Here is a 60,948-nt window from a genome sequence, read left to right on the forward strand (position 1 = left end):
CATTCACCTGCACAACCCCTCCAGCAAGGGGTGGAACACAGTGGGTCTGAGTGGAGTTCACTCCGGCTGCTGCTGGAGTGGCCAGCTGACTCCAGTGCTCCAGCGCCAGCTGACTCACTCCAGTGCTCTGGCTTCAGCTGACTCCAGTGCTCCAGCGCCAGCTGACTCACTCCAGTGCTCTGGCTTCAGCTGACTCCAGTGCTCCAGCACCAGCTGACTCCAGTGCTCTGGCTTCAGCTGACTCCAGTGCTCCAGCGCCAGCTGACTCACTCCAGTGCTCCAGCGCCAGCTGACTCCAGTGCTCTGGCTTCAGCTGACTCCAGTGCTCCAGCGCCAGCTGACTCCAGTGCTCTGGCTTCAGCTGACTCCAGTGCTCCAGCGCCAGCTGACTCACTCCAGTGCTCTGGCTTCAGCTGACTCCAGTGCTCCAGCGCCAGCTGACTCACTCCAGTGCTCTGGCTTCAGCTGACTCCAGTGCTCCAGCACCAGCTGACTCCAGTGCTCTGGCTTCAGCTGACTCCAGTGCTCCAGCACCAGCTGACTCCAGTGCTCGTGTCCTCTAGTTCCTGTCTCATTCATCCGCGCAGTCCCTCCCACCAGGAGTTGAGAGCTGTGGGCTGAGTAAATGGGACACCCCCTTCATGAGTCCTGCCAAGGGGTCAGGGAAATATCCTACTTCAATTGGATCATGGGAGTGTATTTCCTCCTCGCTGTTCTCAGGAGAGTGAGTGAGTTCTCACAAGATCAGGTTGTTTAAAGCGTGTAGCACCTCCCGCTTCACTCTCTTCCTCCTGCTCCAGCCATGTAAGATATTCCTGCTTCCTCTTTGCCTTCCACCATGACTGAAAGTTTCTTGAGGCCTCCTCAGCCATGCTTCCTGTACAGCCTGCAGAACCGTGAGCCAATTAAACCTCTTTTCTTTATAAATTACCCAGTCTCAGGTATGTCTTTATAGCAGTGTGAGAACAGACTGATACGATCATCATCACCACACACACAAAGTCATGGGCCCCGCCATCAAAGAAGCACACATACTTTTTTCTTTAACAACTTAGGCATCATAGAGCACCTTCCAGGCAAAAGAAGCTGCTCTAGAAATTATAGAACATGAGAAGATGACTAAGACCCTGTATCAACTGCAAGTCACAGAAAAACCAACTTATAATGCTTAAACAATAGGGATTATTTTGCCTAGCAACAAATCTAAAAGTAGGATGTTTCCAGAATTTGTTAATTCAGCAGCTCAGGACCTAGTCTTTTCCATATTTCCACACTGTCATACTCAGGCGAATGCCCTCACGGACACGAGCTGGCTGTCACACAGTTCCAGTCATCACGTGCAGACTTGCTGGCATCCACCAAAAGAAAAGGGTCTATTTCTTTTCTCCACATGTCTTTTTAAAGAAAGACTGAACAGACTTTTTTCTCAGAATGCCCCCCCCCAGCAAACTTCCCTTCCCAGAATCAGATTACATGCTCACCCTTCAGCCACTCATGGACCAGGAGAATGGCACCACTAGGCTTGGCTTAGACCAATCAGAACTTAACTGTAAATCATGTAAAAGAGCAAGAACAATGGAGCAAAATGGAAGAAAGGAAAACAATCAACAGAGGCTACTTCAGACCCTTTCTGTATCTGAAGGGGTACAATCAGAGAAAAGAGACAAAAAGACACTGGCCCTAAGTGGCATTTCTCCAAGCCCTTTCGTCTCTTCTTCAATCCTCTGACCTGCCAGTCAGTCTCACTAACCCTGGCTGTAGACCCTTCCACGAGGACCTGGTTTTTATCTCTTCACTTCCCCTTTTGTGATTTACACTAATTAGTAGCAGAGTTGGCTCCCAGCCTGGTGTTCTCACTGCTAAATCAAGATTTTGAACACATGAAACTTCATGGTGACAGAGGGCCCTAATAAACAAAGACAGTTAGAGACAACAGGCCCCTTCAATAAGGTGGCTTGAGGAACAGCTTGTGAAAGAGGCTATGCTCAGAAGATAAAAGAACTCGAAAACAGTATTGCTCAGGATCGTAAAATTTTTGTTTAAAAAAAGGATTTCATGTATTATCCTTTTGTGCACTGAGTGGAAATTTGCAATAAGAAATAACGAGAAAGGACAAGTATAATTTCTTTATAATGCATCTTTCTCTTGCTAACTTCCCTGGGCCTCTCCAGTAACTGCCAGTCTACATACAAAAAAGGTCAGCTTTCTATTTTCATCTGAGGTTTTGTTAAATTTAGACCGTAAGTGCAACTCTTCCTTACACCAAAAAGTGCCTATTATTTAAGATTCAGTTGGTATGTAATAGACACTTGGGAAAAAAAAAAAAAAAAAGCATTTTCTTCCTTTTGTCTTCCTCTAATGGTATAGGAATGTATGGGCCTGATTTATATTTCCCCCGCCCTCCCACCCACCTCTTTGACCACATGTTCCTGACAGATAGACAATATCCAGGTGGCCTGGTACTTGGAAACTTGTCAGATGTTATTCAAAGCAATAAAAAACACATCGTGCAAGTCTTCGGCATATTGTTACAGGGAAACCCTGTTTAGAATCCACTAATTGGGAATTTGTGATAATTTGAGGAAGGGCTGGCTGAAGTTAACCTTTGTACTATCTATGAAAAAAAAAAGTTCACTGAAGTTCTGAATAGTAGTGTAAACAAGATTGGAAGGGGAATAATTATCTGCTTAAAAGAACCAGTTGTTTTGAAAAGCTGTAGAAGTATTTTTTTACATACAAACAGGGTAATTATGATTTAAACAAAGGCTGGCCTGTTTCTTAGGTTTCTTTGAAATGTCAATTACAAATAACTCTTGTCTATTCACCAAGCCAAAACCCACCCCTGTGTACCAGGCAACAGTTGGTTAGCTTGCTTCCCCTTTCTGTATTTGAAAATAATAAACCTGAAGTTCTTTTAAAGTAGTATAATTTAATTCAAGCTTTTCACTAATCTAGACAGTTGGTCCATCCTATAGTGTGGGTGAGGATTTACTAATTCCTAGCATACAATTGGGAAAGCATGGAGTGATATTGTCTTCACTAATTTAGTGGTATCGCTAGATGATACAGGAAAATCTACAAAGAAAACTATTTTAGAGCAGTGACTTTTGGGGTTTTTTTTGTTTGTTTTTGTTTTCTATTTTTAAATATTTTTATAGAGAGGGGTCTTACTTGTTGCCCAGGCTGGTCTCTAATTCCTGAGTTCAAGTGATCCTCCTGCCTCAGCTTCCTAAAATGCCGGGATTACAGGTCTGAGCCACTGTGCTCAGCCCTTTTCTCTTATCACACATAATAAGAAATACATTTTACATTGCAATTCATTACATACACACACTTAATACTTACCCTTGTTAAGTGTGATACACTGTTACTTTCTGTTTATTACTTTTATTTATTTATTTTTTAGACAGAGTCTCACTCTGTCGCCCAGGCTGGAGTGCAGTGGCATGATCTCAGCTCACTGCAACCTCTGCCTCCCAGGTTTAAACGATTCTCCTGCCTCAGCCTCCCAAGCAACTGGGATTACAGGCATGTACCATCATGCCCGGCTAATTTTTGTATTTTTAATAGAGACAGGTTTTTGCCATATTGGCCAGGTTGGTCTCGAACTCCTGGCCTCAAGTAATCCGCCCACCTTGGCCTCCCAAAGTGCTGGGATTATAGATGTAAGCCACCGCACCCAACCAATTTTCTGTTTATTATTTAATAAATGCAAATCACGATCCACTAAATTGATTTCACAATCTGCTAATGGGTTGTCATTTTCAAAATACTACTTCTAGAGTGTGCTGGAAGATAGTACGCCTTCATAAGATAAAGGAGTGGCACTGGGGAATAGTCATAGTTGCTATCTGGTTTTCTTGATGGTGTTCAGCTTGGTGTAGAGCCCACACCAGACTCTGCACAAAAGCAACATCTAGCCATGACTAGTGTCTGTAGTCCCAGCTTCATAACCGTCTCATCTCACCAGATCTGCACCTGACCATGGTTTTGCTCCTTATTCTATGGTTCACCATGTCCTGGGATGATGGAGCAAGGCAGCCCACTCACATGAAAGTTCTCACTCCCCACGTGGTCTGAAACCAGATCCCCTCCTCCTTCTCCTCCACTCAAACCCTTGGCCATTGACCTCACTGTTTTAGTTCCTACTGTCCCTTGTTTCTCAACAGGCAGTGCAAAGTTCATTTCTATCCTCACCAATGCTTCCAGCTAAGTCTCCATTTCCCCCTTTTTGTCTTAAGCTGGCCAGGCTTAATCCCTGCAGAGGAGGCAAGCTGATGTCATAAGGTGGAAACCACCTTTGCAAAGATTATGATGATGAGAAAAATCCAGCATGGCTAACTCCATCTTGCCTCTAGCCTCATGAGCTGGTTGGCCTTGCTCACTCCTAGGTGTAGGAATTTATTTTATAGTTTAACTTTGAAGCAAGGATGATAATAATTTCTCCCTAAAACTAACTCTCTCCCTGCTCAGGGACTGAAATTTTCTTTGTAAAACTAATGAAAGGCCATGAAAATTAGGATTATTGTAACTGCCCATTGGGTTCACCTTGCCTGCTGCCTAGACAGAGCCAATTTATCAAGACAGGGGAATTGCAATAGAGAAAGAGTAATTCACACAGAGCTGGCTTGCAGGAGTCCGAAGTATTATTATTGCTCAAATCAGTATCCCTGAGCATTCGGAGATCAGAGGTTTTTTGTTGTTGTTGTTGTTTGTTTGTTAGTTTTGTTTTGTTTTTTGAGACGGAGTTTTGCTCTGTTGCCCAGGCTGGAGTGCAGTTGTGTGATCTCAGCTTACTACAACTTCCGCCTCCCAGGTTCAAGCAATTCTCCTGCCTCAGCCTCTTGAGTAGCTGGGATTATGAGCATGTGCCACCATGCTCATGCTCAGCTAATTTTTTGTTTTGCTTTTTTTTTTTTTTTTTTGAGATGAAGTCTCACTCTGTCACTCAGGCTGGAGTGCAGTGGCGTAATCTCAGCTCACTGCAAGCTCTGCTTCCCAGGTTCACGCCATTCTCCTGCCTCAGCCTCCCAAGTAGCTGGGATTACAGGCACCTGCCACCATGCCTGGCTAATTTTTTGTATTTTTAGTAGAGATGGGGTTTCACCATGTTAGCCAGGATGGTCTCGATCTCCTGACCTCATGATCTGCCCGAATTTTTTGTATTTTTTAGTAGAGATGGGATTTCGGGATTTCGCCATGTCAGTCAGGCTGGTCTCAAACTCCTGACCTCAGATGATCTGCCCACCTTGGCCTCCCAAAGCGCTGGGATTACAAGCATGAGCCACCGCGCCTGGCCAGGGGATCAGAGTTTTTAAGGACAACTTATGGGTGCAGGGAAGCCAGTGAGCCGGGAGTGCTGATTGGTCAGATATGAAATCATAGGGTGTTGAAGCTGTCTTTTTGTGCTTAGTCAGTTCCTGGTGGGGGCCACAAGATCAGATGAGCCAGTTTATTGATCTGGGTGGTGCCAGCAAGGAAAGTTTTTGTGGAAAAGGTCGATGCTTGAACTACTGAATCTCGAAGTTGTTCTGCTGTAACCATAATCGGTCTGCTGCCTGATAAGCATGCATTCACCCAACAGGTTCTTCCTGCTTGCTGCCTAGACAAGATCAATTCACTAAGACCCCGGCATTGCAGTAAAGAGTTTGACACGAGGCTGGCCATGCAGAAGAACTGGAGTTATCACTCAAATCAGTCTCCACAAAGGCTCGGGGGCTAGGCTTTTTATAGGTAAATTGGTGGGCAGGGGTCTAGGGAGTGGGTGCTGCCAATTGAGTGGGAATGAAATCACAGGGGTGTGGAAAATGGTCCTCATGCATCCAGTCTGCTTCTGTGTGGGGCCACAGGACCAATTGAGTCATGCATCACAGGCCTGGGTGAGGTCAGTCTGAAAGACATCTCAAAAAACCAATTTTAGGTTCCACAGTGGTGATGTTATCTATAGGAGCAACTGGGGATAACACAAACCTTGTCATCTCTGGCCACATGACTCCTCAGCAGTAAGAGTTTACAGAAACTATACTTACATCTTCTCAGAATTCAAGAACCTCTCATAATCCTAATTTTGTGGCCTTTCATTAGTTTTACAAAGGTGGTTTATTTTGGGGAAGGGGTATTGTCATCCTTGCTTCAAGGTTAAACTGTAAATTCCTCCCAAAGTTAGCTTGGCCTATGCCCAAGAATGGCCAAGGACAGCTTAAAGGTCAGAAGCAAGATGGAGTCAGCTATGTCAGATTTCTCTTACTGTCATGATTTTGCAAAGGTAGTTTCATATGCAACAAGTCAATACACTGAGATCCCAGGTTGCAGCAGAGAAAGGTTTAATCATAGGTCTGCCAAATGAGGAGATGAAAGGGAACCTCAAATCCATCTCCCTGAGGATTTGGGGGCTAGGATTTTAAGGATCATGGAGTGGGCCAAAGTGTGGAGATCACTGAGGGGTCAAAGAGTGCAGCGTGAAGTCATGAACAGGGAGATGATGAAACTGTATTCTCATGCTGATTCCATTCCTCTGTGGGTTCTTCAAACTGGTTAGCATTAGCTGTTTCCTTAGAATTTAGGACCTGAAAAACATCTTAAGCAGTTCTTAAACAAAAGACTTAGAATTCTAATGTCAAAAATCCCATCTGTAGGAACAATGGGGATACCAATGGTCAGGATCTAGTGACTTTGGGTTACAAGGAAGTAGGTCAAAGTGCAGCCTGATTAGTGCTTATTTATAACTATATTTCTGTCTAGAATTCTTGTTAACTCTGTGAGGACAGCTTCACTGCTTCTCTCCTGTGCCTTCAGACCTGTTCTAATCCTGAGGCAATCTGAATAAGACAAAGCCTCCACAAATAGGCTTAGAAATGTTACCCTGTTTTGTGGATTCTAGTGGCCTAGTCCCAGTGGTTGGGACTCCCTCATTGCCTCCCAGGAATCTTTGTTGTATTCAGTTGAGGAATCTGCTCTTATCAGGAATGACTCCTGGGCCCAAAGTCGCTGCTGTCTGGTCTCTGTCCCCATCCCCTACCTGTCTCCCATGAAAGGCTGAGTCCTTAGTATTAGCCTGTAGTCTTAACCACACATAGTACCCAAGTCCTTACCCTAGACTTTTTTTTTCCCCCCCAATAAAGACAAGATCTCACCATTTTGCCCAGGCTAGCCTCGAATTCCTGGGCTCAAGGGATCCTCCTGCCGGCCTCTCAAGGTGCTAGGATTACAGGCATGAGCCACCGCACCCAGCTTCCCCCAAGACTTAGGCCTTGCTTTGAACTATAGCCGCAAGATAAGAGTCCCTGCTGCTTCATCTTGTGCTTGCCAGCCCTCTCCTCTGGGATCTGGGCCTTGTTTTCTATCCCAGCTGGGGTCCTGCCATCCACCCTATTTCCCATTTCTATTCTGGGAAGATGATCTCCAGATTGACCACCCATTTACTTAAGCCTGCTTACATTCCCCACACCTGGGGGCCCCACTTAACTACTCCAGGAATCAGATCTTATTCCAGCCTCTTGAGCTCCTCTTCCACACTAGCCCCTAGCTGACATGTGTGGCAATGTCAACCTAGACAGGATGGGGCAATTCTATTCCAACCAACTTCACCTAGTTCATTCAGTCAGTCAGATAAGCAAAACATCTGAATACATTTAAGTGGTTTCTCAACATAAATAATATATTTTCAAAGAGCTTTCTTATTCGTATTACAGACATAAACAAAATACATACACTCAAGGCATAAAATATCTGTCTTGTGCTATTTCAAATTAAAAAATCATCGCAGATACAGATCTTCGGTGTTCTAATGGTGCCATAAACACATTCGATGGCCTTTTTTTTGAACAAAGAATTGTGTGAGATTTTACCTCTTGGGTTCCAAGTATGTTTTTGTTTGTTGGTAGAGAGACTTTGTTGTAAAAGTCTCCTCACCTAGAGCTCTGGTGATTTTTCATGTTTTATTCATCTCTTTCATTCGGCTTCAAGTGAGGGAAGAACGTGATAAAATTCAAAATTTACTAAATTTCGTGTTAATGTCAGATATGGAACTTTCCTCCGGACTGTCTCCTTTCATTGGCGGTGTTACTGAAGCCTTTTGTTGGGAATGGTGCACCAACCATTCATTGGTTCTCATGGCTTTGCAGTGCAGGCAGTGCCTTTCACTCATTTGGTAACTTCCCAGATTCCTTTGCCTCTGAGCCATTTTTCTCCTCTTAATACTGTCTGGTGATGGGTGGTGTTCACTTTCACTCTCCTTCCATGAGGAGGCTTCTGAGTTAGATTCTTCACTGCCACACTCCGTAGTATCACTGTCACGTTGGTTCTGGTTCACCTCATTGAACTGAGACTGGCGCCTGGCTCGTCTTTGCTCAAGATAGGCATTGACCAAAGCCACTTCTGAGTTGGTTACAGGAGTAAGTTGGTTCTGCTTTGGTTTCTTCATTGTCTGTGAGGGATCCCAGGCACGGTCTTTGCTTTGCCACTTGTAGGAAGTCTCTTTGCTTGCTAACAACCAATGAAACATATCAAGTTAGTAACATTGTTGGTTACTATAAATTCCTATTACTTAAGAAGCCTGTGCACATATAGCTCACTCTTAGTGGCCATTTGTCAAGCCATTGCTTTTCTCCAGTCACCTGCAAGTGTTGGCAGCTGACTGCATTTTCCAGTACCATATCCCAACTCCTGCAGACCAGAGAGCTTAGATAGATGCTTGACATATCACTTTTGAAGTTTTGTGGATGCTAAACATAAGATCAAAGGAAAAGATCTTTAAACTTTTCTAGGGAAGAACCTTTTTTTCCTTTGAAAATTGAACTCTTAAAGATTCAAGCACGTATATGAATGTGATTTGGGGAGCAGGAACTAAGAAGGATCTTTCCTTTATGTAGTGGTGTGCTGAAGTTGGCTTGTACCCGCTCAGAAGAGCTGATAAACTTTCAGTAATTTTGCAAGATAGTTAAACATAGCCATTATTAAAAATTAAATTATACCAACTTACAATACATTCAATTAATAAAAATAGAAGTAATAAATACTCAAAACCCCTCACTTCCTAATTATCTTACTACATTTGATTATGCTGTGTGCTCTTCTGGTTTTTTATGTCTGTTGTATTTGGATGTTGGAAACTCTATGCTGTGTTTTCTTTTTTCTTTTTTTTTTTTTTGAGACAGAGTCTTGCTCTGTTGCCCAGGCTGAAGTGCAGTGGCACGATCTCGGCTCACTTTAACCTCTGTCTCCCAGGTTCAAGCGACCTCTGTCTCCCAGGTTCAAGCGATCCTCCTGCCTCAGCCCCCCTAGTTGCTGGGATTATAGGCACATGCCACCATGCCTAGCTAATTTTTTTGTATTTTTAGTAGAGACAGGGTTTTGCCATGTTGGCCAGGCTGGTCTGGAACCCCTGACCTCAGGAGATCCACCCGCCTTGGCCTCCCAAAGTACTAAGATTACAGGTGCGAACCACTGCGCCCAGCAGAAATTCTATGTTAAGGATACACTACTGCACATCTCCTCCCAACTCCATGTTCAATGACATGCTGTGGGTAGCTTAAAATCAGCTTTGGTGGAAGTATTTATACCATGAAAATCAGCAAACACTAAACATCAGGGCTTGATGTATGGTTTTGTTGATTGTCTAGGCTTAAGAAAATGATGGAGAACATGTTACTAATGCACATTACATTTCAGTGTCATCCCTGTAGCCACTACATTGTGACTAACCCTGCAAAATGAGGAAATATTCTTCCAGTATTTTAGAACTATTATCCATTCCAGCAAAGAAGTCACTCACATCACTGACAACCAAGTTAACTTCCAACATACATCTATCTTCTGCTTCGCTTTCATCTCACTCCTTAGCTTAGAGGAAAATGACATTCACGCTGAAACTATACTTGTTCATCAATTGCAGCCATGGTTGGCTAAGGTGCAAGGGTCTGGCAAAAATCAAGGAGAGCGTTTTGTGAGAATCAGTTGTCTATATGAAATTGGCCATAAGGAGTATTGTATATTTTATTATTTATAAATGGTGTGATATATATTTACTTATTTAATTTTTATTTATTTAATTTTTTGAGTCAGGAACTCGCTCTGCTGCCCAGGCTGGAGTGCAGTGGCATGATCATGGCTCACTGGCAGCCTCGGACTCCTGGGCTCAAGTGATTCTGTTGCCTCAGCCTCCTAAGTAGCTGACACTACAGGTGCAAACAACCATGCCAGCTAATTTTCTTCTTTTTTTTTTTTTTTTAGGCAGAGTCTCACTCTGTCACCCAGGCTGGAGTGCAGTGGCATGCTGTCAGCTCACTGCAAGCTCTGCCTCCCAGGTTCATGCCATTCTCCTGCCTCAGCCTCCCAAGTAGCTGGGACTACAGGAGCCCGCCACCATGCCCAGCTAATTTTTTTGTATTTTTAGTAGAGATGGAGTTTCATCATGTTAGCCAGGATGGTCTCGATCTCTTGACCTCGTAATCCACCTGCCTCGGCCTCCCAAAGTCCTGGGATTACAGGCGTGAGCCACCGCACCTGGCCCTAATTTTCTTTTTTTAAGAGATAGGGTTTTGCTATGTTCTCCAGGCTGATCTTGAAGTCCTAGCCTCAAGCAGTTCTACTTCAGCCTCCGGGGGTGCTGAGATGACATGCAACCTTTATATCAGTAACATTTTTAGTAAGCATATGTATACACAGGAGTTTTGGAGAGCCAGTGTTAAACATTTACCAGCACACCACTGCTTATAGGTTGTTGAAAAAGATGTCATAGACAGCTCATAATCCTGTAATAGCACTAACAGTGAGGGTGTGGGAAGGGCAAGCAATGTGAAGGGAGAGTGCTAAGGAGTGAAAAAAGAACTTGAGCTCCACCTCCCAGTAATTCATAGCTTCTTGTTAAGCAGCTAAACTGTCCCTCTGCACTAGGGAGTCCAAAAGCAAAAACTCACCCAATCCCAGTGGGCCTTCTCTGGTGTGCAAAGTCTGACAATGCTCTAAGCTGTTCATCTCTGTTGTTTGCTTTCCACACTCAGCACAAATCTCTTTCTTCATCTTTCTTTCTTTTTTTTTTTTTTTTTTTTTGATACTGGGTCTCACTATGTTGCTCAAGCTGTGGTCTTGAACTGCTTAGCTAAAACAATCCTCCTGCCTCAGCCTCCTAAGTAGCTGGGACTACAGGCATGCAACACCACACATATTCTTCCCCTCATAGCCCAATACCAAATAGGCACTGGTTCTCACCTTTCCTTACTGAAGTACTTGTCCCACTGCCTTCATCCTTTTTATCCTCAGACATCTGTTTCAGAAACATAGGTTAGTAAGAGTGATCTCAGTTGTTTTTTGATAATATGTACTGGTTATAAAACACTATTGCCAAGGCCCATTGACAATGTCTGATTTTATTTTTTTTATTATTTTATTTTATTTTATTTTACTTATTTATTTTTGGAGAGTCTCACTCTGTTGCCCAGACTGGAGTGCAGTGGCATGATCTCAGCTCACTACAACCTCTGTCTTCTGGGTTCAAGTGATTCTCCTGCCTCGGCCTCCCAAGTAGCTGGGATTACAGGTGCCCGCTACCATGTCCGGCTAATTTTTGTATTTTTAGTAGAGACAGGGTTTCACCATGTTGGCCAGGCTCGTCTCAAACTCCTGACCTCAAGTGATCTGCCTGCCTTGGCCTCCCAAAGTGCTGGGATTACAGGCGTGAGCCACCAGGCCTGGCCTGACAATGTCTAATTTTAAACATTCAGTTTAAACAAGTACTTACTGAGTTAAATAATAAGCTAATTCAGTATGTATTGAGTTCCTGTTATAGTGATCCTACTTCCACTTCCATTAAGACTATGCTTTGATAGCAGAATGTACCAAAATGTTTTGAAACAAACAAAATGGAACAGACTTGAGAGAAAATAACACTGATAAGGAGCTATAGCTTATAAAGCTTTCCTGTACCCATTCACATTACAGAGATGGGGTTTTAAAAATTTTGAAATAGTGTTTAAAAAATTTTGATAGTACTCAGATTAGTTTAGTTTGTTGTTGTTGTTGTTGTTGTTGTTGTTGTTGTTGTTTTGAGACGGAGTCTTGCTCTGTATGCCCAGGTTGGAGTGCAATGGCGCGATCTCAGCTCACTGAAATCTCCACCTCCCGGGTTCAAGCGATTCTCCTGCCTCAGCCTCCCGAGTAGCTGGGATTACAGGCATGCACCACCACGCCCAGCTAATTTTGTATTTTTAGTAGAGACAGGGTTTCTCCATGTTGATAAGGCTGGTCTCAAACTCCTGATCTCAGGTGATCCGCCTGCCTCGGCCTCCCAAAGTGCTGGGATTACAGGTGTGAGCCACCGTGCCCGGCCCAGATTAGTTTAGTTTTTAAAGGATGTTTGATCAGGGTGCATTATTGATAGTTCTTTAAGATAGAAGACATCTACCATACACAAAGATCTTTACCTGAATTCATGAACTTAATATCTCCTTAATCCCTCCGAAAGTTTCCTCCAAAATGTAATCATAATATATTATTTGTGAATATGGCAACCAGAAGAAATGGATTTCTTTGAATAGTTCCAATTTCAAATATTCTGCCCCCCAATACTCCATAAATATATTTGTCCCGTTTTTCAGATTAGTGTCCCATTTTCTGATGCTGAAAGTGATTTTGCCAAAAGACACAGATATAAACCAACCCTTTCAGAAAATAACAAAAACTAGAAATTTTCATTAACGCCTTTGACATATAATTCTCTCTCTGGGAATCTATCAGCAAGAAATAACCCTCAGAAGAAAGCTTTGTGCACAGAAACATTCATCACAGTATAATTACGATAATATAAAATTCAAAAGTAGACAATGGTTTAAGTAAATTATGGTACAATTATATAATAAACAGTTGTAAAATTATTATAATAAAGGTATGTCATAATATGAGGAAATAAGTGTGCTACCATACTGGGTATGGTATTACATCAAGATGCAAATTTGTATATACAGCATGAGCACAAATTAGCTTAAAATATGAAAAAAAAAGACTTTAAGGAGCATATAAAATGATAGCTATGGTTGGCTTTAAGTGTTGAAATGGACTTTTTCTCTCCCAATTTTTTCAAATTGTCTACAATTAGGAAAAAAATGAATTTATGTGGAAGTCCAGTTTCTTTGGGATGAAAAGTGCCATAGTTGGGTATTTGTAACTGCAATCTAAGACCCTCGGCTCATTCTTTTCTTAATATCTGATCTCTGCAATGGTAGGCAAGCATCTTTAATGAGGTGCCTTTTTGTTTTCTAGGTTACAGCAATCATTCTCCAAAAATCTTGAAAGTGGAGTTCTCTTTTAAGATACCACTTTCTGGCCAGGCATGGTGGCTCACGCCTGTAATCTCAGCACTTTGGGAGGCTGAGGCGGGCGGATCACAAGGTCAGGAAATCGAGAACATCTTGGCTAACACAGTGAAACTCTGTCTGTACTAAAAATACAAAAAAATTAGCCAGGCGTGGTGGCGGGCGCCTGTAGTCCCAGCTACCCGGGAGGCTGAGGCAGGAGAATGGCATGAACCTGAGAGGTGGAGCTTGCAGTGAGCCAAGATAGCGCCACAGAACTCTAGCCTGGGTGACAGAGCGAGACTCCATCTCAAAAAAAAAAAAAAAAAAATAGATCCCACTTTCTAAAAAATGCTTTTGGAAGGGGCTTAAATATTTTAAATTTAATATGTATCACTTAGATTAGGTTATAGAAAAGGAAAAAAACCAAAAGAATTGGAAGTTTATAAACCTAAAAGTTAACAGTAGTTGGTTATTTCTACATAATCTGGAGTGATTATTTTGTTTTGTCTTCTGCCCTATAATTTCCACATTTTCTATATAATGTGTACTTTTGTAATAGACGGGAGAAGGTGTTTAAAAACACTTATTAGGCTTATATCATTTCCACAGAAAGCTCTCACATTTGATGTCAAATCAAAATATAACCACAAAATCAAAAGAAAGATTTTGCATTGAACTAGGTGGGATCATATGAACTGTGGTTATGAAAAGCATTTTATTAACTGTCTTTGTGTGTGACTCAGTGAGTGAAAACAGCAGGAGTGCCTGCCCTGAGGGGCAGAGTAGAAAATGTGGGCCGTGGCTCTCTTTCTGCCACTAACAACTCTGATTTTTCCAAGCCACTTAACACCTCTTAAGCTCAGTTTCCACATAAGCAAAATAAGGAGTATAGATTGCTATTGTCCAGAAAAATACTGCACTAGCAATCTGAATAAACATAAAATAAAAATATAAACTAAATATAGTATTTATAGTCTGAAAGCAAAAGGGTGAATGCCGCTTTAAAAAGTGGCAAATTCAGAGGAAATCAGTGTGCTTTGTGTTGGAGGATAATTACCACATTTCCATCGCGCTTTTACCATTACCTCAAGGTTTGTAAATAAAGTCTCAAAGTTTAGCAGAGAAAATGAAGAAGTTCAAAGTGAAGGAAAAATTCCATCCTCCTTTACTAGCTCTCATATGGTTCTCAGATTTCAAATCTGGGAGCCTTCAGAAGAAGCAGCCCAGCCGATTGTAGCCGCCACAAGGGTAAAAAGTGAAAGACGAAACCTCTAACATAATTAAGGTTTTAATCAGGACTGAGTAGATCTAAGTGGACATTTCAGACTATGCTTTGATGCAAACAAATAATTTGACAGGAAATCTGGGTATATTCCTCTTCTGTCACTAACACTTTTGTGACATTGGACAAGTCACTTAATTTCCTTGGGCCTTATCAATAAAAAATGGGGGGGGGAGGGATAATGATAACTTACTTGCCTACAAACAGGAGGCTGGACCACATGCTCTCTTGAGGTCCTGGAAGTTCAAGGCTGTATGACTCCCAAGAGCTGATGCAAGCAAGGGAGCAGAAAAATAGCTTAGACTGGGCCGGGCGCAGTGGCTCATACCTGTAATCCCAGCACTTTGGGAGGCTGAGGCGGGTGGATCACAAGGTCAGGAGTTTGAGACCAGCCTGGTCAACATGGTGAAACTCCATCTCTACTAAAAATACAAAAATTAGCTGGGCGTGGAGGCGCACGCCTGTAATCCCAGATACTCAAGAGGCTGAGGCAGGAGAATCGCCTGAACCCAGGAGGCACAGGTTGCAGTGAGCCGAGATCGTGCCATTGCACTCCAGCCTGGGCGACAGGGCGAGACTCCGTCTCAAAAAGAAAAAAAAAAAATAGCTTAGACCTCTTAATTCATGATGAAATTGCCAGTGATCAATTTCAATTTTTTTGTTAATTTTCTAAAGTAGCTTTGCTTGCCAGGCCAGACAAATTCAATATACTTAGCTAGGGAGTCTAAGACACATATAAGTTATCACTATTCTAAATCTCCTTTTGGCAAAGTATTTACCTTAAGAAGCATTTAGACTTTAGATGAAAGCTCTTCTTCACCAGGAGGTGGTGGTTATCAAAAAGTCTTTGATTATTAGAATAGAATCCAGCTGGCATGGACATAACAAACCTTCTCCACCCCATCCAGAGTTCATAGAGCACTAAGTCTTACTGACCACTGCCAGCACAGGGCTCTGGCTATAATGCTACTTGATGGTGGTTTTCTTAATCATCAGCCTGGCATTAATGACCAGCAAGGATATCATGTCAGCGAATTATAAGAGCTAGGTTACCGCTGGGCGTGATGGCTCATGCCTGTAATCCCAGCACTTTGGGAGGCCAAAGCGGGCAGATCACTTGAGGTCAGGAGTTTGAGACCAGCCTGGCCAACATAGTGAAACCCCATCTGTACTAAAAATACAAAAATAAGCAGGGCGTGGTGGCTTGCACCTGTGGTCCCAGCTACTAGGGAGGCTGAGGCAGGAGAATCACTTGAATCCGGGAGGCAGAGGTTGTAGTGAGCCAAGATTGCACCACTTCACTCCAGCCTGGGTGATTCAGCGAGACTCCATCTCAAGAAAAAAAAAAAAAAGAGCTTGGTTACTCATAATATGTTGGAAGCATCACATTCCTGATAAAGTAGGATATCTCATTCTTAAGACGATGGCATTTTAGTGGTGACTTTAGTTCTGTTTAGTCTAGCTCTGCATCTTATTCTATGCAGAAAGTGTATTGCCTCATTCTAAAAACCCCAAAATCCTACAGCATGTATCCTATCAATATGACAACTTTTGTATCTTTGATTAGAATCACATGGCTAGAAAAGGGATTTGGAAGTCATTAACCAGCAGGGAGGTTTATGCCAGCATTACATAGCATATGGATAAACTGTAAACAATCTGAATGTTTCAAACTTGCAGAATTTTTTGGTGCAATCAAAAGACAGAAAATTATGCAGTCATTAAAAGTGCTGCTGAGTGAATATAATTTAGAGAAGTATTTCCGATATATTATTAAGCTTAAAAAGCAGGATATGAAAATATATGCAATATAATGCCAACCATGTAAGATCAAAGACAGAGAAATGGAGAGAGATATATTGGGATAGAGAGAGAAGAAAAAAACAAACTGGAAGAACATACTCCAAAATGTTAACAGTGGTTATCTCTGGGAAAGAGGATAACTGTAGCTTTATATTTTCCTCTTCATCCTTTTCCATATTCCCGGATTCTGCAGAATAAGATTGCATTCTTTTTAAAACTAAACAACTTTTAAAAGTAGTTTCATCAAAGTATAGTAAATGTATTTTATGGAAATTTTCCTAGTATACAGTAAACATATTATTTAAAATGAAAAAAAAAAGGATATCCTACCCAGACAGAAGCCCTAGTGAAGAACATCAGGACAAATACAATGACAAAATACCAAAGCAGGAAGTTCCCTATGGTCCCACAAGAGTCATCCTTCCGGCATTCATAATCCTGATTTGGAATGGCACAATTTAAAGGTATGGGGGGAGGATCTACCTCCCAAAATAAGGAAAAAAGGTCTCCCATGATGGCTCCTTGCTCAAAAAATAAACCACGCTCAAAGGGATAAAGATGACTGGGAACTACTTCACTCCCTCTATGATGTATGACAATTTCCTTGGCAACTTATTATGACATATAATAAGCAACTGTTCTAGGAACTGACAAATGCTTCTTGGATTTCTAAGTTTGTGGAAGGCTTATTCAAATTATTTCTGTGAATGTTTATGGTATTTTCCCCCATACCTCAATATGGTGCATTCTGCCTTAATTTTTTTTCCCTAAAACTTGTATATACTATATTTTCCTATCTTTACATCTAAGTGTTTATTGTATCCACTCATTTTAATTCAGACTCTTTTATATGTATCATGCCATTGCAAATTATCGTAGACAGTTCTAATGTGTTACTGATTGAACTGTGTTCCCTAAAATTCATACGTTGAAGCCCTCACCTCCAGTGTGACTCTATTTGGAGACGAGGCCTTTAAGGAGGTAATTAAAGTTAAATGAGGTCATAAGGGTAGGGCCCTAATCCAACACAACTGGTATCCTTATAAGAAGACAGCAAGGATTCACGAGCACAGAAATCAAGGTCACAATACAAGGTGGCCGTCTGCAAGGAGATCTGCCTCAGGAGAAACCAACCCTGCTGACAATTTGATCTTAGACTTCCAGCCTCCAAAATTATGAAAAAATAATAATTTTAAAAATATTATGTAAAAAATAATAATTTCTGTTGTTTAAGCCACCTGTCTATGATGTTTCGTTATGGCAGCCCTAATACATAATACTCACTGTCATTTGGTCAGTAGTGTTCTTTTTTTTTTTTTTTTGAGACGGAGTCTCGCTCTGTCGCCCGGGCTGGAGTGCAGTGGCCGGATCTCAGCTCACTGCAAGCTCCGCCTCCCGGGTTCACGCCATTCTCCGGCCTCAGCCTCCCGAGTAGCTGGGACTACAGACGCCCGCCACCTAGCCCGGCTAGTTTTTTGTATTTCTTAATAGAGACGGGGTTTCACCATGTTAGCCAGGATGGTCTCGATCTCCTGACCTCGTGATCCGCCCGTCTCGGCCTCCCAAAGTGCTGGGATTACAGGCTTGAGCCACCGTGCCCGGCCTGTAGTGTTCTTTTTTAAGCCTTGAATAAACGCACACAACAGTTTATAGATTACATGAAGAGGGAAAAACACAGATGTGCCCGTTATGAACTACTATGAACTATGTCAAATGCATACAATTTCTTCTTAGGAAAGTCACATAGGGAGCAGGTGGGAACCTGGTCTTCTAATTATTATTATTATGATTTTTTTTAACAGGGTCTCACTCTGTCGGCCAGACTGGAATGCAGTGGCACCATCTCGGCTCACCGCAACCTCGGCTTCCCAGGCTCAAGTAATTCTCCTGCCTCAGCCTCCAGAGTAGGGATTACAGGCGCGTGCCACCACGCCCGACTAATTTTTTGTATTTTTAGTAGAGGCGGGGATTCAGCGTGTTAGCCAGGATGGTCTCCATCTCCTAACCTCGTGATCCACCCGCCTCGGCCTCCCAAAGTGTTTGGATTACAGGCGTGAGCCACCGCGGCCCGGTTGGTATTCTAATTTTGACTGTACCTTGAGCCCTTTCACTTTGAACAATTTTCAAGTTAGTTCATCTCTAAATCTAAAACTAGAGCAAAACAACATTGCTGCTAAAGCAATCTAAAAATGATAAAACTTAACTAAAAAAAGTTAGCTCTTTAAGAGCACAGGGTACCTGCCGATTTTCATTAATATACAATACCACGTGGTATTAACCTTACGATCATTTTAGGAAAAACTTTGGCCATTGGGCATGCATGATGTAATAATCCAGTAGCTTATTGTGACATGGTTTAATGTTTTTATTAGAGGCACACTTCAGAACAAATCCCCAGGTCCTGGGATTCTGGCTGTTGACTCTCGAACGCGTCATCTCCTCCAGGAGGCTCGCGAGAGCTGGGGCTGGGCTGTACGTGCCTCCTTGGGGCACACTGCACCACCTCACCTGCCTTCGAAATGCATCTTTGGGCCTCCGCTGGGGTTGAGCTCCTCTGGGTAGTAACCAGGGGGCTCTTATTTTCTATATCCCTGCACCTCGCTCAGCGGCACACTTGTGCTAAATGAAACAAAGCCCAACCTTTTCCTCAGGATGAGAAGCTCTTCCAGAAAATACATAGGAAAACGTGTTGTTATTATTTTTAATCTCAAAACCACCAGCAACTTCAATAAAACAAATTTTGGGTGTGCTTGTTACTGCTGCACCCTACTAAACAGATTATTTAAGAATTCAGGCTGGCGCCGTGGCTCATGCCTGTAATCCCAAAAGGCGGTGGGAGGCCAGCAGGCGTTTGGGAGGCTGAGGCGGGAGGATCCCTTGAGGTTAGGAGATAAGAGGCCAGACTGGCCAACGTGGCAAAAACCCATCTCAAACAAAAAAAAAAAAAAAAAAAAAAAGACTTTACATGGGGTCAGAACTCTTGACACAGATGTTTTAGCATAGGGGAAAGAAAGAAATGCTTTGTTACTGATAGTGTCTGGCCACTTTATCATGCCACTCTATCCTATGGTGAGCCACCCTACTTGATCAGTTTACACATGTGAGTCTATAAATGCCCTACGGAAGCTAAAATTATATTAATAGATACAAAATTCGGCTCGTTATAATTATTTTTACTGCGGGTTCTCTGAATTTTGCTGCTTAGCTTTCACCCGCAGCTGAGTGGGAGTCACAAAACCAAGACCTGTTTCCCTGGTAACGCTCCGAGCGCCAGGGCCTGCGACCCCTCCCTTTCTCGCGAGAAGAGACTGCCCAGTTCTTCCGGTAACTTTAGAGCCGCCTGCCGGTCGCCTCCCTCTTGCCCTTGGCTTCGCGCATGCCCAGAGAGAGTGGCGGGAGGCTGCGTTTTCCGGCCAGAGGACATGGTGCGTTTTCGGGGTCATGTTTGTGCTTCCTGTTTTGGAATCCACGCGGGTTGTGGGAGTTCCGCGCCTGCTGATCTGTTCGGGGTTTAGCCGAGGGGGGATGTGACTAGGCGTCCCGCCTCTCTAGGGGAAGGGAAGAAAGAAGCAATAGAGTCGCTGAAGTTCGTGCCGAGGAGCCGGGGAGGGAAGCTCTGGACTGGGAAAGGGACGCAGGGGCTGAGTGGTGCGAAGGCTGTTGCTCTATGCCCTGTGGGATACAACTCCTTGTCGCTGGAACAAATTTTGCACTGTCTAAGAGTTGAGCCTAGCTGAAGAAAGGAATTATAAATCCCAAATGTGGACCAAAACAATGCACGTTTTCCCCTCTCTCCCTCTTACTCCCCTCACTACCCCATCATGAGTACGTGCCCTTCTGAAACTTAAATCCTTATCCTTTATCCACACACAAAAGGGAGAGCCCTGGAGTACAGCCATCCAAATGCAGAGTTGTTTAGATAGTAATGGCGTCTGCATGAGGATGTAGAAGAGTCCTTATGACTTACAGGAGATATGGAATATAGCCTCCCAAACTTGATATTTTGAGTTTCTGAAATTAGCCTTCTGCCTGGTCCTTGTAACATACCCCAAAGACAAAATACAAAGTATTTCCAGACATAATCATCAATCCTTAAATTACAAAATAAGACATTTTTATATATTGGAAGTATTAAGTTGTTCTTAAATAACCAGCCACGGCTGGGCGCGGTGGCTCACGCCTGCAATCCCAACACTTTGGGAGGCTGAGGCGGATGGATCTCAAGGTCAGGAGTTCGAGACCAGCCTGGCCAAGATGTCGAAACCCCATCTCTACTAAAAATACAAAACTCAACCGGGCACGATGGTGGGCGCCTGTAATCCAAGCTACTGGGGAGTCTGAGGCAGGAGAATTGCTTGAACCTGGGAGGTGGAGGTTGCAGTGAGCCGAGATCACACCACTGCACTCTAGCCTGGGAGACAGCAAGACTCCGTCTCTAAATAAATAAATAAATAAATAGCCAGCCACTTCTCTGTTGATTACACTGTGATGCCAATGAAGTTATGTATAATTTTGGGGTCCCTTTCTATATACTGATACTAAAATGGAAAAAGTTTTGGTAAAACATTTTAAAGATGAGAGAAGGTATATGTAGTTTCAGTTACCTTTGTAAGGGATGCAAAATTTGGTTTTTAAATGGAGCAATAGTTTCTTTTGGTTAATTCCTGTGCTTTTTGTTTTTTTCATAGATGCAGGGGGAGGCACACCCTAGTGCTTCCCTTATTGACAGAACCATCAAGATGAGAAAAGAAACAGAGGCTAGAAAAGTGGTCTTAGCCTGGGGACTCCTAAATGTATCTATGGCTGGAATGATATATACTGAAATGTAAGTGAAGCAGCCCAAAAAAAGTGAAAATTTAAGAAGCTGGTTCCACAGATTTTTGTGTTTGTTTTTGATTTTTGGTGTTTTTAAGTTCATTGGAAAGCCTTTCTAATTTTTTTTCAGGACTGGAAAATTGATTAGTTCATATTACAATGTGACATACTGGCCCCTCTGGTATATTGGTAAGTAATTAATTTTCACTGTAACTTACATTTACCAATGAAAAACTACTTTCAGGTTTAATTCAGCTTAGTATACATTTACCAGTGAAAAACTGCCTTTAGGTTTAATTCAGCTTAGTATACATTTCCTTATTCAACAAGTATTTGCCTGCCTGCTGGGTTGTAAAAACTGGGAATACAGCAGAAAGGGAGCAAGGTAAAACCCTGCTATTATGAAAGGAACGTTCTCTTAGACAATCAAATTAATAAACAACACTTCAGGTAATTATGAGTTCTGTGAAGAAAAATAAGTTTAGCGGTTAGTGAGATTTGTTTTTGTTACTCTCCTGAAATGCCCTTTCTGCGTCTCTACCTTTCTACCTTTCAAGACCAGCCCAGATTTCTGCTCCATTGATGCCTTCCTCAGTTTTCACATTCTTTCCTCTCTTCTTGTCTGCTCTTCCATAGTCCTTGGGTATAAACAGTCTTTATGGATGTAAAATAAAATTCATAAAATTAATTTCATTAATCTAAAGTCTTTTACAGGGAGATAGTGTGCCATGTTGGGAGAGCAAGGGATTTGCGATCAGCAGACCTCAGTTAGAATCATGGCTTCACTAACTAACTCTATACTCTTGTAAGAGTCACTTGGCTTCTGAATGAGTGTTGGTTTATATTTAAAATGAAGGTGAAAATATTTACTGTACAGGGTTGCTAGGATTAGTGCTATTTTGAAATTTTGAAACTCACTAGTAAATGACCTACACTTATTTATTTATTTATTTATTTATTTATTTATTTTGAGAAGGAGTCTCGCTCCATCACCCAGGCTGGAGTATAGTGGCAGGATCTCAGCTCACTGCAACCTCCACCTCCCAGGTTCAAGCAATTATCCTGCCTCAACCTCCCAAGTAGCTGAGACCACAGGTGTGTGCCACCACACCTGGCTAATTTTTATATTTTTAGTAGAGATGGGGTTTCACTATGTTGGCCAGGCTGGTCTCGAACTCCTGACCTTAGGTGATCCTCTTGCCTCAGCCTCCCAAAGTGCTGAGATTATGGACGTGAGCCACCATGCCCAGCTGCCCTACAGATAATAGACATTCATTAAATTACAGTTTTTATGAGGAATAAGAAGGTAAGAATAAGAAGGTAATTTTAGTTAGTTCGCTAAGTATAGAAGGTTTTTGTGTTCTCCAATAAATGCCCTCCTCACCCCCCTTTTATTAAAAAAAAAAAAAATTGTTCTCTTCCAGAGCTTGCTCTTGCATCTCTCTTCAGCCTTAATGCCTTATTTGATTTTTGGAGATATTTCAAATATACTGTGGCACCAACAAGTCTGGTTGTTAGTCCTGGACAGCAAACGCTTTTAGGGTTGAAAACTGCTGGTGAGTGTTTTACATCTCTTGCAAAGGTGGGGAAAAGGTTGACAATAAATCTTTCTCAATTTAATTTTCCCATTTCGTAGACTCAGAGCTGGAAGGGACATCAGCTATCTTAAGCAGGATACAATAAATTGTCTTATGACCAATGATTATCATTCCTTCTTGTATACGGTCAACTATTTCATGCAAGTTTGTTCCATTGTTCAGGTGCAATTAAAATTAAATGACTGACTTGCTGAGTTGAAACCAGTTTCTGATTTTGCACTCTGGAAATGATAAACACCTAATTTGTGTCCTTTGGTAATAATACATTCTGTGATTTAACAACCAAGTAACTCTGTTAACTTTTTTCCCTGAAGAAAAAGACTTAGTTGCTTAAATATATTTTCATATAATTTTATTTGTATGTACATACACATATGTTGCTTTTTTTTTTCCTTCTAGTTGTACAGACTACTCCTCCACATGATCTGGCAGCAACCCAAATCCCTCCCGCTCCACCTTCCCCTTCAATTCAGGGTCAGAGTGTGTTGAGTTATAGCCCATCTCGTTCACCCAGTACCAGTCCCAAGTTCACCACCAGCTGTATGACTGGTTACAGTCCTCAGCTGCAAGGTCTGTCCTCAGGTGGCAGTGGTTCTTACAGCCCTGGAGTGACCTACTCACCTGTCAGTGGTTATAATAAGGTAATGACTCTCTTCTCTTGTCTAGTCACATTATTTTAGAATTGGGAGGTATACTAAAAATCACCTAATGAGTCAAAACTTATTTTATCAATGAGCAAACTGAGACTTGACTTGCCCAGAACACCCATTTAAAAACCAAGAATATCTGGTTTTAAAAAAAACACAGTATCTCAAACACAACGTCTTAAACAGAAAAAATGAGCATTTGCAGAGATAACAAACTTAGGTTCACCATCTACGATCTTTCAGAAGTCGTTTGAAACCATGATTTTTTACTTTGGTTGCTTTTACTCATGTTTTCCCTCTTTCCTTCTTCATGTGAGGCCTTTGTATATCCTTTTAGAGTTTTAGTGTGTTTTATCATGTTGGAGTGTCTTCTAAGCTAGAAACTGGGATTGTCACATAGTTGGTTTTTTTTTTCCCAATGAGTACAAATTAATCTTGAGTATGGACACTTTCCATGGAATAGTGGGAACCTTCATTCCCACTCCCACAGTAATGTGAAATTTTGTTCTAATTTTTAGGATTAATAGAAACTGGATTGACAAATTGAAATTATGACTCCTTCCTGAGGCATAAAACTATTCATATAAAAGGGGCATTGAAAGAAGAGTAGTCATTTCAGATGCTGTCGCTACTGTGTTGGACTGACATCTCTATAGCTGCTAGTTAAAAGAAGAGTCTCTGGAGATGAAACCGACACACTGTCTGCCCTTATCCATTTACATATTTATTTGTAACGAAATTCCATACTACTGGTTATCTGATATTAAAATTAATTTTGGCAGGTAATAGAATTTTGAACAGTTTGTACAAGTTAAATTTTTATGAAAAAGTATATATGTAGTGAAAATTCATAACTCATAGGTAAATGTGACTTAAAAATAGTTTTTCACAAGGTAATACTAAATGATCCTTATAGAAAATTGGAAAAGTAAAATAGAAGGAAAATTATTATAGTCCTGCCACACAAAAATAATCTGTTTAATGGCTATTTAATACTCATCTAATGGATATACCATAATTTACTCTTGAATATTTAAGTCATTTTCATTTTTTAAAAACTTTTTAATGTGTACTAAATAGCCCTGTACATAAAATTCTTGATAAATTTGGGATGGGAGTGTCTATCCAAAAGAATTGTACCAATTTACATTGTCACAGAAATGTAGAAGAGAATTTGTTTTACCTCACTCTTGACCATCAAGTTAATTTAAAAAAAAAAAATGAATCTCTGCTAATAAGAAACATGACAGGCTGCGCGTGGTAGCTCATGCCTGTAATCCCAGCACTTTGGGAGGCCGAGGCGGGCGGATCACGAGGTTAGGAGATCAAGACCATCCTGGCTAACACAGTGAAACCCCGTCTCTACTAAAAAATACAAAAAACTAGCCGGGCATGGTGGCGGGCGCCTGTAGTCCCAGCTACTCGGGAGGCTGAGGCAGGAGAATGGCCTGAACCCAGGAGGCAGAGCTTGCAGTGAGCCAAGATTGGGCCACTGCACTCCAGCCTGGGGAACAGAGCAAGACTCCGTCTCAAAAAAAAAAAAAGAAAAGAAAAGAAACATGACAATAGTCTATTGTAACTTTTAACAAAGATTTCTTTCAAAGCCACATAGCTAAATCAGGAAGTTCTCGTTCTTTACTCACTTGTCTTTTGGGTCTGTATAATCTGATATTTTTTCTTGGGTTGCTATTTAATTATAGAGTGTAAAATATATGTATATACAGAAACTTTAAATGTTTAATAGTCTTATCTGTTTATCTCCTTGTGGTTTGCTGTTTTTAAGTTTAGAAATTTTCTCACTTTCAGAATTGATTTCTCCCCCACTATAGTATAAGATGATAATTTTACTCATTTTTATTTTATGCTAAAATTGATAACTAGTTGTCCCAATATCATAAATTATTTTTACCTTTAATTGACTTGGAGCTTCCTTTGTATTACATATGATTTTGCGTATTAGAGTCTTCTGGGTGATTCTGTTCACTTGCTGTGTTTTTAGTGTTGTGTGTAGCAGTTTCATTGTGGACTGTTAGAACAAAAAATGTCAAATACTATTGCATTTTTGATTCAAAAACAGATAAATCAAGCTTATGTTCTATTTGTACAAAAGAAGTGACAACACCAAAATATCAAGTATGATTTTTATTTTTAAAGAAATAATTTTTTTCTTACATTAACTCTCCCTTTGTACCTACTCTTTTCCAGTCATTTCTTTTGCCTTGTATATCTTTATATTTACAAATTTGAGGGGAAAAATAATGAAATGAGTTTTTTTTAACCTTAGTAATCTTTCTTTTTTTAAATCTTAAAAGATGTATCAGGAAAATATCAAAAGAAAGTAAAGGTGACGGCCGGGCACGGTGGCTCACGCCTGTAATCCCAGCAGTTTGGGAGGCTGAGGCGGGCAGATCACAAGGTCAGGAGATCGAGACCATCCTGGCTAACACGGTGAAACCCCGTCTCTACTAAACAAAATACAAAAACTTAGCCGGGCATGGTGGTGGTCGCTCGTAGTCCGAGCTACTTGGGAGGCTGAGGCAGGAGAATGGCGTGAACCCTGGAGGCAGAGCTTGCAGTGAGCCGAGATTGTGCCACTGCACTCCAACCTGGGCGACAGAGCGAGACTCCGTCTCAAAAAAAAAAAAAAAGAAAGAAAGTAAAGGTGACAAAGGCATATCAGGAAAACATAAAAATAAGGTGGTAGTATTAACAATGTATAACTTCAGAGGAGTAAGAATTATATGAGACAAAAGGTCATTTTAAGTTGATGGAAGAAATAATACATAAGATGAAATAGTTACAATCCCAATCCTTGTATATTGAATAATACAGCATCATAAAATGTAAAGCAAAAACCTTTAGAAAAATGAAATCAATACACACAATTGTATTGGAAGACTTTAGCATTATCAATGTCTGATAAAGTAGGCAACAAATAAGGACACAAAAGATGGGAGCAATAAAATTTAATAAGAACCTCCATAAGAACACTATTGAATATTGTGCCATTCTATTTGAGATAGTCATGGAATTGAACATGTTGTATTTTCTGACCAAAACAAAAAGAAAACTAGAAATTAAAAATAAAGGTTTGAAAAATACCACTAAAATATTTTTAAATACTCACCAAATTATTAGGTTAAATTAAAATTAGGAAAACAAGAATGCTTCAGTATCAGAATTTATGGATATAGTAAAAGCTATATGCAGTGGTAAATTCTTAACCTTAAATGTTTTTATTTTTGTTTTTGGGGGGGGGGTTTTTGAGACAGAGTTTCACTCTTATCGCCCAGGCTGGAGTGCAGTGGTGCGACCTCAGCTCACTGCAGCCTCCACCTCTGGGTTCAAGCAGTTCTCCTGCCTTAGCCTCCTGAGTAGCTGTGATTACAGGCACCCGCCAGCATGCCCAGCTAATTTTTTTATTTTCAGTAGAGATGGGGTTTCACCATGTTGGCCAGGCTGATCTCCAACTCTTGACCTCGAATGATCCACCCACTTCGGCCTCCCAAAGTGCTGGGATTACAGGCATGAGCCACCTCGCTGTGCCCATTTTTGTTTTAAAAAATAAAAATAGATGTACTAAGAATTCAGGTCAAAATTATAAAATTATAACAAGGAGGATACAGAAAAAATGATAGATATATGGTACAACGTGGATGAGTCCTGAAAACACTATGCTAATGAAAGAAGCCAGTCACAAAAGACCACATATTGTATGATTATAGTTATATGAAATGTTCAGAGTGGGCAAATCTATAAAGACAGGAAGATTAGTGGTTATCTAAAGTTGGGGTGGAAAGGAAGGAGAAAAGGAGATTGATATCTGATCAGTTCTTTTTTAGTAGGAGGAAGGAAAAGAATGTTCTGAAATTGATTGTAATGGCTTTATAATCCTGTGAATATACTAAAACACATTGAGTTGTGCACTTTACGTGAGTGAATTGTGTGGTATGTGAATTTATATCTCAATAAAGCTATTTTTAAAATGATAAAAGCAAATGTTAATGAATTATTATCTAAGAGCTTTTTTCTGTGTGCATGGGAAATCCCATAAAATAGACAAATCTGTCAAATCAGCAGGGCAAATAAGACATAGACTTAAGGAGAAATTGAAATGGAAGATTTAGAAAAGGATATAGAGAAGTTTAAACCAAAATGAATATTTTTACATTTTATGGTAAGAGCAGAGAATAGCTATTACCATAACGTTTCATGTCTCTGTGTTGTTACTCATCTTTTAAGTTATTCTCTCTGCTGAAAACACTCTTAACATCATCCTTTGTTTGTTTAATGGTGATAAAACATACCATTTTTAAGTGCATAGTTCAGTAGCGTTAAATGCATTCAAACTGTGCAACTGTCACCATCATCGTCTCTAGAACTTTTCATCTCCCCGCTGAAACAATGTGCCCATTGAAAACAGTTAACTCTCTTTTTCCATCCCCTAAGTCTCTGGCAACCACTATTCTGTCTCTCTGAATTTGATACTCTTTAAGTACATCATTTAAGTGGAATCATACAGTATTTGTCCTTTAACTGGCTTATTCACTAGCATAATGTCCTCAGGGTTCATCCATGTTGTAGCATGTGTTATAATTCCCTTCCTTTTTAAGGCTGAATAATACTCTATTGTATGTATACACCACATTTTGTTTATCCACTCATATATTGATGGCTTCTACCTTTTGGCTTTTGTGAAGAGTGAATGCTGCAGTGTACAAGGCTGTACAGCTTATCTGTTTGAGTCCCTGCTTTCAGTTCTTTGGGGTATATATTAAGAAGTAGAGTTTATATATCTATTTTTAATTTTTTGAGGAAACACTCTATGGTGTGTGTTTGTTTTGGTAGAGATGGGGTCTTGCTATGTTGCCTGGGTTGGTCTCAAACGTCTTGACTCAAGCAGTCTTCCTGCCTCAGCCTCCCAAAGTGCTGGGATTACAGGCATGAGCCACCACACCTGGCCCCATACCATGGTTTGTAGCTACTTACATTCCTACCTTAGAATATTTGCATAATGATATATCAAACAAAGCATAGTATTTTAAAATAGTTGCTTGTATTAGTCTGTTTGGGCTGCCATTAAAAAATGCCACAGGCTTTGTGGCCTGACAGAAATTATTTTCTCATAGTTCTGAATGCTAGAAGCCTGAGATCAAGGTCCCTGCCAGTTTGGCTTCTGGTGAGGGCTCTTTGTGGTTTACGGACAGCCACTTTGCCCTCCCATGCCTTTTCTGGTATCTCTTCGTGTAAGGACACTGAGCCTGTCAGAACAAGGCCCCACTCCAATGACCTCACTTAGGCTTATGACCCCCTTACTTCAAAAACAGCCACATTGGGGGGTAGGGCTCCAACATACGAATTTGGGGAAGACACAGACATTCAGTCTATAATAATGTTCACTTTTTTCCCTCTAGACTGTAACCCTCTTGAGCACAGGATTATGTGTTTTTATTCATCTTTGTTTCCTTAGCCCAGTACATGGAATATAGATGCTACATCAGTGTCTGTTGAGCCAAACTAATAACTTAGAAAAGTTAATGAAATACATTACTTTTCTTGGAAAAAAAAAAAAAAGCCAAAAATTGGCTAAGAAGTAGAAAACCAAAATGAGAGAGAAAATTTAAAAACGATACATCACATACATCCCCAGAAGACTGTAGGGCCCTTAAGTTTTATTATTGAGTTCTTTTAAACTTTGAAGACACAGTTACTTTATAGACTTTTTATTATGGAAAATCTCAAACTCACAAAAGTGAAGTGACCAGTTTTAATATAGTGAACTCCTGTGTATCTTTTACCCATCTTCTAAAAGTTATTAATATTTTGCTGGCCTATGAACAGCTAATTCTGATCCAGTAAAACAACTTGTTAGCATCAACTTGAGTTAGAAAACAGGATTGAAATCCTGATATGATCTTCAGCAAGTTATGTAAACTCATAAGACGAATATAGTAATCATGTGTACCTGTTATTGAAAAGATAAAATAAGACAATGTATGTATTAAGCATAATTAGCACATTGCCTGACATATATAATGATTGCCTAAATACTTGGTATTCAATACGAATTATTACCAAATACAGAAAAGATAAGAACACCACTACCTATTTTACTTTATAGAATGTAATAAAACTTAAAGCACAAAATAGTTCCCCCTGGGATCTGTAAAAAACAAACCAAAAAAACTTAAAAATAAATAGGACAATGTGAAAGTTGTAAACTAAATAATGGTTTGAATTCACAGAAATTAACAACTTTTTTTTCTTCTTTTCAAAATAACCTTTAAGGAATAATTGATAACCAGGTAAAGTTTATCCTAGCAATGCAAGAAATCTATTAATACATTATATTCAGGAGTTCATTTAAAACCTAAAGTTTGAAAAGCTGTTTCCTAAAAACATCCATTTTCGTATTAAAAACTTTGGTTAAGTGGCTGGATACACGGTAAATATCGAAAATCAATAGCTTACAGTTATATATATGCCAGCATTATTTAGTTAGATCTATAGGGGTTTCCAAATTCCTTTCATAATTGATTTAAAAACATAAGATCCCAAGATTGAGCTTTAGAAGTGGGGCCAAAATATTGCCAAGAAATATAAGAGATGCTAGATGAAGAGAGAGAAAATGTGCTTGGATAAAAAGATACTGTTATAAAGATTTTCTCCCTACATGCTAATGTATAAGGTGTATGCAATTCTAATTAGTCCCAGTCTACCATTTTTTAAAAATAGATTTATGCAAGTTACTCATTGATTTTTAAGTTAATAAAGAAAAACAAATGAGCCAAGAAAATTTTGAGTAACAGGATACTTCCCCATAGACATTAAAACTTAATAAGTGAAATATTATGGCCTCTAGGCAAAAATAGGCCAATTAATGCAATAATAGCCCAGATATAGTGTATATAAGGATGTAATATGTTAATTTTAAAAATAAAAGAAATCTGTGTGGAAGAGGATTAACATTTTTATTTTCAAACAGCATTAAACAATTACAAGACTGATTAATCTTTAACTTGTTGCAAGCTAATATAAAGTGATCATAAGACCCCAATAGAAAAAAATTGTAAATGTACTTGAGTAAACATTTAAATAAGTAATCCAAGTGACTAGTAATTGTATTTTTTAAGTGTTTAACATCATAAATATAGGGAAATGCAAATTAAATGTCCAGATTTTAAAATTCTTGTATATCAAGTAACTGTTAATATGCTTTCACCAAATAATTTCAGTTTTTAGGAATCTGTTAAGGGAAGCCATCAGACATTCAAAGATTTATGTACAGCTATCTTCATCATAACATTGACAAAGCTGTGTATATTTTAGAGATTTTAAAATACATAAAATATGAAAAAGGATTATATTATCTCTGGGTGGCAAAATTACAGATGTTATTTTATTTATACTTTCTATTTTTAAAAATATGCATGTGTTACTTCTTTTTTTAAGAGACAGGGTCTTGCTCTATCACCCAGGCTGGAATGCAGCGGCACGGTGATGGCTCACTGTAGCCTCTAACTCCTAGGCTCCTTGAGTTACTTTTTTTTTTTTTTTTTTGATGGACTTTATTTTTTAGAGCAGTTTTGGGTTCACAGCAAAGTCAAGAGATCTCGTGTAATCCCTGTCCTAACACGCATAGCCTCCCCGATGATTAGTATACCCCCTCACAGTGGTATCTTTCTTACAGCTGATGAACCTGCATTGATACGTCATTATCACCCTAAGTGCATAGGTTACATTAGGGTTCACTCTTGGTGTTGTACGTTCTATGGGTTTGGACAAATATGTAATGATGTGTTCACAATTATAGTATCATACAGAATAAAAAATCTGTACCACTTACTCATTCTTCTTTTCCTCCAAATTCCTGTTAACCACTGTTTTTTTTTTATTTTTTTATTGCTGCCATAGTTTTACCTTTTCTAGAGTGTCATGTACTTAGACTCATACCTGTGTAGCTTTTCGGATTGGCTTCTTTCACTTAACAATATGCATTTTAAGATTCCTGTATGTCTTTTCGTAGCTGGAGAGCTCACTTCTTTTTTTTTTTTTTTCTTCTTTGAGACGGAGTTTTGCTTTTGTTGTCCAGGCTGGAGTGCAATGGCGTGATCTCAGCTCGCTACAACTTCCACCTCCCAGGTTCAAGCGATTCTCTTGCTTCAGCCCCCCGAGTAACTGGGATTATAGGCGTGAGCCACCACGCCCGGATGATTTTGTATTTTCAGTAGAGACAGGGTTTCTCCATGTTGGTCAGGCTGGTCTCAAACTCCCGACCTCAGATGATCCTCCCGCCTCAGCCTCCCAAAGTGCTGGGATTACAGGTGTGAGCCACCGTGCCCAGCTCACTTCTTTTTAGTGCTGAGTAATACTCCATTACCTAATTTTGCCAGTTTATTTACTCATTCACCTACTGAAGGGCATCTTGGTTGCTTCCAAGTTTTGGCTATTATAAAGCTGCCATAAACGTACAGGTTTGTGTGTGGATGTAAGTTTTCAACTCCTTGGGTAACACTAAGGAGCACAATTACTAGATCGTATGGTAAGAGAATATTTACTTTTGTAAGAAACTGCCAAACTGGGTTTCAAAGTGGCTGTAGCATTTTGCATTCCCATCAGCAAAGAATGAGAGATTCTGTTGTTCCACAACCTCATCAGCATTTGATGTTGTCAGTGTTGTAGATTTTTGCCATTCTACCAGATGTTTTACTTAAGTCAAAAACCAAAACAAAATGTATTTCAATTAAAGAAAAATAACGTAAAGATCTTTTATTTTGTATAGTTGGCGAGCTTTAGCCCCTCTCCTCCTTCTTCATACCCTACCACTGTTGGACCAGTAGAAAGCAGTGGATTGAGATCTCGCTACCGTTCTTCACCTACCGTCTACAACTCACCTACTGACAAAGAAGACTACATGACCGACCTACGGACTTTGGATACTTTTCTTAGAAGTGAAGAAGAGAAACAGCATAGGGTTAAGCTGGGTACATATATATTTTCTTTATATCTACTATACCTATTTTTGGTGTCACTTAATCCTTAACCTATTATTTTCATTATTTTAATATCCATACTAACATACTTTGTTAGCACTTTTTTTACTTTATATGTAACATAATTTTACACAGTTAGAATTAAGTTCACAATTTAAGAAGTGAAATATAACTAAACTAAGAAATCTTGAACCTACAATAAGATTGAAAGCTTTTTTGTATAATGTAAGTTACAATTTCTATTTAAAGTTGAGGCTACAAAATAATGTTTTGAAGCAGTGCATAGTAAACTTACTCAAATTATAGCTGTCTCTTTTCAGGTAGTCCTTTGGAAGGTTGGTGTGGCAGAGCAGGCTGAAAGAGAGAGCATGTATTCACTTGAGAAGCGCTGCTGTTTTTCAGAACATTTTAAAACTTGCGTTTTAGTATTTCCTGAAAGCCTATAGTTTACCTTGGGAAAGAGTGTTAGCAGATCTTAATCTGTTTGGGGTGGATTTGATTATTACAGAGTCAATTATTTGAAACCAAATTAGGTTATTGAACTGAGTAATGATTTTTCCCTGTCAGGAACTTTCATGGAAAGCATATTAGGCGCTACTAAGGAAGCCGGTTATTGGACCATGGCTCTTTGTGTCGCTTGAAGTCTCACCAGTGATTTTTAATTTCATTTTGCCTGAAAGTGCCACAGATGTTACAGAAACCAGTCAGTATTATCTTCTTATTTTTGATACATGCTTGTTAAAAAGAATTTGAAATATTTTGGGTCTACTGAAACTTTAATACAGAGTATAATACGAAGAACCTATGTATCCTTGGCACATCTTTGTAATACCTAGATATTTTCTGACTTCACTTTTATTCTTTGACCCAGTAGGAGCTATTTAGAAGTAATATTATTGTTGTTTGGAAGTGTTATTGGTGTTGCTTTTAATTTTCAAGCCTGAAAAGGCTTGGTTACCTTTTTTTCCTCCTAAGTTAATTTTACTGTGGTTAGAGAATCTGATCTGTACCTATCAATTTTGTGTTTATTCGTTTGAGACTTGCTTTTAGGTCTACCATGTGATCACTTTTCTGTAAATGGCTTTGGTATGTTGAACAGAATGCAGAGTCTCTAAATTTGGGCCTCTATATTTGTTCACTGTCACACTTCTTGATGGTATTCTTAAATTCTTTATCTTACTAATTTTTATCTGCCTGATCTATTGGTTGGTAAGAAAGTATGCCAAAAGCTCCCATTGATTGTCTTCCATTAAGTGTTTTCTCACAATTCTGTCAGATTTGCTAAATATACATACGAGATTATGTTAAATGCATGTAAATTCAGAATTGTGAATATCATTCTGGTGAATTATGCCTTTTATCTTTATCTCTTAGGCTTTTTGCCTTAAAGTCTATTTTGTCTGACATTGACACATCTATATTAATTTCTTTTTGGTTAGTATCTGTCTGGTATCTCTATCCCTATTCTGTTAGCCCTTCTGTGCCCATAGGTTTTCGAAAATTAAGTATTTTGTGCAAATTAATAAATGATTAATAAGTATTTTGTGGGAAGCTACTTATCTAAAACTACATAAATATTTGGTCCCCATCAAATTTTTTTTTTTTTTTTTTTTGAGAATAGGTCTCACTGTATTGCAGTGGTATAATTTTGGCTCACTGCAGCCTTGAATTCAGGGCTCAGGTGCCTCTCCCACCTCATCCTCCTGAGTAGCTGGGACTACAGATGCATGCCACCATGCCATGCGAATTTTTGTGTTTTTAGTAGAGACAGAGTTTTGCCATGTTGCCCAGGCTGGTCTCAAACTCCTAAGTTCACACAACCCACCCACTTTGGCCTCCAAAAATGCTGGGATTACAGGCGTAAGCCACTGTGCCTGACCCCATCAAACTTTGACTTACTAGTTCTAACATCCTTTTAAGATTATTTTCAAAATTATTACTATGTTGGTTGTCATGGGGCTTTCCAATTTCATCATTTTTCCTATGTTTATTTATTCCTTTAACATTTTTCTTTTTTTTTTTAACTAATACAGTATACATAAAATTTACAATATTAACCATTTTTTTTTTTTTTTGAGATGGAGTCTTGCTCTGTCGCCCAGGCTGGAGTGCAGTGGTAGATCTCAGCTTACTGCAACCTCTGCCTCCCAGGTTCAAGCGATTCTCCTGCCTCAGCTTCCCAAGTAGCTGGGATTACAGGCGTCTGCCACCATGCCTGGCTAATTTTTCTGTTTTTAGTAGACACGGGGTTTCACCATGTTGGCCAGGATGGTCTCCATCTCCTGACCTCAGGTGATCTGCCTGCCTCAGCCTCCAAAGTACTGGGAATTACAGCCATGAGCCACCGTGCCTGGCCCAATATTAGCAATTTTAAGTGTTTAATTAAGTGGTGGTAAGTACATTTACATTATTGTGTAGCCACCTCTTACATTTATTTCTTGGTATTCTATAAGATAAAGGTTTCTTCTCCCTAATCATATCACTTATGTTGATGATTAGGTTGTCCCAGATTGGGCTAGTGGGATGCTCTGTAAGCTGACTTCTCTGTTCTTTTGACATGATACCATCATTCTTTGAGCTAATCCCCCCACCCCTACCACCTTTCCAGTACCACAAAATGTCAGGCTCATTTTGTGTTGTCCCTGGCTAGCTCCAGAGTCAGTCTGTTTCTCTAAGAGCCCTGATTCCTTTTAATGGAGAACGATACTTAGAAATTAATATCTGGGCACTGGGCACACTGTTGTTATTGAGGTATCATTATTCCAGGTCCTCTAGGAAATATTTGTATAGACCCATACACCGATATATGTACACACACACATCTATATGTATTATTCTGTCTGTTTTTAAAAAACCATGAGTTTATAATGTTATTTCTAATTCCAGTCCAGCTATACAGTTTATTCTGTCCTCCCCACTTTTCATATTTGTAACTTTCTCCAGTAGTAAAAAACCAGCCCTCATATTCTCTCTCTCATGCACACTTTCTTGCTGAATCATTTGAAAGGAAGTTGCAGGCATCCTGCCACTTCATTCCTGAGTATTTCACATGCATCTCCTAAGAACAAGACATTTTCCTTTCTAACTACAATATGAGCTGGGCACAGTGACTCACACTTGTAATCCCAGTACTTTGGGAGCCCGAAGCAGGTGGACCACAAGGTCAGGAGCCTCATGATCAGACCAGCTTGACCAACATGATGAAACCCTGCCTCTACTAAAAAATTAGCCGGGCTTGGTGACGCGAGCCTGTAATCCCAGCCACTCTGGAGGCTGGGGCAGGAGAATCACTGGAACCCGAGAGGCAGAGGTTGCAGTGAACCAAGATCTTACCACTGCACTCCAGCTTGGGTGACAGAGCGAGACTCCGTCTCAAAGGAAAAAACCAAATAACTACAATGTGATTGTCATGCTTAAAATACTACAAGTGTTCATATTCACATTTCCCCAGTTGACCTAATACTGACCCTTATAGTGCTTTTTTTTTTTTTTTACTGATGCAGGATCCAGTCAGGTATCACATACTGCATTTACTTGTGCTTCTGTTGTCCCCTTAAATCTAAACCATTTGGATAGTTTGGGTTGTGTGGGGGTTTTTGTTTTGTTTTCTTTTTTTCTTTTATGACATTTACATTTTGAAGACACCAGGCTATTGTTTTGAAAATTCAGATTTGTTTCATCATTTTGTTACTATTAGATTCCGTTTAAATATTATTTTCTGGCAAGAATACAACATAGGTGGTGGCATGTCCTTTTCAGTGTATGACATCAGGAGATGCGTGATGCTGCTTTGTCTCTGTCGGTGATGTGTAATAAAATTGGATCACTTGGTTAAGGTGATAGCAACTGGATTTCTTCATGATTTTCCCTTTATGTCCTGTTTCTATAACAGCATTTTACCCAGTGATTTTAGCATGTATTGATGATCCTTGCCCTTGATAAAGTGGTGATTATAAAGTGGAGATTTTCTTTCTTTCTTTTTTTTTTTTTTTTTTTTGAGACAGAGTCTCGCTGTGTCTCCCAGGCTGGAGTGCAGTGGCGCGATCTCGGCTCACTGCAAGCTTCGCCTCCCAGGTTCACACCATTCTCCTGCCTCAGCCTCCTAAGTAGCTGGGACTACAGGCGCCCGCCACCACGCCTGGGTAATTTTTTGAATTTTTAGTACAGATGGGGTTTCACCGTGTTAACCAGGATCGTCTCGATCTCTCAACCTCGTGATCCTCCCGTCTTGGCCTCCCAAAGTGCTGGGATTACAGGTGTGAGCCACCACGCCTGGCTAAAGTGGAGATTTTCTAATTATTTATTTGTGCATTTCATAGTTGGGCATTCTTCTCTAAAGAAGAGCGTTCTGTTTTACCCCCACCCCAACTTTTTTGGTTTAGTCATTGTGGACTCATCAGCTCTTTCTTTAGTAATGTCTAAACTGTTATTTAACTAATTCATTGAGTTTTTTAATTTCAGCCACTTGTTTTCATTTTATAGTTTTATTTGGTTCTTTTCAAATATGCCAGGTTTTTGTAGAATATTTTTTATTCTTATGTTTTCAGTTCCTTTTTCTGTCTCTGTTGCTTAAACACACTTTTTTAAAGTTATTTGTCCAATAGTTCAATTATCTAAAGTTCTTGGAGGTTAAATACTCACCATTTTTGTCTTGTTAGTTCTTATGCCTGGAGGCTTGTTTCCTTGTATTTGATGTAATTTCTGTTTGTTTCTGGTAAGTTTATCTTGGCTGGATGGAAGCTTTGTCTCTTCCTAGCTGTCTTGTATTTGCCTCTGTCAGGTGCTTTAGGAGTATTATTGACTTTGAGCTAACTTAAGTAATTTCTAAGCTTGGAGATTCCTGGACCTCACAGGTAATATAAATGGGCACTCTAAACCCATGTGAAGATATATCTATGATTTTTAAATCTCGGGGTGCTTTTTCTTTTTTTTTTTAAATCTCCCAACAACCTATGACAGACAAGCTTTCATTATCTCCTGGTCCCATTGAACAGATTTTTTTCTTATCTACTCAGAATGTGGCCCTTTGAGATTCCTGGTCCTCTACCAGCAGCAGGGACTAGGGGTAGGAGAAAGGTGTCAGCCCAACTCTCTACCTCTTATGGGCCCAAATCCTTATCTCCATTTCCCACTTGGGCAATGAATTCCAAGCTAATAGATTTCTCAAGGCCTACAAAATTCTTTAGAGCAGCCACAGCATCCTCTTACAGGCTATTTTGATTTTTAATTCTCTTTTCATTTTTAACCATTGGCTATTCATAGCCTTACTTTTTTGCAAGCTCCATTATTCTTTTTAATAATTTTGTTTTTGTTTTTGAGATTGAGGTTTTTTTTGTTTTTGAGATGGAGTCTAGCTCTGTTGCTCAGGCTGGTGTGCAATGGGGTGATCTCGGCTCACTGAAACCCCTGCTTCCTGGGTTCAAGCAATTCTGCCTTAGCCTCCTAAGTAGCTGGGATTACAGTCGTGCGCCACCACACCTGGCTAATTTTTGTATTTGTAGTAGAGACGGGGTTTCACCATGTTGGCCAGGCTTGTCTCGAACTCCTGACCTCAAGTGATCTGCCCACCTTGGCCTCCCAAAGTGCTGGGATTACAGGCGTGAGCCACCGCGCACCTGCCTAAAGAACGTATTTTATTTAATAAATATTTTTAGACATTTATGGTGGGAGATGTTTTAGGTTGTCTGGTTTGCTGTGTTGCCAGATTTCCAAATCTCCACGTGCTTTGACTCTTAGTTTTTTGAGGTTCTCCAGCTGTAGATTGTGTGCTATTGTGGTGGTGGTGGTATGCATCATGGAAAGGCCTGTTTTGTCATTACTTGCTATGTACATTTTTTCTTTGCTTTGACTAATGCCCAGAGGTACTAGAACTTACTATTTCTATTCATTGTCTAAAGCCAATCTTCAATGAAATTTTTCTCAAATACAGGTTTTTTCATAGAAAACTTATGTTTCTTAAAGTTAATAATCGCAGTGATTAATCAAAATAGGATAACTTTATGCTCTGTTATGACCATGTTTCTTTCCATTTCTGTTCTCTATTTATTAAATCATTTGTGTTGGTTGGCAACTGCTTTTCTTAACATTAATTCATTCCTAAAGTCAGTTTTGCCATTATTTCATACAAAGTGTGATGTTTCTTTACTATATGTAGCTTTTTATGCCAGGATGAAACATACGACATTCACCAACGCTCCTACTAGCTAACCTTCAAAATTTTGATGAATTGAAATATTGCTGCATATCCCTTTGATGATTTCTAATTCTTTGTGCCTGTAAACATAAGGAAAATGAGTTTTGTTATTTTCCAGTCATTCCTTTCAGAATTCTGCTAAGATTAAAAAAAAAAAAAAAACTTGTTTCTATTTATGAGTTTTGTTTGAGGGTATAAAGTACCAATTGATATTTTTTATATCAGTTAAACTCTGAAAATATAAGCCCTTTATAAATACCATATAAATGTCAAAAACTTGCTTATTTATTTAGGCGCTATGCTAGATGCTGGGAAAAAGAAAATGCTTCCTGCTTTCAAGGAACTCAATTCTATTTGGGAAAACAGACAAAAACTATAACCCTGAAGTGTGATGAGTATCCTGGTTCAGAGGCCTCTGTAGGAGTACATTCCTAAATATAACTTTTTTTTACATATCTTAAAAGTAAATTTATAAATTTAGAAGGATAACCATCAGATAGTCTTTTAATACAACTCAGGAATTACCACAGGCTGTTAAATAAAACAGTAAAGTACAGGGACAAATAAGTTTAGCCTGTTACCAGGAGAGTAATCTTTTAGTAGGAGGCTATAGTTATCCCATTCAGAAGGAGCTTCTACAAACTTCAAACAAAGAACTTGCTTAGCCTATTTATTTCCTAAAGAAATTTGTTTGTTTCTTACTAAATGATTTAAAAGTCTTAGAGAGTGAAACGAGCTTAATTTTTCAACAAAACTAGACAGATTCCTTTTGACTGCTTATTGTTCTTATAACTCTTAAAGTGATACGGCCTAGAAAATACTGTTTTAAATTTTTAATCACAAGCCGACTGTGTTCTCTAAAGAGAAAATTATGTTAGGGAGAAGAGAATCTCCTTGAGGGTTGGTCTTCTGATTCCTGGATTGGCGTTGCCTAGATACAAGTGTTAACTCTAGATGTCAGAATTGCTACAACACACTGATACTGTTTATCTTCACAATCAATTCTAGGGAGCCCAGATTCTACCTCTCCTTCCAGCAGTCCTACTTTCTGGAACTACAGTCGTTCTATGGGGGATTATGCACAAACTTTAAAGAAGTTTCAGTATCAGCTTGCCTGTAGGTCTCAGGCCCCATGTGCTAACAAAGATGAAGCCGATCTCAGCTCTAAACAAGCTGCAGAAGAGGTAAGTGGAAAATAAAAGTGACTTAATGTTTATGATTTATGCATTGCTAGAAAGTGTTCTACTTCTGGAACATATTTTCTGTAATATTCCATTCTGTTGGACAGAAATATAAATCTGGCACACATTAAGCAGTGGGAAAGCTCCTGTCTTACTTTGTGTACCTAAAACTAAAAACTAAATTATATCATACATTTTACTCTATGACACACAGTTCACCTTAGTGCCCTGCCTGAAACATATTTTTATATTGATTATAAAAAGGCTCTCAGGTATATAATTGTACTTAACACATACAGAAGTCTTGCTCTTAAAATATATTTGGATTAGAACATTTGTCAGTAATTTCATCACTTTAATACCAAATATGGAATTTTTATTTTGTTCTTAAAAGCAAGAAAAATGGGCTGGGTGTGGTGGCTCACGCCTATAATCCCAGTACTTTGGGAGTGCAAGGCGGGTGGATCACTAGGTCAGGAGATAGAGACCATCTGGCCAACATGGTAAAAACCCTGTCTCTACTGAAAATTCAAAGATTAGCCCAGCATGGTGGCATGCACCTGTAGTCCCAGCTATTGAGTAGGCTTAGGCAGGAGGATCACTTGAAGCTGGGAGGCAGAGGTTGCAGTGAGCCGAGATTGCGTCACTGAACTCCAGCCTGGGCAACAGATGGAGACTCCATCTCAAAAAAAAAAAGCAAGAAAAAAAATGTTCTTTACGCATACCAATGTAAGGAACTTTTAAAGATAAATCTGTGTGTGAACAGCATTTATAAGTGAGTAATAAGAAAATTACTGAATATTAATTAGATGAATATTGATGTTTGGGAAATTTTTTTTTCTAAGTTGATTAAATATTTTTAGGATGGGAGAAAGAATGATGATTTCTAGCAAGATTTTTCCTCACTGATTGTTCATTTTAAACATGAATTGTTATAGGTTTGGGCAAGAGTGGCTATGAATAGACAACTTCTTGATCATATGGATTCATGGACAGCTAAATTTAGAAATGTAAGTTCTGACGTTACTTTTTGGACAATATTAGTGCCTCTTAATATGCAAAGCATGTTATTGGAATATCATTTAGAATTCATTATAAATTAGAATATTACAGTTATAAAGGTACAGTATAAATGGTACATATGTAAGGATAAACATGACTGTTACTGTATGGTATTTATTTTCATGAGATTTTTTTCTTCCTCCATATTTAGTGAATTGATATGTTTTGAGAAGATAAAGAAATAATATGTTTAGTTATTAAGATCCTCCCGTTTCCAGTTCTCAATTTTATTTTCCAAAGAGCTTTTCTATTGGAGCCTTTTACGTACCTAGAATTGTGAGGGGAAACAAAAATGAGGCCCTTGCCCTCAGAAAACTTAAAGAGTTAGATAAGACAATGTATGCTTGAAGCTATTTCAAAGTAGATTGTGATTTCTGTTTTTCTAGAGAAGAACCCTCTAATCTTGGGCCAGCTTTTGCATATACAGAGTGAGTTAGTTCCCCATTTCCAACTCCATGTCTTCCTCCCACCTTCTCTAGTACCTGTATGTCCTGGATTCTGTTAGGCGTATGGACTTCCACTTCCATTATATGGAGCTCCACTTAGCTTCCGAAGGGGCTGCTACTTCTGTTGTTTCATCCTTCAACACTCATCCATCCACTCTGCATCTTCTAGAACTATTTTGAAATTACTTGTGCTCGTTTTTTTTCCCTTTTACTGTTATTTAAATAGGGTATCAAAATAGAGGGGCAAAAACTGGTTCTACTTTCTTGAACCAGAAACCCGGATGGCATTTTACAGATAATTCCTGAACCCAATCCTAGACCTACTCAATTAGAATTTATAAGGGTGGGGCCTAGACCTCTCTCTGGGATACGTTAGATGATTTCGTTACCGCCAAAGAGTGGCTGGCAAATTAAGATGCATGTAGTAAATGTTGGAAGAATAAATGAGTGAAATCATCTCCTGGAACTGGAGTTTGTTGTAGTTTCTGTTATAGGCTAGTCTAAAAATGCTAACATGTTTAAAATATGAAGTCTTAGTCAGACGGAGTATTAGCTACTTAGAAGAAATGCAAATACATTTCCTCATCTGAAGTCCCTAGGCTACCATGTGCTATGAAATGTAGAGTTTTTGGATTTTTTTTTAAAGCAATACATTTATACCTGTACCGTATATTTTATAACACCAGAGTCTAGTTAACACCCAGTAATCAACCACATTAATACTTATGCAGAAAAACATAGGAATAATCACACTCAATGGGATAAAGCCTGTAAATAGCTTCATGTGAATTCAGTTCAAGTCTTGCCAGTGGATCGAAATTTGCTTCCTTACATGGATTACAAAAAATCTTTTTAATTCCCAGAAGGTTTTTATTTCAGTTGTTTATATCGTATTTCATCGGAAACATTTTTTCATTATTTTATGGATAAACAAAAGCATGGAAACAGAAGTGGTAACTGAAGTTGCTACAAACACACACACAAAATAACAACACACAAATCAGATGGGATGTATCCTTAGACAATCTTTTCACATCCCAGCGTTAGTTTATATTAGCCATGGAAGAGGCATTTGAAAGTCCCAGTCCTAAAGTAATATTGTAATATTCAAATATTCACAAGCCAGTTTCAAATGTAATAAGTCTCTGTTTTTCCACGTGGCTAGGGAATTGGGTGAGCCTGCTGAGAGTTAAGCAGTTATGTTAGTTTGAAAAACTGTCTTACTGATTGCAAACCAATATAAACACTACATTAATAAATGTGTGAATAGCTACCCTACAAATGTAAACTGAAGATTATCCTTTTAGCTAAACATAATAATCAGAAAATTTTAAGAAAAATTTAACATATAGCTAAGTTGTTTTTTTTTTTTTTTTTCATGGAAAAAACATGTTATTTAAGAATGTAATTTAGTTGCTGGGCGCAGTAGCTCATGCCTGTAATCTCAACACTTTGGGAGGCCAAGGCAGGCGGATCATCTGAGGTCAGGAGTCCAAGACCAGCCTGGCCAACATGGTGAAACCCCATCTCTACTAAAAATACAAAAAATTAACTGGACGTGGTGGCAGGTGCCTGTAATCCCAACTGCTCAGGAGGCTGAGGCAGGAGAATCCCTTGAACCTAGGAGGCGGAGGTTGCAGTGAGCTGAGATCGCGCCATTGCGCTCCAGCCTGGGCAACAAGAGCGAAACTCCGTCTCAAAAAAATAAAAATAAAAAGGAATGTAATTTAGTTAATTTACACTCCAGTGGCATATTTATTTAACCATCTCTTGATTTCTGGTAGCTATTACTTTTATTCTCTTTCACTATACTTTATGATTCTTTTAATATTCAACTATAAGATAGTAAAAAAAAATTCTTAGAGTTGCTTATAAAAAAGAAAGTAATTGTTTGAGAGCTACTTTGGAATTATGTATCCAAAATCTGTACCTTATTTCTTCCTAGTGGATCAATGAGACAATATTAGTGCCACTTGTTCAAGAGATTGAGTCTGTCAGCACACAGATGAGACGAATGGGTTGTCCAGAGCTACAGATAGGAGGTATGTGGAAACGGAGCCCAGTGTTGGATTTCTATTAGTAAATCTACCAAGTGGAAAACTTCTTCTTGTAATAGACGACTTATTTTGTTACCTTGAGGTGAAAAACCCCAAATGTCTGTAATCTAGTTTGTTTTTTTTAATGTGACAGCTTTATCAGGATGTAATTTAGCTACCATATAATGTACCCATTTAAAATGTACAGTCCGAAGTCTTGGGTTATGCAACCATCACCATAGTCACTTTTAAAACATTTCATCACCTGAAAAAGAAACCCTCCACCTTTTACCAGTCACCCCCCATTCTATACATTCCTCCCAGCCCTTTGCAAGTGCCAGTCTATTTTCTGTCTCTATAGATAGGCCTGTTGTGGATATTTCGTATGAATGGAATCACAGAATATGAACATGACTGTGACTTCTTTCACTGAGCGTAGCGCTTTCAAGGTTTGTCCATGTTGTAAAATATATCATTACATCTTTTTTTTTTTTTTTTTTGAGACAGAGCTTTGCTCTGTCGCCCAGGCTAGAGTGCAGTGGTGCAATCTCAGCTCACTGCAAGCTCCGCCTCCTGGGTTCATGCTATTCTCCTGCCTCAGCCTTCCGAGTAACTGGGACTACAGGTGCATGCCACCACGCCCGGCTAATTTTTTTGTATTTTTAGTAGAGACGGGGCTTCACCGTGTTAACCAGGATGGTCTTGATCTCCTGACCTCGTGATCTGCCCACCTCAGCCTTCCAAAGTGCTGGGATTACAGGCGTGAGCCACTTGGCCCAGCTACATCATTTTCTTTATTGCTGAATAATACTCAAAATAGATCTACTACATTTTGCTTATTCATCAGTTGATTGACATTTAGGTGTTTTGCACTTTTTGGCTATTATGAATAATGCTGCTGTGAACAGTCACATACAAGTGTTTATATGGACCTATGTTTTCATTTCTCTTGGGTATATACCTAGGGATGGAATTGCTGAGCTGTACGATAACTTCTTAACTTTTTGAGGCACTGCCAGACTCTTCTAAAGCAGCTGGCTGCACCATTTTATATTCCCACCAGCGTATATGGGGTTCTGCTTTCTCCACATCCTTGCAACACTTGTCGTATGTTTTATCGTCATCCTGTAGTAGGCGTGAAATGGTCTCATTTTGGTTTTGATTTGCATTTCCATGATGACTACTGATGTTGAACATCTCATGTGTTTATCAGTCATTTGTATATCTTCTTAGAAATGTCTTTTTTGGCTGGGCGTGGTGGCTCACGCCTGTAATCCCAGCACTTTGGGAGGCGGGAGGCGAGCCGATCACCTGAGGTCAGCAGTTCGAGACCAGCCTGACCAACTGGTGAAACCCCATCTCTACTAAAAATGCAAAATTAGCCAGGCGTGGTGGCAGGCGCCTGTAATCCCAGCTACTTGGGAGACTGAGGCAGGAGAATTGCTTGAATCCGGGAGGCGGAGGTTGCAGTGAGCCGAGATGGCGCCATTGCATTCCAGCCTGGGGGACAAGAGCGAGACTTCGAGATTTCATCTCAAAAAAAAAAAAAAGAAATGTCTTTTTGGTTCCTTTACCCATTTTTAAATTTGGTTGTCTTTTTGTTGAGTGCTAGATGTTTTCTTTATATTCTAGATATAAGACCAAGACTCTTAGCAGATATTAATCACAAAGTTGTATAAAGCGTAAAGACTATGTAATAATAGTAATTTTCCATCACCTATTTTCAACTCTCATCTGCTAAAGGTAAAATTTTAGGGTACCATATAAATTGCCTAAAATATATATACTATAACTTAGTTATTAAGTAATTACCTTTACTATTACCTTTACTATTAAGTTATTAAGTAATTACCTTTACTATTAATGCTACAGTGAATATCCTCTTAACTAAATCTTTGTGTACATTTGTAATTATTTCTTTAGGATAATTTCTTAGAAGTAGAGTTGTGTGTCAGTAGGTACGAATATTTTAAGATTGTTGTTGTTGTTGTTGTTTTCTAGACAGTCTCGCTCTTTTGCCCAAGAGGGAATACAGTGGTGCTGTCATGGCTCACTACAACCTCAGCCTCCTGGGCTCAAGAGATCCTCCCACCTCAGCCCCATCCAAGTAGCTGGGACTACAGGCACACACCACCACACCTGGCTGATTTTTGTATTTTTGTAGAGACGGGGTGCCCAGGCAGGTCTTGAACTCCTGAGCTCAAGCAGACCCTCCGCTTTGGCCTCCCAAAGTGCTAGGATTACAGACATGAGCCAGTGCATCTGGACATATTTTAAGGTTTAGAAGATACACATCTCTTCAAAAAGCTTATACCAGTTTGTACTTTAGCAGCCATGACACATATAAGAATGCTTTTCCTAACATTGGATATTGCTAGTAAGTTTGGATATTTTGAAATTTTTAATTGCTTTTTAAATTTCTATGCATAATTATCTTGCAGGATATGATAAGAGAAATCACTACCATAAAAAGCTTCTGCTTGTCCTGCCATAATGGGCAACTTCTAATTCAACTTATTTTGAAAATGATCGTGTATCTTTTTATACATGTCTTTTTTTTTTTTTTTTTTTTTTTTTTTTTTTGAGACGGGGTCTTGCTCTGTCACCCAGGCTGGAGTGCAGTGGCCGGATCTCAGCTCACTGCAAGCTCCTCCTCTCGGGTTCACGCCATTCTCCTGCCTCAGCCTCCCCAGTAGCTGGGACTACAGGCACCCGCCACTTCGCCCGGCTAGTTTTTTGTATTTTTTAGTAGAGACGGGGTTTCACCATGTTAGCCAGGATGGTCTCGATCTCCTGACCTCATGATCCGCCCGTCTCGGCCTCCCAAAGTGCTGGGATTACAGGCTTGAGCCACCGCGCCCGGCCTACATGTCTTATAAAATTTTCTGTATATTAGTTGTTTATAGATTTGCCAAAATCGGTTTGGCTGCTTCTCTGGGGAAGGAGAAGGGATGTTGCATGTGTAAATCTGGCTACCTTGCCAGGAATGGGTGTAGGTAATATAGATAGTGCAAATTAAGATGAACTATTACTGCTTTCTTTCATTTATTCCTTCGACATTGAGTGCCTAATCTGTGCCAAGTATTAATACTATTCTAGGCATTGGGGGATACAGCAGTGAGCAAAATGGCCAAAGTCCCTGCCTTCATTAAGCTTTCATTCTAGTTGATGAGATAGACAATAAAAAAGATAAAGTACTTTGGGCCAGGCACAGTCGCTCACACGTAAAATCTCAACACTTTGGGAGTCCAGCGTTGGTGGATTGGTTGAGCCCAGGAGTTTGAGACCAGCCTAGGCAATATAGTGAGACCTTGTCTCTACTAAATAGAAAAAAAGTCAACCAGGTGTGGTGGCATGTGCCTGTAGTCCCAGCTGCTCAGGAGGCTGAGGTGGGAGGATTGCTTGAGCTCAGTAGATTGAGGCTGCAGTGAGTGAGTGGTGATTGCGCCACTATACTCCAGCCTGGGTGACAGAGCAAGATACTGTCTCAAAAAACAAAAAGAGAAAAAGAAAAACAGTACATTGGACAGTGGTTAGTGCTAAGGAGGAAAAAGGCACAGGAGGGTAGTGTTCCTAATGTTTAGAGAGGAGGGGTGAAATTTGAGGTAGGGTGGTCAGGGGAGACGTCATTGACTTGTATAAAGACTGAAGGCAGTGAGGAACCAGCTATATGAACACATGAGAAGAGCATTTTAAGTTCTTTTGGAAACTCACTTTTAGAATAATCTGTGTTCTCTGTGTTTTGTTTTAACAGAGGCTAGTATTACCAGCTTGAAACAAGCCGCCCTGGTCAAAGCCCCTCTCATTCCGACTTTGAACACAATTGTTCAGTATCTAGACCTTACTCCAAATCAGGAATACTTGTTTGAAAGGATCAAAGGTAATTATTGATTGGAAGAGGAAAAAATGAGAGCTTTTTTACTACACTGGAATTTATCAGTAAAGATTAACAAGGAAAAACCATTTTAATTACAAGTATAATTTATGTCTTATAAATACATGTTAATTTTGGCTTAATAATTTTATTTTGTGTAGGAAACTTAAATATGAGCTAAATGGGCTCCAGTGAATATTTCACTCATTTCCTACTTTTAGACTCGTAAGAATGGGTGCCACTATGACATTCTTTATAGTTCCAGCATGCTGAGCCTTATTTCTCTTAATTTTTATAATTCCTATTTAATAAGTTCTTTCCTTATATTTCTGTTATATTCTTACTATTTGGTGGAAGATGTGCTCTTCTGAGGAGACTGACTTGAGAATCAGGAAATGTTGCCTCCCTGACACCCCCATACACCCTCTATGCCTCTCTACTTACGCAGCAATTCATAAAGTTAGAATTTTTTAAAATTTGGATAAACTTTTTAAAAGGTTCTCATCACTAAGACAAGTTTTAGAAATAGTATTCAAATTTATCGTAAATCTTAATTTGAAAATATTATAGTGTTCTCCCTTTCCCCTAAGGTTAGAGCAGGGTTCAGGAATAAACATTTTTCATGACTTTTTAAAACATTTTATATAAGGAGAATTTCAAACATACACAATACTAGACAAAATAGTATACACACACCTCTTGTACACATCACCCAGCCCCAACAATCACTAGTCCCTAGCCAGCCCCGCCCTATCCACTTTCTTCCTGTATTATTTGAAGCAAGCCCTCATGTCATTATCAGTTCATTTGTAAATATTTCTTTGTATATCACTAAAAAATAAGCCTCCCGCGACCGCCTGCTTTTGAGACAGTGTCTTACTATGTTGCCTAGGGTGGTCTCCAACTCCTAGGCTTAAGCAGTCCTCCTACCACAGCCTCCCAAAGTGCCGGGATTATAGACATGTACCCCGCTGAGCCTTTAGAAAACTGATACAACCGTACATAACCACAATACAATTATCATTCTTTTTTTTTTTTTTTTTTTTTTGAGATGGAGTCTCTCTCTGTTGCCCAGGCTGGAGTGCAGTGGTGCAATCTTGGCTCACTGCAACCTCCACCTCCCAGGTTCAAGCGATTCTCATGCCTCAGCCTCCTGAGTAGCTGGGATTACAGGCACGCACCACCATGCCCCAGCTAATTTTTGTATTTTTAGTAGAGATGGGGTTTCACCATGTTGGTCAGGCTAGTCTTGAACTCCTGACCTTATGATCCATCCACCTCGGCCTCCCAAAGTGCTGGGATTATAGTCGTGAGTCACCACACCTGGCCACAATTATCATTCTTAATATTCTTTTTTTTTTTTTTGAGACAGGGCTCACTCTGTCACCCAGGCTGGAGTGCAGTAATGGCGCTAGTGCAGGAGTGTATAGACCTTGCAGCCTTGAACTCCTGGCTATGGCAATCCTCCCTCCTTAGCCTCCCAAAGTGCTGGGATTATAGGAGTGAGCCACCATGCTGCCTAGCCCTAATATTTCCTGTGTTATGAGATATTAAGTCTGTTCAAATTTCCAGCTATCTCATAAAAATACATAATTTTTTGGCAATGTTTGTTTGAATTGGGATTCGAATATTGTAATACATTGCAGTTGGTTATTTCAGTTTATTTTAAGCTATATGCTTCCCATCCACCCTCTTTTTTTTCCCTTTGCAATTTATTTGTCAGAAGAACTGGATTGTTTGTCTTGTAGAGGTTCCCATAGTGTGGGTTTTGCTGAATGCATCCCTATGGTGTAGTTTACATAACCCCTTCTCTTTCCCATAAATTCGTGTTTGAGTTTTTTGGCAAGATTGCCTTGTAGTTAGCAGAGTATTTGTACATCCAAAAAAAGAGCCTGTGTATGTACACATTTATACAAAGTATATAAAGGTTTTATATAAAATATACAAAAAAGATTAAAAGAATACACTGGGCCAGGCACAGTGGCTCATGCCTGTAATCCCAGCACTTTGGGAGGCCAAGGCGGGTGGATCACAAGGTCAAGAGATCGAGACCAGCCTGGCTAACACGGTGAAACCCCATCTCTACTAAAAATAAAAATTAAAAAATTAGCCGGGCGTAGTGGCAGGCGCCTGTAATCCCAGCTACTCGGGAGGCTGAGGCAGGACTGTGGCGTGAACCTGGGAGGCGGAGCTTGCAGTGAGCCAAGATCGCACCACTGCCTGCGCTCCAGCCTGGGCGACAGAGAGAGACTCCGTCTCAAAAAAAAAAAAAAAATTGCAGTGAACACTCTCCTGGTCTAGATTGGATAGTTAGCAACCTTTTGACATATTTGATTCTTTCTTTCTACGTATATATACACACACACATTTTTTTTCTTGCTGTGCTATTTGAAAGTACATTGAAAGTACTTTTTAGCATGCATTCTCCTACCTAACCATAATACAATTATCGTACCTTAAAAAAAAATAATAATTTTCTGATATTGAATATATTGTCCATATTCAAATTTTCCCTACCCATCGACTTTTTTTTTAAGAAGCCTGAATAGTAGTCAGATAAATCTAAAATCCCACATTTTGGATTTATCTGATTTCTTCAGGGACATGTTTATCTTTTTATATCTTATATTTCTTTAGGTTTGGGTGTTTTGATCAAGTTTTTAAAATGATTTGCTTCCCTTATTATATTCCCTTAGCCTTTTTTTTTTCTTTTTTGCGTACTCTTAGCTTTTAAAAATTTCACCTTGTTGCCACAGAACTCTCTCAGGGAGGTTGTATGAGCTCATTTCGATGGAACAGAGGTGGTGACTTCAAAGGACGAAAGTGGGATACAGACCTGCCCACCGATTCTGCTGTAAGTCCCTAGATTCATTCATTCATTTATTTATTGTTGATTGACTGACAGACACAGGGTCTCACTCTGTCACCCAGGCTGTAGTGCAGTGGCATAGTCACGTCTCACTGCAGCTTTGATCTCCCAGGGCTCAAGTACTCCTCCCAGCTCAGCCTCCCAAGTAGCTGGGACTAGGCCCGAGCCACCACACCCAGTTAATTTTTTAAATTTTTTGTGGAGATGGGGTCTCACTTTTTTGCCCAGGCTGGTCTTGAAGTCCTGGGCTCAAGTGATCCCTTTGCCTCAGCTTCGCGAAGTGCTGGGTTTACAGACATGAGCTACTGTGCCTGACCCTTAGATTTATTTTGTTTTTTCAGTTTAATGTTTCCGTTACTGGATTTATATGTTTTTGTTTGCCTATCATAAGAATAAGTATTAAAAAATGATTTAGAAAATAAGGTATTTATAATAGTATCAGCATGTTCACCCAACCACTGTTAATATTTTTGTGTATTTTTTCCTTTTACTTGGTTGCTACTATTTTTTAATGTTTTTATCATTTTGTAATTCTCCTGTATGTAAAATTATGTGTTCTTCCACTTCTGTAATATTTAGGGTTTTTTTTTACTTCAACCTCCCCCTACCTAGATATTTTTTCATTATTACACACTGTCATTTAACTATTCTCCTACAGTGGACCTGAAAGTTTGAGACACTTTTGGTAGAGAAGGGACATTTACTTGTTTTTTGATCTTAAGTAATACAGCATGCAAATAGTGTGATGCGCATTGCTTTCTTGGGATTGTCACTTTAAGAGAGACTCCTATAATTATATTTAGGAGATCAAAGAACATAAATGTTCTTGTGTGCTTACGAGGTTTTCAAAATTATGTTCTCTTTTTTTTTTTTTAGTGACTGTTACGGGTGAAAATTAAGTTTTATGTTGAGATTCAGATTGAGAATTGAATGTATTTTATCTTGGTTTTGCTATTAACTGTGTTGGTATGAATGATCCACTTAGCAAAAAACTAAGAATGCCCTGCTTTTCTAGGGTTGCTATGGAAAACTAAAAATGTAGATCAAATATGTAGGGACTGGGAGTCTGGTGTTTAAGCCCCACCCTCTACCCCTACCCTCAACAGATAATGGTAACTTTGTAGGCTGGAGTATTTAAACTTTTTCAATTTGAAAAGGAAACCTTCCCATCAAAATATAGACTGATTTGATGGCAAATATCTTTTTCTATTTTAAATTTTGAGTAGATTATTTGAATTAAGCCTAGCTTCATGTCTTAAACACACCGAATTCCTTTATGATTTAGGAGAGGAATTAGTGAATTCCTTATCTTTATAGGAAATAATACTTTCAATTAAAAGAATAGGTGTGCTACCTGAAGTATGTGTTTTTATCTTTTTATTCTACAGATTTTATCTTGTAAATCTAACCATTTGACAGCATTTTTCTAATTCACTCTTTAGAGAAAAATTTTTTAATTGGAATCATTATAAATACAGATGTTTCTGAAGGGCTACATCCATGCTAGATTTTCATGCTGACTTAAAAAAATTATTTCTTCATCCTCAGATCATCATGCATGTATTTTGCACCTACCTTGACTCTAGATTACCTCCACATCCGAAGTATCCCGACGGAAAAACTTTTACTTCTCAGCACTTTGTTCAGACACCAAATAAACCAGGTATAAACCTCTCCTAAAAGAATGTGTTGAGATTTTCACACAAAATGTCTCTGGGGGTTTGGTTTTTTAATGCAGCATATTTCCTTCCTTTACAGATGTTACGAATGAGAATGTTTTTTGCATTTATCAGAGTGCCATCAACCCTCCCCATTATGAGCTCATCTACCAGCGTCATGTATACAACCTGCCAAAGGTATTTCTATATAGAGAAGATGTTACAGAATGTCTTGGGTGATTTGTTTTGACGATGTTTTTAAAATTATAATCTCATGTTAATAGAAGAAGTAAATTTTTTAAATTAGGGAAAATGTGTTTCATACATATATATTTCTTACTATAAAAGTAGTATGTGCTTAATTTGGGAAAGTATAAAGAATAAGAAGGAAACTCACTCATTCCATTACCTGAGGCAGCCATTGTTGATTTTTTGTTTGGTATATTGCCTTTTGGCAAATTTCATTTTGGTCTTACGTCTCTTTTTAGAGGCAGAGTCTAGCTCTGTCACCCAGGCTGGAGTGCAGTGGCATGATCATAGCTCATTGTAGCCTTGAAATCATGGGCCCAAGAAGTCCTTCCACCTCAGCCTCCCAAGTAGCTAGGACTACAAGCACATACTAGTATACCTGGCCAATTTGTTTTTTGTAGAGACAGAGTCTCTCCATGTTAACTCAGGCTGGTCCTGTACCCCTGGCCTTAAGCAGTCCTCCCACCTTGGCCTCCTAAAGTGCTGGAATTACAGGTGTGAGTCATTGCACCTGGCCCTTTCTTTATATTTTTTATGGGCTAAAATGATTTATGTAGTTTTATATCTGCTTTTAAATATTAGCTTATAGCATAATTTTCCATACTATTAAAAAATCTTCATAAATTTTTTGTTTGTTTGTTTTTGTTGTTGTTGTTTTTTTTTGAGATAGAGTGTCACTCTGTTACCCAGGCTGGAGTGCAGTGGCGCAATCTCGGCTTACTGCAACCTCTGCTTCCTGGGTTCCAGCAATTCTCCTGCCTCGGCCTCCCAAGTTGCTGGGATTACAGGCACCCACCACCACGCCTGGCTATTTTTTTGTATTTTAGTAGAGATAGGGTTTCACCATGTTGCCCAGACTGGTCTCAAACTCCTGAGCTCAGGCAATCTGCCCACCTTGGCCTCCCCAAGTGCTGGGGTTACAGGCATAAGCCACCATGCCCAGCCTAAAAATAGTTCTTAATGGCTATAAAAAAAACTTCACTAGTATAATTTATTTAACCATTTCTCTACTGTCGTACATTTTGGGTATTTCTAATTTTTTATTATAAATACTGCTGAAAAGGCTGAGGTAGGTGGATCACGAGGTCAGGAGATCGAGACCATGCTGGCTAACACGGTGAAACCCCATCTCTACTAAAAATACAAAAAAATTAGCCGGGCCTGGCTGGCGGTGTGCGCCTTTAGTCCCAGCTGCTGAGGAGGCTGAGGCAGGAGAATGGCGTGAACCTGGGAGGCAGCGCTTGCAGTGAGCCGAGATTGTGCCACTGCACCCCAGCCTGGGTGACAGAGCAAGACCCCGTCTCAAAAAAATAAAATAAAATAAAATGAAAATAAATAATGCTGAAAATGTGTCTTCATGCATACAGCTATCTGCATTTCTTTAGCCCAGAGTTCTAAAAGTGGAATTCTAGGTCAAAATATTTTTAAGACTTTAAAAATAACATATTACCAAATTACTTTATAATAAAGGTATTGTATCAATTTATACTTCCATTAATGTGTTTTACTTTTTTTGAGGTGGTCTTGCTGTGTTGCTTAGGCTGGTATCACATTCCCGGGTTCAAGCAATCCTCCTGACTCAGCCTCTTGAGTAGCTAAGATTACAAGCACATAGGTTTTTTACTCTTTTTTTTTTTTTTTTTTTCCTGAGACAGAGTCTTGCTCTGTTGCCCAGGCTGGAGTGCAGTGGCGCAATCTTGGCTCAGTGCAACCTCTGCCTCCCAGGTTCAAGCAATTCTCCTGCCTCAGCCTCCCGAGTAGCTGGGACTACAGGCGCGTGCCACCACACTTGGCTAATTTTTTTTTTGTATTTTTAGTAAGAGACGGGGGTTTCACCGTGTTAGCCAAGATGGTTTTGATCTCCTGACCTTATGATCCGCCTGCCTTGCCCTCCCAAAGTGCTGGGATGATAACAGGCATGAGCTGCCACACCCAGCCTGGTTTTTTACTCTTGATTACAAGCATCAGTTCTGGCTCTTAGATCCTTGATTACATGTATCCTTTCTGTCTTCCTCACTGCAGTATTCCCACTTCCTAGCACAAAGCATGGGTATTTTGTTTAATGAATACATGAAAGTCTGAATTGTATGGAATTCTGAGTTAGTAGGATATGAATTGATAAGATATACATTTACCTACCAGACTGAATCTTTTTGGTTTGGATTAAATCTTGTCTTTTTTGTTTTTGTTCCAGGGCAGAAATAATATGTTTCATACATTGTTGATGTTTCTGTACATCATAAAGACCAAAGAGTCAGGAATGCTTGGGTAGGTACTTATGCATTAAAAACGTAAGTAGTTATTTACTGATTTTCTTCCTATGTTAAGATTCTGCAGAAGGCAGCAGCATGTAACTGAAGATTTATGGATTGAACAATAGATAATGGCTTCAGCCCTGTCACAAACTACCTCTGCTATTTTGGGCAATCCATTAGCTACCTCCTCAGAACCCATTGGTAAAAGGCAAGTGGACTACATCGTTAGCATTATAGTTGTGTTCCCTGAAGGAATAATTCAGAGGTAGATAAAAATTAGACTCTTGCCATTTAAAAAAAATTTTCTTTTTAAAATCTGGAGTCTGTTTTTTTCCAAGCCATTTCATTTCAGACACGAAGCATTCTGCAAAGTGTTTACAATTCCAGAGAGACGGAGTCGGTACCCATTCCATAATATCATTAACTGCAATGGGAAAGTAGTCAGTTGAAATCATTTACATACTTGGTAACAAAGCTCACATATTGCAAGACATTCAAAATTTTAGTATTTTCATTTTGATGATTAGAAATTTTAGTGTATCAAATGACATATGAAATAAGTAGACCCCAGCTAAAGCTAGGGATATTTGTAGTGCCTGATCTGGGAGTTGGAAAACATGGGTTCTGGGTCCAGCTCTGCCATACTAAGTAACCTGAGGCTAATAAAAAAAACAAAGGGATGGGCTTGGAGCAGAAGGGATTGTGGTCATTTCCACTTCGGATATGCATGCACCTTTAAGTTTTAGATAGCATCCTGTAAACTGTAATTTAGAGTTTATACATGTCCTAGAACTGTGCTGTCCAGCCACCAGCCCCGTGTGGCACTGAACACTTGAAGCAGGACTAGTCCAAATTGAGGTGCACTAAAGTGTAAAATGTGTAACAGATTTCAAAGACATAGCCCCCAAAAAGTAAGATAACTCCTTAAAAATTGTATATATTTGTTACATATTGAAATACTAGTTTGGATAGATTTAGTTAAGTGGAATATATTCTTAAAATTAATTTGACCTGTTTATTAGGTATCTACTAGAAAATTTAAAAGTATGTGGCTTGCATTTGCTGTTCATACCATATTGTATTTTTGTTGGACAGCACTGCTGTAGAGAAAGCAAAGCTCCTGTCTTTAAATGTATTAGATGCAAAGATTAAAACAGACATGAACAGAAATTTGTAAACAAATATGAACATTTATTAGCTTTTTTTTTTTCTTTTTTTTTGAGGTGGAGTCTCGCTTTTTTTTTTTTTTTCTTTTGTGATGGAGTCTCGCTCTGTCGCCCAGGCCGAAGTACAGTGGCACTATCTCAGCTCACTGCAACCTCTGCCTCCCAAGTAGCTGGGACTACAGACGCCCGCCACCATGCCCAGCTATTTTTTGTATTTTTGGTAGAGACGGGGTTTCTCCATGCTGGTCTCAAACTCCTGACCTCAGGTGATCCGCCTGCCTGGCCTCCCAAAGTGCTGTAATTACAGGTGTGAATCACCATGCCCAGCTATTAACTTCTTTTATCATATATTTTTTCCTGTTAGAAAGATTAGGAAACTCACTTTTGTGGGGCATCTAAACTAACACGGTTTTTTATTTTTAAATTATGAAAATAATGCATACTCAGTAGACAAGTATTTAATACAGCAGTGTATAAACTAGAACTAATTTCTAATTATGTGTAGAGACAGTATCTCACTATATTGCCCAGGCTGTGATCCACCCACCTGCCTTGACCTTCTAACGTGCTGGGATTACAGGCATAAGCCACTCCACCTGGCTTTATTTTTGTTTCTTTTGCTTAAAAATGTATTGTATCCAAACATAGTACTTTATGACCTAATTTTTAGTCTTATGGTATATCTTGGACATTCTCCCATGTCAAATTTTCCCTAAAATGTCTAGGAAAGTTTGGTTATAAATATACTTATACATATATATTAGATGGAATATGGAATTTGATATAAAAATGTTGTTAATACAGGTCAAGTATTCTTTATCTGAAATGCTTGGAACCAGGAGTGTTTCAGATTTGATTTTCTCCAGTTTTGGAATATTTGCAATAATTACTGGCTGAGCATCCCTAATCTAAAACTCCCCAGAATGCTCCAGTGAGCATTTCCTTTGAGCATCATGTTGTCACTCAAAAGTTTTGGGTTTTGGAGCATTTCGGATTTTCAGATTATAGGTGCTTAACCGGTATAATATAAATAAACAATTTTTGGTTTTAATTGAAAATGTATCTTTTCCTCTGTGAATCCAAATTGGTATTTTGATGCATAAATGGTTTGTCATGATAGCATGAGGTTTGAGTGCCATATACAGTCTGTCATATGCATTAAAATGAAAAAGTGCTTAGTGGAGCAGCACTTTTTCATTTACTGAAATGTAATGAAATTTACTGAAAGGCCAAAAGAAATTGATACAATTTTTAAAGCGCTATCTTCTCTTAATGAGCAACTTATATATCGAAAATTAAGCATTTTAGACTAAAGCTAGTGTTTTTAAACTCAGGGGGAAAAGCTTAGAAATTATTAACCTTTTGAACATGAATAATTTTTTAAATACATCCTAAAACAAATAGTTAAAAACTTTCCTATAACTTAAAAGAAATGACTGAGTGGCTCAAGTATAGTCCATTTGGATTTATGACCATAAGCCCACAGATTGATCCAAATACATTATCAATTTAATGCCAGATATTTGTGCAGTAACAGGAATCAGATGAATGTCCTACATGCAAAAGGAAAAAAATCTAGACAGAATTCACTGCACAGTGACTTAAATGTTCTGTTCAGGAAAAAACACTATAAAGTTTAAAGTTAAATAACAAACTGAAACAAAGCATTATTCTGCTATAATATAAGCAGTAGTAATTGGGTTTGCAAATATAGCAAATCCAAGCTCATATTTGTTATATATAAAGAACATATATGATTTTATTAGAAAAATGGACAAAGGCATGGAAGATTTCTTCATAAAGTGTTTAGACAGCTCCTAAACACAAAAAGATGCTTAGACCCTTGCACAAACAAGTCAAAATTAACTTTTTTTTCTATCAGATTTGATATTTATCATGTGTAGTGTCGGTGAGGGTGTGAAGAAATGGAAAATACAGTTGATAGAAATTACCTGTTTTGAAGGGCATTTTTGGCAGCTTTTTACCAAAGTTAATACCTTCTCATAATTTAAAAAGTCATAGAGGGCTAAAAGTTCATGACAGAAATGAGCAATTCCCTGTATTCCCCAAGTCTGCTTCCCAAAGTAGACTGTAGTCCCTCAGTGGCTTTTTCTTCTGTTATTACTCTCATAGTTCCAAATAATAGAGGTTTACAGCTCTCTTGATTCTTCAGTTTCAGATATTCTCTATTGATTTTTTTATTTTGTTAGGTGAGTAATTTCTTTCTCTTGTAACCCTCTTATTCCCTCAGACTTTGTTTTTTTTGTTTTTGTTTTTTGTTTTTTTGAGACGGAGTCTCGCTGTGTCTCCCAGACTGGAGTGCAGTGGTGTGATCTCGGCTCACTGCAAGCTCCGCCTCCCGGGTTCACGCCTTTCTCCTGCCTCAGCCTCCCGAGTAGCTGGGACTACAGGCGCCCGCCACCTCGCCTGGCTAATTTTTTGTATTTTTAGTAGAGACGGGGTTTCACCGTGTTAGCCAGGATGGTCTCAATCTCCTGACCTCGTGATCCACCCGCCTCGGCCTCCCAAAGTGCTGGGATTAGAAGCGTGAGCCACCACGCCCGGCCTTCCCTCAGACTTTGAATACAGTCATATTACTCTCTGGAAGAGAAGTATATGTATTTTTTTTTTATATGCAGTATGATTTAGTTTAATGTATTAATAATACACTTATGCAAACTCACCAAAGTATTCCCAGTAGTTAGTAAATTCCTAATTCAAATCAAGTAATACAGTTCTCTGAGAGGCTAGCATCTTCATATCTTCCATCTTTTAAATGTAATTGATACTTTTACTTTAATCTTGCTTGTTAAAATTATTCTGTTAGCTATTACCTGGTGTAATAGTTCTTGTTTACTGAAAAATAATTTTCAACACTCCATAAATCTGTTTATTCTAAATTTCGGTTTTAAGCATAGCTAAGAAAGTAATTACTGTTACTGGAATTCACCTGATAAACTATGTATAATATAATTCATTGCAATATCACATTAAATATCAGTTAAACATGTATTAATTATAAAGATTTTTGTTATTAGAAAAAGACCTTAAATGCTTGGCAACCAATTCTAATAAAATTTTTTTTTCTCTTTATAGGAGAGTTAATCTTGGTCTATCTGGTGTGAATATATTATGGATCTTTGGCGAGTAACAGGTCATATATTTAATTCCAGACATTTGGACTTTTATTTCACTGAACCAGAAGTCAAAACTAAACATCTCTGAGCCACCGACTCTTCTGAAATAAAATACACATGTGTGTATGTTACAGACTCTTTAGATTTAACGAAAAAGGTAGCAGTTATGAAATGTCATTGTAAAAATATGTCCTGTGTCTTCTATATCAAGAGACATTACCTTTAATTTTATATTGCTTTTCAGAAATTTCAGGTGACTATAAAACTGCAACCCTTCAGATTTTTATTGACTCAAAACAGTGCCATTCCCCTTAATGAAATAGAATTTGAGGTTTTTTTCATTATAACCCCCAAATGAGAATCATCTACCTGATCCTTGTGCCACAAAAAATTTTTTTTCAATCTTTTTTTTTTTTTTTTTTTGAGACAGGGTCTCTGTCACCCAGACTGGAGTACAGTGGCACGATCTTGGCTCACTGCAACTTCTGCCTCCCAGGCTCAAGCGATTCTCCTGCCTCAGCCTCCTGAGTAGCTGGGATTACAGGCACGCACCACCACACCCAGCTAATTTTTATATTTTTAGTAGAGACGGTTTCACCATGTTGGCCAGGCTGGTCCCGAACTCCTGACCTCAGGTGATCCAACCACCTTGGCCTCCCAAAGTGCTGGGATTACAGGTGTGAGCCACTGCGGCCAGCCTCAGTTATTTTATTTAATAGTATAAGTACTTAGAAAGTAAGAAAATTGCTGATTTAGTTTTGTTTTGTTTTGTTTTGTTTTGTTTTTTAATGTTTCCCCAGCGTTCTGCAAGTTAGGCCAAAGCCCACATTCAAAGAAATGAGATTAACTCTTAAGTAATGTGTTAAGTTTACATATATTTTAAAATATTATTAAAGGAGGTTTGACAGTATTGACATTTAAAAAGTCAACACTTGGATTAACTTTAGCTGATAGTATTAATTTGGGTTTTAGTTAAGAGTCTGAGGACATCAAGAAAACTGTTTACCACTTTGGTTTTAGCAGCTCAGTTTTACTATTCCATAATGTGTTATTTTTAAAGTTCTCTTTTTAAGATCACAGTGATATCCTGTTTAAATTTTTAAAATATGTTCAAAATATCTGGAGAGTGAGAAGTTACCAAGTTTGTATGTTTTGTTTGACTCACCATCTTTATTTTCTGTATGTATATGTAGTAACTGGCAATTGCGTGTATTTTCTTGATTAACATATTAGAGACTGCTTCCATCATCTGATGTAAACCTGGAAACAGCTGAAACTAGTCTTTTCTGAAGAACTGTATGTCAGCATTACTAGATGTGCATCCCATTTTGTCATTGCCTCAGACTTTGAATATAGTCATTACTCTCTGGAAGAGAAGTACAATTATTTTCTTTTTTTGTTATATGCAGTATGGTTTAAGATCTAGTAATAATACACATATGTAAACTCACTCAAGTGTCACCAGTAATTAGTAAATTCCAAATTCAAGTCAGTACAGTTCTGTCTTTGTAAATTCTGTCTTTCAAAAAGTTGTTCGTGTTTTTAAAAGTTGATGTCCAAAGGAAAGGAGCTTCTTATCTTTTAAGTACTTTCGGTGTATGTTAAATATTTATTTGCTATGATATTCTAGAAGAAAATATCAAACATGTTAAATATAAGAACATGTTAAAATTTAAATTTGCTATTTCAAAAGTTACTGAAGATGTCTTGGAATAACAGTTGTTATGCTGTTAAACTATATAGTTGCATACACTTTATTAAAAGCACTATGGAGAAAAATTTTAACAATGCATAAGACAAAAGGTCTTTTTTTCTTTATAGGACTTAGCTTTTAGTCTAAAAATTCAAAGCAATAATATTTTATTTTTAAAGTGACTAAAAAAATACAGTCTACAATAAATATATACATAGGGATACACACTTAAAAAGATGTTTTGTTTGCATACTATTAGTAAGTCTAGTGTGGATTACTGTACTCTGGGTAGCTTTCCTATATTAGCTTTTCTTCCCAAATATTTGAGCCAGTTTGTACTTAAATATAGCTTTTATTAAAAAATACTTTGGTGGATTCATTTGAATTCACCCCTCAGGAAGACAGTGCACTGCAAATAAGGCAATTTTTTTAGTCCTTGTGTTAAAATGAATAAATGTCTACTAATATCTCTGATCAAATGTTATTTACAGGATATATGTCACAAGTTTTTCTTTGATTGCTTGACTTCTTGTGGGATCAGATCCACTAATCCTCTAGATTACATTCACTTCATCATTTATCCTTTTCTTTGTCTATAAATATCATCCTTAAGCCAGATTTCTTTTAGAGGCATGTTAGGTATTTATAATTTAGTTTCTACTGAGACATACAAATGTTATGTTGTGTGGCTTTCTCAAACTA

General features: G+C 38.9%; 2 protein-coding genes across 4 annotated transcripts; one reads left to right on the forward strand and one right to left on the reverse strand.

The window, feature by feature from the left end:
* Positions 1–7,636: 7,636 nt before the first annotated feature.
* Positions 7,637–16,970, reverse strand: SSMEM1 (serine rich single-pass membrane protein 1). The gene is made up of 3 exons (XM_003896594.4): positions 16,705–16,970; positions 11,209–11,263; positions 7,637–8,484 (listed from the first exon to the last, which is right to left on the reverse strand). Exons 1-3 carry the CDS (start codon positions 16,885–16,887, stop codon positions 7,988–7,990), a joined length of 735 nt encoding a protein of 244 aa, XP_003896643.1. The 5' UTR covers positions 16,888–16,970; the 3' UTR covers positions 7,637–7,987.
* A 366-nt stretch (positions 16,971–17,336) lies between these two features.
* Positions 17,337–60,343, forward strand: TMEM209 (transmembrane protein 209). 3 transcript variants are annotated; one of them, XM_031665159.1, is made up of 15 exons: positions 17,337–17,355; positions 21,063–21,199; positions 21,320–21,378; positions 22,614–22,745; positions 23,187–23,428; positions 32,217–32,418; positions 39,629–39,804; positions 40,740–40,811; positions 43,255–43,351; positions 47,100–47,225; positions 49,976–50,073; positions 51,637–51,751; positions 51,847–51,944; positions 54,190–54,263; positions 58,513–60,338. In XM_031665159.1, the coding sequence occupies exons 2-15, from the start codon at positions 21,063–21,065 to the stop codon at positions 58,565–58,567; spliced, it is 1,683 nt and encodes a 560-aa protein (XP_031521019.1). In that variant the 5' UTR covers positions 17,337–17,355; the 3' UTR covers positions 58,568–60,338. The 3 variants fall into 3 exon arrangements, with proteins under 3 accessions (XP_031521019.1, XP_017812654.2, XP_017812655.1); XM_017957165.2 differs by lacking the exon at positions 17,337–17,355 and adding an exon at positions 18,108–18,128 and having other exon boundaries at positions 58,513–60,343; XM_017957166.2 differs by lacking the exon at positions 17,337–17,355 and adding an exon at positions 19,679–19,799.
* Positions 60,344–60,948: the final 605 nt, after the last annotated feature.

This window comes from Papio anubis, chromosome 4 (assembly GCF_008728515.1).
Source record: "Papio anubis isolate 15944 chromosome 4, Panubis1.0, whole genome shotgun sequence".
In the NCBI taxonomy this organism is placed as follows: Eukaryota; Metazoa; Chordata; class Mammalia; order Primates; family Cercopithecidae; genus Papio; species Papio anubis.

Coding starts and splice junctions, on each gene's coding strand:
- TMEM209 (XM_017957166.2), top strand. Junction 21,200..21,319: donor GGAATGATATATACTGAAAT/GTAAGTGAAGCA, acceptor ATTTTTTTTCAG/GACTGGAAAATTGATTAGTT. Junction 51,945..54,189: donor ATGTATACAACCTGCCAAAG/GTATTTCTATAT, acceptor TTTTTGTTCCAG/GGCAGAAATAATATGTTTCA.
- SSMEM1 (XM_003896594.4), bottom strand. CDS start 16,887: ATGGGAGACCTTTTTTCCTTATTTTGGGAGGTAGATCCTCCCCCCATA. Junction 11,264..16,704: donor TCACTAGGGCTTCTGTCTGG/GTAGGATATCCT, acceptor TTTCTGAAACAG/ATGTCTGAGGATAAAAAGGA. Junction 8,485..11,208: donor AAGTACTTCAGTAAGGAAAG/GTGAGAACCAGT, acceptor ATTGGTTGTTAG/CAAGCAAAGAGACTTCCTAC.